We start from the raw sequence: 72,089 nt of genomic DNA, 5'->3' as shown, positions 1-72,089 counted from the left end.
AGCCGAGAACCCCTCGACAAAACGATGATAATAACCAGTTAACCCCAAGAAACTCCTAATCTTCTGGATGTTCCTCGGTCTAGCCCAGTTCACCATCGCTTCAATCTTACTGGGATCTACAGAAATTCCATCTCCTGAGATAACATGCCCCCAAAAGATAACTTTCTCGATCTCATGCTCCTCAAAACTCCTTGAATAGACCAGTACATCCTCAATAAAAATAACCACAAACTGATCTAAATATGGATGAAAAATCTCATTCATCAAATCCATAAATATCGCAGGAGCATTCTTCAGACCAAATGGCATAACAAGAAACTCATAATGCCCATACCTGGTCCTAAAAGCTGTCTTCGATAAATCTTCCATTCTCACCTTTACCCAATGGTAGCCTGACCTGAGATCGATCTTGGAATATACCCGTGTACCCTGGAGCTGGTCAAACAAATCATCGATACGGGGTAGAGGATACTTGTTCTTGATTGTCACTTTATTAATCTCTCTGTAATCTATGCACATCCTCACAGACCCATCCTTCTTCTTTACAAACAGCACTAGAGCTCCCCACGGCGATACACTAGGTCATATGAAACCCTTATCAAGCAAATCCTGCAACTGATCTTTCAATTCTGCCAACTCTACTGGCACCATTCGGTACGGTGCTTCAGAAATCGGCATTATACTAGGAAGTAGATCAATGGAAAAATCTACTTTATGATCAGCAGCAACCCTGATAATTCATCTGGGAACACGTCTGTAAATTCTTTTACCACATGCGTATTAATAAGATTTAATTCATTTTCTGACATTTCCTTCAAAAAGCCACAAATCCCAGACAACCATTCTGGAGCAGTCTCCTTGCCTGAATAGCTAAGATCATCTGAGGTAAGGATTGCACTCGTGATCCTGTAAATCTAAATTCTGGTTTCCCTAGAGGTCTGAATATCACTTCCATTGCACGACAATCTGTAATAGCAAAATTAGCTAGTAGCCAATCCATGCTGAAAATGATATCAAACACGTGCATATCTAGCACCACCAAATCAGCAGATAAAATTCTCCCCAGAACATCAACTGAACAACCATGGAGCATTCTACTACATCTCACTACTGACCTGGTTGGTGTAGCCACTAATAACCCGACATCTAATGATTATGTTTCAACCCCACATAATTTAACACACCCCAAGGACACAAACAAGTGTGTGGCACTAGAATCAAAAAGTGCAATAATTTTAAATGAAAACACATTAACCGTACCTGTCACCACATCGCCTACCGCCTCAGCGTCACCCAACGTCAAAGCGAAAACCCTGGCTGGGGCCATATTCCTCTACTAGCCTCCTCGTGGCGCTTGGTAACCTCCTCGTGCAGGTCTAGGGGCAGGAGCAGCACCAATTTGTGTCGGACACTCCCTCATTATATTTCCTGGCTCCCCGCACCTGTAGCAGACACCTCGCCCGGCACGACACTCTGCTGGGTGCCTCTTCCCGCAAGATGGGCAAGATGAAGATGGCTGCACGCCCTGAAAACCGCGATTCCCTGTCTCCTGTCTCTGGTCTCTATAATAGCCACCTCTCTTCCACATAGCACGACCGACTCCCTGCTGGGAATCGAAAGGTATGGATCTCTTCTTCTACCTCTGCTCCTCAGCCTCCAACCGCTCACCAATTTTTGCTATAGTGGCTCTATCAACTAGCTCGGTAAAATCCTGCAACTTCAGAATCGATACCTGCTTGTATATTTCTCTCATTAGGCCTCTCTCAAACTATCGTACCTTCTTCATCTCATCTGGAATAATGTATAGGGCGAAGTGAGATAACTCGATAAACCTCGCCACATACTGTTGTACTAACAGCTGTCCCTGCTTCAGATTCAGGAACTCCTCAATCTTAGCCTCCCTGGAAGAAGCTGGGAAATACCTGTCAAAGAATATTTCTTTAAACCGCTCCCATGTCATCTCCACAGGTATAGTCCTCTACTGCTTTAAAAGTCTCATTGCTGACCACCATCTCTCGGCCTCCCCAGTTAGTCTATAGGTGGCAAACAACACCTTTTGCTCTTCTGAACACTGCAATACTGCAAATATTTTCTCTATCTCCTGCATCCAATTTTCAGTAACTACAGGATCTGTCCCTCTTGAGAAAGCCGGAGGACTCGTCTTAATAAACCTCTCAATCGAACTACCGTGTCCTGCTGATGGACCACCTAGTTCCTTCGAACTCCTGGAAATTTCTGCCATAACCTGCTGTGCCACGCTGCATAAAACGGCGTCTGAATCACTACCCGCAACGCCTGAGGGTCCAGCACCCTCACTCCCACTGGCGTGGGCACTATTACCACCGAGGTCCATCTTGAAAAATATGTAATTTGACTCAAAACCTCCTTCTCTATACATATCACTCAACTCATATGGTATATTCTCCTATTTAATTCATCTCTCCTGATCTTAATTCGAGGCTCAATCCTGCAACTTAGATACCCAACCCGACGATAGTTTACAGTGACTTTCCTGAAATCGTCACCCTAAGAAAATCACACAAACCACCATGGAAGTCCTGCATCTAGCCTACAAAACTAGACCTCAAATCCCCTTATCCTATATTCTGGTATTATTACTGCTGCACTCTAGAGTCTACGGAACCTAGTATCCTAGGCTCTGATACCAAATGCAACGACCTCAAATTCCTTAACATAAAATGTAACATAATGAATAAAATGGTCAACCCAAACCCATGGGTAACGGGGACACCTGTCAATCATAGCGGAAACCTAAGTAGCAGTAAACATAAAATCTAAATCATCCATCCATAAAGCATAATACCAGAGTTTACTATAACATCATTAACTGTATTTATATACATCCTCATAAACATCAAAATAACTCTAGGATCAAACACAAAATAATTCTGACCTTAGTACAAAATCTTACCCTCCTAACGGGGTAATATCACTAACTCAACGGTGGCCACAACCCGCCGGTCACTCAGGGTCTCCTAAAAAATATATTTAGTTCAGGGGTGAGACACTTCTTAGGAAGGGAAAATAAACTAAATACAGTTATGTGGCAATATGAACATTTAAGGCAATTATACATATACAGTACATTTCATGTTTCTGTAAACGTTTAACATATTGCACTGAATAATCACATACTTTCATATTTACTAATAAATCATATCGTACATAAAACATCTGTTATAATTGATAATACTGAAAACCTACCCAGGATGAATAGCTAACTAATGTCATGTATTACCCCCCATGATGGATTGTGTAGCCCGAAGGCGGGACCCGACAATGGCTGGCTAACCACTACTGAGTCAAATATGTCTATAAGTATGATGGGCCCACCACACCCTGGTCCGGACTGTCAGGTGGATGTCTACAACTCTACACTGAAAGCCACATCGACTATCCATCTCCTACCCCCTCGTGGGGTGGTTAGCACAAGTCTGAACATAGATATCTGATCTATATAGCTACGATACCGAGCTCCTGAACTGAACTAAACTAACATCTGGGTTCTGATAACATATAGTACATGATAATATAGCATCTTTCATAATTTCATAAATACAGCCTTGCACCGAACATTTCATAAATACGGTCTCGTGCCGATCATTTCATAAATACGGCCTCGTTCCGATCATACGTAAATACAACCTTGCGCCGAAATCATTCATAAATACGTCATTCTAAAAATAATCATTTTATCATGCATTTATCAGAATCATAATGTACTGTATACTTCCATATCTTCTCAAATCATATGGCATTCATATCATTATCATATCATAATATTTTTCCACGTGAAATAATATTCATGCCACACATTTGCTGTATAAACTAGACATTGTATTCTGAAAATCATGATTTCTGGCATCTCATACATATATACACGTTTCAACATAATAACAGTATTTTTCCCAAACGTGCATTAATTCCATAATATTCAAATATCGTACATATTTTTAGGAAACCAGTTTGCTCATAAATAATAGTAATTTGCATGAAAAATAACTATTTTAGTTTATTCCCTTACCTAACTACTGAGAAAGTCCCTAAAATATCCTAGTCTAAAACCCGTAGAATTTCCTGATCAATACCTTGAAAATGAAAACTCCCAATACTAAACTTCAGTATTTCTACGTGGACACCATTTCCTATACCTATTGCAAGATCAAATTTGGCTTAAAAAGTCTTACCTCAACTTAGTGATGATTTCCAACTTGCTTTCACCAACGATCCGCTCCGACAGATTTGTAGAGAACTTCCCTAGGAGCGTCGTGGTGACTTCGGATTGTCGATCTGGCATAAATCCGGCCCACAATCGAAGAGAGAGAGAGAGAGAGAGAGAGAGAGAGAGAGAGAGAGGGCCGAATGGAAGAGAGAGAGAAGTGAGTTTGCTTAAATGTGAAGTAAAAATCTAGATTTTTGTATTTATAGAATTGGATTCGTTGATGAGCCACGTCATTTGTCAACGAATCCTTTAATAATTTCGTCGACGAAATTCAGTCAGCTCAAAACCTCTCTTAGTATTTCCTCGTCGACGAAATTCAGTCTTCGTCGATGAAATCCCTTATACCCTCGTTGAAAAATCCCCTGTACTCATCGATGAGTCCTCTAGTAATTTCCTTTCCTCTTTATTATTTAAATTCCATTTTATTCGGGTTGTCACAGTAGTAGCTAGGAGTTGTTGTGCACAAACCTCGTACATAAAATAACAATTAAAGGACTATAATTTAGAATATTCAGTCATACCAATTAAGTGTGATAACACAAGTGCAATAAACATCTCTAAAAATCCAATATCATACTCAAGAACTAAACACATTGACATAAGACACCACATTCTAAGAGATCATGTTCAAAAAGAAGATATACTACTTGAATTTATAAATACAAATGACAAATGGGCGGATATCTTCACAAAACCTCTTCCCGAAGAAATATTATATCAATTAGAAGAGAACTTGGGTTTTTGCATAGTAGGGAAGTGATTTAGGAAGATTTCATGTTGAATAAAAAGAGAAATTTAAAAGATTAAGAGGCTCAGGTGCCTGAGTCATCAAACCTTAGGCGACTGAGGTGCTACGGCCTGTTGAGAATTTGATTTCATAATTCATCAGGCGTCTGAGCCAAATCTTTAGGCACCTGAACTCATTGATTCTATATATATTTTTAAGTGTGAAAACCCTAACTCTTCAGACTCCAGGCTACTGAACCCTACTCCATCACTCACCCGAGGCTTCTACTCTTAATTTTCCTCGATTCTTAGCTCTAAATCCCTCAAATCAAAGCTTCCCAATCACTCTCCTACACCTTTTCCCATGGACCAAAGCCTTGGTGAGCCTACCAAATTTTGGTGCCATTGCCAGGGACTGGGCTACAATTATTAGCCAATTTCTCTCTTAGGATATTATTGCTTCATCTGTATATATTAGTTTTGTTTTTATTTTCTTGGTTACATATTGAAGTTTGAATCTTTATTCTTAAAAGTGTGTATGTTTGGTCTACGTTCTTTGGAACCTGAGATAATTCCCATAGATTTAGAGATTGAAAAATCTCGTAGGTCCCTTAGGAAACCTATCTCTAATCCAGAGAAGGCTGAGTCATTCAAACTGAAAGCCATGGCAAAAAATAACCCACTAGTTCCCCCTGAACAAATCCCAGAAGCCCGAGCTCCCTACCTACCAGTGGTAGGAGAGCAACCCCTTTGGTCTCTTAGGGACTACTTTGTGCCTAATGCATTCACCTCGCCGTCTTGCATCCGGTTCTCGGATGTTCATACGGCATAATTTGAGATTAAGACTTCGATCATCTCGATGCTGCCCACCTTTAATGGGAACTCCACTAAAAATCTTTATCAACATCTAAATAAGTTCTTGGAGATCTGCTCCACCATCCGTATGCCTAATTTTAGTGGTGATGCCCTTCACCTTAGGCTCTTTCCATTCTCTTTGAAAAATAAGGCCAAATATTGGTTGATGTCCTTAGAGCTGAACTCGGTGACCAACTGGGCCACCATGTAGCATGAATTCTTAAAAAAGTACTTCCCAATTGGGAAAACTAACCAGCTGTGAAAGGCAATAATAATTTTCACACATATAGATAGGGAACTTTTCTTTTAGGCCTGGGAGTGTTTCAGAGACCTACTTCGTAAATGTCCACATCACTAGGTCCCTAAGTGGCAATTAGTCTAAAATTTCTGCGAAGGGTTGGCTGAGAGAGATAGGTGTATGGTTGATGCGTCGTGCGAAGGTACCATTCCCCTATAATGGTCAACCAGTCGCTTAGTCTTTCCTCAAAATGAAGCTACTGGAACTTATGGTTGACCACTCCCCTATAATGGTTGACCAGTCCCCCAGTCTTTTCACAAACAAGCCTCTACATGTGCTAACTTATGCTAGAACAAGTTCAAATGACATTTGTATGTTCTATTTATGTTCCGACCTTGTCCAAGTGTAGTTTTTACCAAATGTAAGATGTTTTGTTAATAAATCTTTTTTTGAAACTCATTTTGACATCTTATGCAGTGTTGTGATTCGGTATGCATGTATTAACTTGGTTTAAATGTTCTAAGCTACTAGGAACTAAATGCATATGCAATTGTTTGGCTCTTGCAAGATATTCTCAAACACATCACATGCACAAGAGTTACAAAAGCGGTTTTTTCCTCACACACAACCCAACAATCATGTAAAGAATACAAGCTTTCATAAATGCTCTGGTTGGTTGTGCTTTGGGTGTTCCATGTATGTGCTTTTGGTTGTGACCTTTTACTCATTACTTCTTTGATAAACGTCTGACCCTTATGCTTGCTTTGGTATTGTCTTGTTTATCTGAACTGAACTTGAGGAAAAATATTAGCTGCCTTAAGACCCACTAATGGGTTGTCATCATCAAAATAGTCTGGAAAGAAGAACCTTAGCCACTAAGGCTAACAAAGATCAAATAGGAATGTGTTTGCATAAACATTTTTAGGAAGATTGATAACTTAAATAGACAATGACTCAAGAAGCCAAATGTAATACTAGTAGAATCCATGAAGTCAAATCATTTGGAGAAGTGTGATAAAAGATACTATATTAGTTAACCAATGGGTATTAGACAAAAGGATGGTGTGATCCCCAAAATTAAGATAATGGTTGACTAAGAACGATATAAATAGTCATGCAAGGGACAATAATAAGGTATGTCTAACATTATTTAGCTAGCATAGTCCTAATACAATTGGCCCCTACACAACTTTATTTTTTTTTCCATCTCCTTTTCTTTTTATTTACCATTCTAATTTTCTTAGTCCTTACCTCTTCCATCTCTTCTTTGACCCTTCTGATATGAATTCTTTCATCTCTCTTCTTTCTCTTTCTTTTTGCAACTTCTACACTTCCAATCCCTTATTTCACAAGGTATCCCCTCCTGAAAATAGGAAAACTATCCCTACACCTCTATAAGGTTAGACATAAGATCCCAAACACTCTACTTCAAACATCTTTCCATAACAAATCAAACTCTTGCTACATTTAAAAGTGTTTGTATAGAAATTGGACAAACAAAATAGAAAATTCAAGGACATTGCAATAGTTTCACTAGTTCTTTGAGATGGTATTATACATGATGGCTTCTAGCATGAGCTTCCATTATAAAGTGACAATGAACTATTTTTGGTAAGATGTATTAAAGTTTGGGGACAAGTATCAAGCATAGACAATACTTTGAGCACCATTGGTGCAATTTGCCCTTTTAAAAACACAAATAAAAAGAAATACATTCTAATGAAAAAGATGAGAGAGAGAGAGAGAGAGAGAGAGAGAGAGAGAGAGAGAGAGAGAGAGAGAGAGAGAGAGAGATAGATTTTCTCTTCAAACAAGGAATAGATTAAATTATTTTCTAAAAAACTAGGTGTCGCGATGTCCTGTGGGTGTGAGGGCCCCAAGGAGGTGAGGAAATAAAATATGAATTTAAAAAAAAAATTAATTTGGAGTCGCTACAAACCTATTTTCTTTGGTGCGATTAGAACACCTAATTATTACTCATTTAATTGGTCATTAGACTAAACCTAGACCAAGGAACCAGTTGTCTCGATCTGCTTATACTAGAATTGGGATCGAAATTTCAATTATATGAGGGGAAGGTATTCGCACCCTCTAGATACCAGTTCTATGAATGGTACCTAATTAATTAAAAATTATCCCCAAATTGAATTTAATAACCCTTTAATCAACTCCTTTCTAAATAAACAAACAAATAAATGAATAAATGAACAAACTTAACAGGAGATTAAAAAAAACCTGGGTGTGACTTAGGAATGTCTAATAAGACCTCCAAAAAAGGGGATCCTGTTAGAAAAAACCCCCCTCAAAGTCGATACTAATGAGGTCTAAAAATACCCCATTGCCTTTTTAAAATCGTAGGGACATACCCACACAAAAATGAATAAAATCATAAAAAATATATATATAACCTTAAAAATTATTTCCAGATTTTTCAAAATTTTGCAGAAATTTTTCTTAGCATTTTAACATTTTTTTTTCCAAATATTTCTAGAATTTTTCAAAGATTTACCCTCATTTTTTTATTTTGCTTTAGTCCAAATAACTCAAAATATTTTTCTTGACTTCAAAAAATATTTTTTTTAGTTCTCTTTATTTTTCCTGATTTTTTATGGATTTTTTTTGCTATTTTCTCTAATTTTCAAGATTAAAAACTATTTAAAAAATAAAATAATAAAAATAGATAAATACATTTTAAAAAACGGTTCAAGTTTGAATCGTATTAACTAGTTCAATTGAATTAAATTGGGTTAAGCTAGTGGGGGCCACATGTCCACCCACAGTGGTGACATGTGGCATTTTTTTTTAAAAAAAATAGAGTGGCGTCATGACACGTGTTACCACCCGATTATTCCCTTATTTTATTTTGTTTTTATTTCAAAAATTAGGGTGACGTTAGCATAACGCCACCTTGACATGTGTCAACACTTGGAGGACTCATACTTTACAACTTGGATTGCTGACGTGATGAAGATATGATTGTCGAAAGAAAACACAAATCAGATGGTGGACATTGAGCCACTCCGCCCACTAAACCCTTGGTCCAAAATGCGCCACATGTTACCGCACGATGGTGACACGTGGCACATTATCCCCGGATATAAAACCCATTTTTTTTCATTTTTCGTCATTTTTTCAATCTCCTCTCTCTCTCTCTCTCTCTCTCCCCCCCCCCCCTCTCTTTCTCTAGTTCTCTCCCCTCTCTCTCTCGATCCTTCTCTCACCTTCTCTATTCTCTCTGTATGTTCTCTCTTCTCCTATGCTCTCTCTGCTTCTCTATGTTCTTTCTGTTCTCTATGCTTCATGGTTCTATGAAGCCCTCTGTTATGCTCTCATGCCCACAAGGCTCCCCTTCTCACTATCTATCTAAGGCTACGAATCTGCGAGGCTCCCTCTCCAAGATTTGTGATGCTCTCAGACCCATAAAGCTTCCTCTCTCATACTCTATCTAGGGTTGCAGATATGTGAAGATCCCTCTAGATCTGGCCTATAAGCTCTATTTGCTTCTTTCTAATCTCTCTAATCTCACCTATTGTTTTTTTTTTTTGTTTCATGTTTGATCTATACGAAGAAAAGGGCTCTCGAAACCCCTTAGATCTGATCCCTAAAACTCAAGATGAGTGCCTTTCCTCTCTGTTTTTCATTTTTGCTTAGATCGAGTAGTCTAGATTTGTGTTCTGGGTTGGCTCTGTGTTCTAAGTTGAGTTTGGTTCTTTGTTCTGGGTTAAGTTGGGTTCTAGGTGAGTCAACTCACTTTGAACTCAGTAGGTTGGATTCGGGTTGACTCATGTGAGCCAACTCGCTAGATCAGATTTTGAGTTGAGTAAGGTGAGTCAACTCACTGGGTCTCTTAGGGGCCTAGTTTGGTATGTGTGAGCTCAGGCTCCTGTTGAACTTGATTTGAATGGGTTAGGATAGGCTCTGGGTTAGGGCTTGGTTAGGTCTTGTTGGGCTGGAGTCCTTTAACACCGTAGGTTTTTGAAAATAGTGGGATATGGGCTTAGGAGTTATTTTTTTATTTTTATTTTTTTTAAAAAAAAAAATGGGCCTTTGTGGCTTATTTTGAAAAAAAAAAAGGGTCTAGGGAGCTTTTGGGCTTTTCAGTACAAGGCATTGGGCTTCTTTTGAAACTGGGGGGAGGATATTGGGCTCTTAAAATATTGGGCCTAGGGCTTCTTTTAAAACCGGGGGGGGGGGGCTTTTGTGGGGCTTTTGTGCTTTTCAATATGGGGCCTTGAGCTTCTTTTAAAACTTTTGGGGGGGGGGGGGGGATATTGGGCTATTTAAATATTGGGCATTGGACTCCTTTTAAAACTAGGGACTTTTGGGCTTTTTAGTTTTAGGCCTTGGGTTTGTTTTAAAAAGGATTGGGCTTCTGGGTTTATTTCAGAGTGAGGCTTATGGGCTTAGGTTAGCATGTGGGTCTGGGGGCTTGGACAATGGGCTTGAGGGTTAGATCAATAAGTGAGCTCATGGGTTGGGGTTGCTCAGTAGGCTTTGCGTGCCTACCTGCATACGAGATGTTCCCTTCCTTCTTCTGACTAAATACCTATAATGTATTATAAGTATGGAAGAAGAAAGCCAAAAATAGCCATACTAACCTTGTGTCTTCTATGCCTTCGGGTCTTCTTATCCCTGCATTCTCCTCCTTCTGTGCTCTTACTCCCCTACTTGGGTTGTTCTCTGTGCTAGACTCATGTCCCCTCTTGTTGGTAGGGAAGCCTTCAGGTCGTAGGGCAATGCGCTTTGCAGCCCTCTTTTGTGACAAGGGTAGAATGTCACCCTTCTCTTTTCTCTAGGGTTTTACCCTCGAGATTTCACCAGCTGACCCTCTCACTCATGATGATACCTCTCAATTATTTTCTCTCAGATTTCTCTCTTTCTTTGGATGTCTTCTACCTTATACGAAAGCCCATGTTTACAGAGTTGGGGCCTCAGCCAAGATAGGCAACAGACTGAACCTTACTTTTCCGGTACCTTCCTTTTGTTCAATTTTTCACATGTGCTTTCCTTCCTATAGCAAGAAATCTCATCCTTCTTGCGATTTAGCTGATTCTCTCTCTTTATGGGTCCTTTGGCTGAAGAGGGGGATGGGATGCATATTAATGTTTGATATTTTTTCCGATTAATTACATAATCACTCAAACTTTATTCCCTCTACTACTTGATTTCTTTATGTTTTTGAATGCATGTACCCGTGGAGATGCTTTGGGATATTATGTGCAACGTGCAGAATTTTTGTTTTGCCCCCTGTATTTTATTTATTTCTTTGGTGAAGTATTTCCCTGTATCATATTTCCCTGCATTCCTACCATTGTATTCTTTTCCCTGTATTTTCTTTATTCTTTATGTATTTTCTATATTTTGTACTTCATGTATTTGTAAAAGTGAAAATGACTAAAAAAAACGTTTTTTTAAAAAGGACCTGGTTAAAATTAGGTGGCTACTCTAGGAGACCAAGAAATTTGATTTCCTAAGGAACTAAATTCGTGGAAACCAACATTGATTAATTGGAAGAAATATAGGACAATGTTGGAAATACATTATCAATGGCTTAGCTCTTGCCCAAGACTCATGCCAAAAACATGTAGAAGCTTTGAGTTATCGATGGGAGTACAATTAATTTGCTAGAAATCATCAAAGACAATTGAAATATTGTGCCAAAGATTACAACTTACATCCATGTAAGGATAAAAAAAGTAGTGGTGATCGATTAATGAGTATGTAACAATATTTATGCTAATTACTTAAAAATATTTCTCGTTTAAAAGAAAACTGCCATAATTAACCTCTTAGTTACTATTTTACATTCATTAGTCATAATGATTTAATGCCAGTCAGTTGAATAAATTAGAGTCCTTTGAATTTTCTCAAGTCTTCCAACAACAGAGATTAGCAAGTTAAAAAGTGACATGTGATAAATTAGAAAAGTAGAGAGGATACTTTTAAGTAGAGTTATCATTTTGTTTACTTTTTGAGTCCGGTCTCTATTTTGATGATAACAAAACACAAATATCTCATCTGTACATCTAGTATTTGAACAAGTTTATACTTAGCACGCACGGATGGTAAGGATGCTATGGAAGCCGTAAGGAACATAAAGTTCACATATCTTAGCCTATTCCATAGAGATTTCAAGAGCAAAGGAGTGAAGATGTGTTTTTATTTCATTTGTATTGTTTTAGTTGTTTTTGTATATGCATATCTCATAAGATATACTTAGAAGCTCAAAATGACAAATAGGCGGACTCATGAAAAATTTACATACACTTGACCTAGGTTGGATCTGCATTTTAGAAGGTTAATAGGGCTGAGCAACAGGGAACTCGTCGACTAGTCCCCTGGCCTCGTCGACGAATCCATGAAGGCCACTCGTCGATGAGAAAATTCCAAGATCCCAAAAATCTCAGACAAACAACTTGTCGACTAATCCCCTGGTATTGTCGACGAACGAGTGAAAGACACTCGTCGATGAATGTGTCCACTCGTCAACGAGTTTTGATTACGCTCCAAAACTGCGCAATTGAGCACTTTAATCCGGTCTTTAAGACTTATATTTTAATTAAATGTCCAAATTTGTCCAATATTTTAATAAAGTGCCAAAATTATCATTCTTGAGTTTTATTGTGCAATTTAAGAAATTTTGGTAATTTTTTATCACAGGAAAAGTCTCGAGAACCAAAACCGACACCTATTCGTATTTGATACATAACTTTCTCATCCGAGCTCCGATCGAAACGATTCAGAATTTTGAGAAAAGCTGAGAAAGAGTTCTACAACTTTCGTGTTTTAATCTTTGAAAGATACGGACTTTAATATGGTCAAAATAGGGCTTGTGCGCAGTGGAACAAAGAAAAAAGAAAAGAGAAGAAACAAGAAAAGAAAAAAAATGAAGTGGGTCGGGTCATGATGTGACCCGGCCATGCAAGTGACGCAGCTGGGGGTCTTCTTTTGCTAGGGATGTGCGCTGGGTCCAAAAGGAAGGGAAGCAAGACTAGGGGTTGGAGGGCATTTATTGTAAAAAGTAGAAGCCTAGGTTTTAAAAATGTTTTTTTTAGAAGGGAGACTGGGGGCTGGGAGGATATATTTTTTTTGGGTCTTCTTTTCCTAAGGTGTGCGCCGCAACAGGGGAAAAGGAAGGGGCAGCTGCTGCATCTCTCTTCACTCCTCCAGCCTACGGCTCTCTCTCTCTCTCTCTCTCTCCTTGAAATTAAATATTTATTTGGGTTATTCTTATTATTAAGTTCAGTTTATTTTTCATTTAAAATTAGTGTTGGAATGAAATTTTATTTGGGTTATTTTTATCATGGAAGTTAGCTTGTATTTTTTACTTAGAGTCATTGAATCTTGTTTGAGTTAGATTTATTGTTGAGTTTAGCTTGCTTTTATTTGAAATTAGTGTTTGACTAAATGTTTGTTTAAGTTAATTTGTGTGTTATTATATTTCATTTTTGAAGAATTCCTAACTGTTTATTTACTTTCATTGTTAAGTTTAGCTTATTTTTAGAGATTGTTGGATCTATTTATTTTATTCAAGTCATTATTGTGTTGAGTTGGAGTCTAGTTATTTTTGTTGAGTTATTAAATGGATTATAATGGGTTGACATAGTTATTTGGGTTATTTAATTTCATCGTATTTATTTTATTGTTTATGCGTGTTAGGTTCATAGTTTAGGTTTCGTGTCATTTTAATTTTATCACAAATTTCCCAAAAATCCAAAATTTCGAATTTGAACCATGTTCAATAAAATTTTTTTTTTTATTATTTTTTTCTCCTATTTCGCGCTAGTTTAGAACTAATCTGCATTCCCCATGGAGACGATTTGGCCTATTTGGGCTAATTCTTATATGACGTAACTTCTATACTTGGGATAACCTTAGTGCTACTCATTTTTAGAAGTGAGTCAATTATGTCATGAAGACTGATGCTCCAGGGCTGAACGGGAAAATCTTTTTAATTAAAATACCTCTTTAATGATCCAACGGTTGGGGAGCATCTAGATGTTGAGGATGCCTATATATATCAACCCTAAAACCTAGTTTTACACCTTTTGCCAACGCTCCATTGCATTCTGACATCTTTGGGCAATTATCTTAGTTTTCAAAGGGCATTTACATACATATCTTGCAAGCAATCTCTAGGTGTTGAGGTTTGATAAATAAGGAGTTTCTTTGTGCATTCAATCTATATATCAAAAGTTTTTCCTTTCTCATACTCTTATATCTAATATTTTATTGAGAAGAAAAACTCTTGTTCTTCATCTATCCATTACTTGAAAATTTAATTTGGGAAAAAGTTTTGCTAAAGTTTGAATCTTTGAAAGTATTCATGTTTATATTTTATTCAAAGATTTCATCTTATTTCGTTATTGCAAAAACTATTTAAGGGAAAACCCTAAAATCTCCAAAATATATAGTTTTGAGAAATCTTTTCTGAAGAAATACTGAATAGGGTTTAGATCTTTGGAGCACACTTATTATATATTATAAAGATCATACATTTGGTTTAGATCTTTGGAGCAAACTTATCATATAAATATTTTTTATATACAAAGATCATATATTTGGTTTAGATCTTTGGAGCAAATGTATCATACATATTTTTATACAAAGATCATACATTTGTTATTGCAAAAAAATTTATTGAACACATTACATACACTCCATTGAGCTTCATATTATATTTTGTGAGAGTGCTTAGGGATTTATTGTACACACTAGCTTGTTGAGAAGCAATGTGAGTGTGTCCAAATTTATTTGTTATCACTTGTATTTACGGTTCGAGTTGTGAACTAGGGAGGAGGAAGTTGTGCCTCTTGTAAGCATCAAATTATAACGGCAAGTTCTGCCCAAATTTAAGAAGTGAATTAGTGGAATCCTTGGGTAGTTTGCCCTAGGCGAGGACGTAGGCCGGGTTGGCCGAATCTCGTAAAAATCGTGTTTGCATCTCTCTTCCCTTAACTCATTTAATTTTCGCTTGCACTTAATTATTTGTTTGTTATGTATGTATTAAACATTTATTACGTTTGTGAGTGATTGGGTAATATTGTTTGCTTGATAAAGTCACACATTAAATTGATAAGTTGTGAAATACTGAGCTGATTGTCAAGTAGCTTGTACTTGTGTGATTGTACTTTTTTCAAAATTACAACTCAAGAGACCTAAAATTTAAAATACCCAATTCATCCCCCTCTTGGGATTACACTTAAATTCACACCTTTTCCTTGTAAATAGATAATGAGACTACTATGGTGCAAAGCACTTCTCAAACCACTTTGTAAATTGGTTCTCAGGTGGTCTTCAATTTATGAGAGGCCCTAGTGGGAATCTAAGGTAGTAACAACCCAAATAACCACTAAAAGATGTATATTCTCTACCTAGCTAATTTGAAATACTTTACTTTTTTGCAAGATACATTCTTAGACTAGAAACATATCCAAAATAGAGAAATATGCCCTGTAACCATTGTCGATCACTATATGAATTCTTATTAAATACTAAGATGTCATCAAACTGCCCACCTTGATATCGAAGATATGACTTACTACAATCCCATGTCAACAATTAACAACAATGGTGATAACCTTGTCCTAAGCCTCTAAAACTAGAAAGGAAAAAAAAAAAAACAAAAAAACAAAAAAAGCAAAAAGCATGTTACTATGTTGTTGAATTAAATTGAAAATGAGACTAAGGAGAGAGAAATAAATCCAACGTCTCCATTTCTCACCATAACCTATCTTTTCCATAACATATAGATGAAATGAGCAATTGACATGATCAAAGACTCTCTAGATCCAATTTACATAAATAATGCTATTAACCTATGACCACTTCTCACAAGAGCATCAATGCATTCATTTGCCACAATTGAATCATCAAAGATGTTTTGACTACCAAAGATTGCCAAATCCATTACTTCTCTCAATTTGTTGGTTAGTAGCTTGGGTAAGGTGTTACACAGAATCTGAAAGACTGGTCGACCAAAAATATTTTAATTGTACTACACTACCCCTTTTAAGGTATTAATGTAAAGATGCATTCGGACTCCTCTTAAAGATGCCTAAATTTAAGGAGGGGAAAATAGTCATTAGCAAACAACATATCCTCACAACCAAGAGGCTGAAAAACATTTAAATTCTAATATTTAATGTAGAGTTTTAAAAAATCTATCACCTGAATTTTTCCACGCTCCATTTAAAAAATGTCATTGGATTCTGTTCTCATTGCATTCCATTCTACAAAAAAACTAAACATTAGTGAAAACGAAAGCAGTGCTTGTGAAAGAGAAACTTCTCCACAGTTCCACCACAAATGAACGCCATGAATCTGTATCAAACAAATCTCATATTTTTTTAACTTAAAAAAGACCTTTTACCACTAAACATTATTGCAATAGCAAAATGAAACTGTCCCCGAGCACTGGCTCAAGTGGTAGGGGATCTCCGGTAAGCTGCTCGATAGTATAAGCACAGGTTCAATTTCTATCTTACTGAGCAAAAACCTGAATTTACCTCTTGCATTGGCTATGAGGCCAGACAACGTGAGCGAACATTATTGCAATAGCAAAATGAAATGCCCCTAGACACTGGCTCAGGATCTTCTTGACAGTATAAGCTCAAGTTCAATTCCTATCTCACTAAGCAAAAACCTGAATTTGCCTCCTGCATGTGAGGTCAGATAGTGTGGGCGAGGGATTAGTTTGAGTACCTCATGACGCCACCAATGATCATATATCATGTAGCTGCATGAGCCGAGGGCGCCAGGATGGAACTGCCTAGAGATGAGATGTATCAAAGGTTTCTAACAAATGTAGAAGGGGATCTTACAATTCTTGAGCACCAAATAACAGTACAAGCAATACAAATCATTTTGAACAAAATCCCATCCATCTACTTGACCATGCAAACTAAGAAATGAGCAATAGTTGGATGATTCCATACTCAGATTCTTGATTTGTTCCGCTATAGGGCGTAATTCAGTCTCCAAGGCTGCGAGGAATTTTGTTTCGCCTCTTCCATGGGGTAAGGATCATGAATCTGCCCTTGATTTCATCAGTGTACATGGAGGAAATTGTGGTTTATGGGCTAGGAAGAACATTCAGCAGTTACGTGTGGAAGTTACGAGACTCACCGCTGGTGTTAAAGCGTTTCTCACCGCTGAAGGAGGAGGAGGATTGTATGACATCCTTTGCAGATTCGGATCGAGATGGTAAAGATAACCCAGATTCTGATGCCATGAAAGCCCTAATTGAAAACAGGGTTGATTGTGGTCAAGGTTTGAAGCAGTAGACTCCTTATTTTTTGCATTCGAAGCCACAAATCTGTGATGAAAAAAAATGGAAAGGAGGTCCTTTAAACTAAAACGAAGGGTAATGTTTTGGAGCTGTTATAAATTGCAGTTCAACATGTTGGGTTATTTCCTTCCATGTGGAGGAAAGCCCAAGTGGGCTTTGTTAAAAGCCTAAAGCCCAGCCCTTTTAGTGTGAAAACCTAAAGGAAATTATAAAAAGAGAGGGGAGAAGGGAGGAGCCGTCACTTCTCAAAAAGAAAGAGAGCAAAACGTGGTTTTTCTTATGCTGCCCAGATTTCATCAAGACTCTGATCCCGCTTCGTTTGTGGTCCGATCGAGCTGAAATTTGGAGGTTCACGACTCAAGGAGCTACAATATGAACGGTGGAGATCAGATTTTGAGCTTGGGAGTTGGGATTTTTTTACCATGAATAGTAACCGCGAATTTGGTATATTCTCTCCAATCCTCTTTGTGTTTGCCAAGATTGATGATATCTTGATGAGATATATTTGTAGCCTCTAATTGCAATTAGAGAAGAATTTTTGTACCCATTATTTGATTGATAGTGGAGATTTCAACTGGACTAGGTCCCGTGGTTTTTCTTCCTCACACTGGGGAAGTTTTCCATGTAAAAAATTGATTGTGTTCTTGTGGCATGGTGTGATTGATTATTTTTCTTATTATTTTCAGCATGTATAAAGGTAGAGATACACTATGTTTGCTTGCATATAGGGAGAAGAATTATTCTGTTGTGATTGTTTGTTGATCTCTCTCCCAACAAAGTGGTATCAGAGACAAGTTCACAGATTGTCAGGTTGGCAGTTTGAGTTATGGAAGCAAATACAAGTAGAATGATTAATCTCAATGGTTCAAATTATCACATATGAAAAGGAAAATGGAGGATCTTCTTTATGTGAAATATTATTACCTACCGGTGTTTAGTGCTGAAAAACTAGAAAAAAAGTCTGAGGTGGAATGGACTTTGTTACATCGACAAGTGTGTGGGTATATAGGGCAGTGGGTAGATGATAATGTTTTGAACCATATTAGTGGAGAGAAAAATGCACGTTCTCTATGGAGTAAGCTTGAACAGTTATATGCTGGAAAGGCTAGAAATAATAAGTTGTTTATGATTAAACAAATGATGGCTTTGAGGTACCAAGACGGGACTCCTTTATCTGATCACCTGAATACATTCCAAGGAATTATTAATCAGTTGGTTGGAATGGGTATTAAGTTTGATGATGAGATACATGGGTTATGGTTTCTTGGTTCATTACCGGACTCGTGGGAGATGTTCAGAATTTTGTTGTCTAACTCCGCTCCAGAAGGTGTAATCACAATGGATATGGCCATGAGTTGTTTGCTAAATGAAGAGATGAGAAGAAAAAAACAGGGATCCTTTTCACAGTCAAAGATCTTGGTTACAGAAAAGAGGGGGAGAAATAAGAGCAGAGGTCAGAAGAACAGAGATAACAGCATAAGCAAGTCCAACAAGTTTGCAAATGTTGAGTGTCGTCATTGCAGGAAAAAGGGACACATCAAGAAATATTGCAGAAAATTGAAGAAAGAAAACAAGAATGAGAAAGGGAAGGGAACAAAGAATAAAGATGACAAAGATGGTGATGATAGAGTTGCTACCACCACTCCTGCAAAATTCCTCATTGTTTATGATGATGAGATGATAAATGTTGCATACCATGAGACCATTTGGGTGATTGACAATAGTGCCTCCATTCATGCTACATCTCGGAAGGATCTATTTACATCCTATAGATTTTGTGACTTTAGAACAGTAAAGATGGGCAATGTTGGCTTGGTTAAAGTCATTGGAATTGAGGATGTGTATCTGAAGAAAAATAATGGCATGAGTTTAGTTCTTAGAGATGTAAAGCATATTCCTGACATTCGTTTGAATTTGATTTCTGCAGGTAAACTTGATGACAAAGGGTATTGCAACACTTTTAGTGATGGCCAGTGGAAGCTCACCAGGGGTGCTATGGTTGTGGCTCGAGGCATGAAGCACTCTACATTGTACATTCTGCAAGCAAAGATCTCCAACGACATTGTTAATGCGATGGAGGATAATGGTGCAACAGAGTTGTGGCACAAGAGACTGGCTCACATGAGTGAGAAAGGATTAGCTCTACTAGGGAAGAAAAGTCTATTATATGGACTGAAAAGTACACTTCTGAAAAGGTGTGCTCATTGTTTGTCAGGGAGGCAGAGCAAAGTTTCCTTTAAGAATTCCCCTCATTCGAGAAAGTCAGAGATACTGGATTTGGTACATTCGGAAGTGTGTGGCCCTATGAAGACGAGAACACTTGGTGGCTCCAGATACTTTGTGACCTTCATAGATGATCATTCAAGGAAGCTATGGGTATATACCTTGAAGTTAAAAGAACAAGTGTTGGTTGAGTTTAAGCAATTTCAAGCCTTAGTTAAGAGACAGACTGGAAAGAAACCGAGATGCATCCGAACTGATAACGATGGAGAGTATTCTGGTCCATTTGATGAGTATTGCAGATAGCAAGGTATTCGGCATCAAAAGACTCCTCTGAAAAGTCCTCAATTGTATGGCATACGAAAAGTCCTCAATTGTATGGCATAGCAGAAAGGATGAACAGAACACTGGTTGAGAGAGTGAGATGTTTGCTTTCACAAGCCCGGTTGCCAAAATCCTTTTAAAGGGAGGCATTGAGCATTGTTGTTCATGTGTTGAATCTTACACCCTGTGTTTCTCTACAGTTTGATGTGCCAGACCGAGTTTGGACAGGTAAGGATGTTTCCTATAATCACCTGCGTGTTTTTTTGTGCAAAGCATTTATGCATATTCCAAAAGATGAAAGGTCAAAACTTGATGAAAAAATGCGACATTGTATATTCCTTGGCTACGGTCAAGATGAGTTTGGATACAAGCTTTATGATCCAGTTGAGAAGAAAATTGTGAGAAGTAGAGATGTCGTGTGTGTAGAAGATCAGATGATTCAGGATATTGAGAAGGCAGAGAAATCTATGTCTCGCCAGGGTGACAGTTTGATTGATGTGGATCCAGTTCCTTTGAAGAATTTTTCTTCTCAAGTTGAAAATGATGTTCAGGATGACCACCAGGGTATAGGTGATGTGGATGTTCCCTTACAAGTTCAGGGAGATGTTGAGACTGATGAGTAGTTGACAGTGCCAGAGATTCCATCCAGGAGGTCAGCGAGAGACCGACATCCTTCCACTCAGTATTCAGCAGAACAATATGTGTTATTGATTGACGGGGGAGAGCCCCAGTGTTTTTCAGAAGCCATGGAAGGTGAACACAAGACAGAGTGGGTTGAGGCCATGCAAGATGAGATGCAATCATTGTATGATAACCACACCTTTGAGTTAGTGAAGCTGCCTAAAGGAAAAAAAGCTTTGGAGAACAAGTGGATTTACAAGAAGAAGCTAAATGAGTTCTCTTCACGGCCACAATACAAAGCTAGATTGGTTGTAAAAGGGTTCGGTCAGAGAAAATGTATTGATTTTGATGAGATTTTCTCTCCAATTGTAAAAATGTCGTCAATTCGTACAGTACTCAGCTTAGCAGCTAGTCTTGACTTGGAAGTTGAGCAAATGGATGTGAAAATTGTCTTCCTTCATGGTGATTTGGAGGAAGAGATTTATATGAAGCAGCTAGAGGGTTTCAGAGTGAAAGGAAAGAGGATTATGTGTGCAAGCTGAAGAAAAGCCTATATGGTTGGAAACAAGTACCGAAACAATGGTATTAGAAGTTTGAGTCTGTTATGGGGGAGCAAGGCTATAAGAAGACAACTTTAAATCACTGTGTATTTGTTCAAAAATTCTATGATGATGATTTTATTTTCTTACTGCTTTATGTGGATGACATGCTGATTGTTGGTAGGAATGCTTCAAGGATTGACCAATTGAAGAAGCAATTGAGTAAGTCATTTGTTATGAAGGATTTGGGGCCAGCAAAGAAAATTCTTGGCATAAGAATTAGTTGTGATAGGAGTGCCAAGAACTTATATTTTTCACAGAAGTACATTGAGAAAGTGTTTGAGAGGTTCAATATGGACAAAGCTAAAGTGGTTAGCTCTGCTCTTGCTACCCACTTCATACTAAGTACAAAGCAATGTCCTTCTATAGATAAGGAAAAGGAAGACATGGAAAGAGTTCCTTACGCCTCAGCAGTAGGAAGTTTGATGTATGCAATGGTTTGCACAAGACCAGATATAGCCTATGCAGTTGGTGTAGTTAGCCAATTCTTGTCAAATCCGGGAAGAGAGCACTAGAATGCAATGAAGTGGATTATGAGGTATCTTCGAGGCACTTCTAGTTTGAGACTTGGTTTGGGAAATGGACAACTATTGTTAGTTGGCTACACAGATGCAAATATGGCTAGGGATGTGGATACTCGTAAGTCTACTTCGGGCAATTTAATAACTTTTGCAGGTGGGGCTATAGCTTGGCAATCGAGACTTCAGAAGTGCATTGTTCTTTCTACAACAGAGGCAGAGTTTATTGTAGCAATGGAAGCAACTAAAGAGTTGCTATGAGCAAAGAAATTCTTGAGAGAACTTGGTTTCGAATAGCAGAGGTATGTGTTGTTTTGTGATAGCCAGAGTGCTATTCTTCTTACTAAGAATTCCAGTTTCCATGCAAGATCAAAATACATTGATGTACAATACCATTGGATCAGAGATGCGTTGAATGATAAATTATTGGAACTTGAGAAGGTTCACACTGATGATAATGGTTCTGATATGTTGACAAAGACACTACCAAGGGAGAAGCTTGAAGTTTGTTGTTCGATCGCCGGGATGGCGATTCCCTCCATATAGTTGGAAAGGGGGAGATTTGCTGGGTTATTTCCTTCCATGTGGAGGAAAGTCCAAGTGGGCTTTATTAAAAGCCCAAAGCCCAGCCCTTTTAGTGTGAAAACCTAAAGGAAGTTATTAAAAGAGAGGGGAGAAGGGAGGAGCCATCACTCCTCAAAAAGAAAGAGAAAAAAACGTGATTTTTCTCATGCTGCCCAGATTTCATCAAGACTCCGATCCTGCTTCGTCTGTGGTTCGATCAAGCTGATATTTGGGGAGAGGTTCACGACTCAAGGAGCTACAATATGAACTGTGTAGATCGGATTTTGAGCTTGGTAGTTGGGATTTTTTCCCATGAACAGTAACCGCGAATTTGGTACATTCTCTCTAATCCTCTTTGTGTTTGCCAAGATTGATGATATCTTGATGAGATATATTTGTAACCTCTAATTGCGATTAGAGAAGACCTTTGTGTACCCATTATTTGATTGATAGTGGAGATTGCAATTGGATTAGGTCCCGTGATTTTTCTTCCTCACACTGGGGAAGTTTTCCACGTAAAAAATTGATTGTGTTCTTGTGGCTTGGTGTGATTGATTATTTTTATTATTATTTTCTGCACGTATAAAAGTAGAGATACACTATGTTTGCTTGCATATAGGAAGAAGAATTATTCCGCTGTGATTGTTTGTTGATATCTCTCCCAACAGTTGTTTCTATTGGAAAGGGCAACAACAGTAGGGATGGTGTTCAAACAAATGTCTCAAAAGACATTCTTGTTGCAAAGGATACTATCGTTGTGCAATCTGCAAAAGGCACAGCAGGGGATGCTACAAAGGACACTCCAGGTGTTAGAACAAATGCTGCAAAGGGCATAGCACGTGCTAGTGATCCAACTATTCGAAAAAATGCCATAAAGGATCTTGAAGATGGTTTCTTCATGAAAGGGAACAAGAAAGTGGTGTGGATTGAGTTGTTTGCTAAAAATGGACACCAACAAAGTTGTGGTGCACTTCCAACCTTTGATTATGAGGATGAAGTTGCTATTGTTATAGAGGAGGACATTGTTGATACTGATGAGAAGTGGAAACATTGCTTGGCGGGCTATTTTACAAGTAAATTTTCAGGCAAAGTTTCTCTTAATATGATTGTTGAATCTTGGTATGCTAAGGCTGAGATTTTCTACCATGAGAGTGGCTGGATTATCTTCAAGTTTAATAAGAGGACATGTTCTAGGTGCTGCAAGGGGGTCCTATCTTGCCTATGGCCGCCCTTTGTTGCTTAAAAGGATGCCCGACATTTTTCAGTTTAATAATGAGAACTTGAGCATATTTCTAGTTTGGATCCATATGAGAAATCTCCCTCTTGAGCTTTGGACTTTGAATGCACTAGGGAAGATATGCTCCATTTTAGGAAGACTTGTGTATGCAGATAAACTGACTACCGATAGAGAACAAATTTCCTACGCTAGAGCTTTGATTGAGATTGATGTTGCAAAAGAACAAAAGAATAGTGTGATGGTCCGCCTTCCTAATGGTATATCAATCATTCAGGAGGTTACCTATGAGAATGTACCTAAGTTTTGTTGTTTTTGTAAAACTCTTGGCCATGTTTAGAGAAACTGTAAAATTAAGAAAGGCAAAGAACTGAAGAAAGGCAATCAGAAAAAAGGAATGGATGGTGCTCAGCCTATCACAAATGAGGGATTGGACGACAACCCCTTGAAGGTGGTGGAAGAAAGTAAAAAAAGTAAAAGCTCTAATGGTGGTTCAAACACTGCAGGGAGTAAGGAAACTGTCAAGGCCAAAGCTTCTTCATCCACACATGGTATGGATGAAGCTGTAAAGACAAAAGATAAAGGAAAAGCTTCCCTTATACCAAGTGGCATAAACCAAGAAGATGGTGGCCAATCGGGCAAAGAGAAGGAAAAGGTGCAGGAGGATGGTATTAAGCCTGCTAAGAGTAAGAAAAGGAACAAGGGGTCTCGACCTCCTTGATTTCTGGATTGACTTGCTGCTATTTCCGTCTACGATTTTGACTTCTTTTGATGACAATTTTTCACTAGATATGCCCAACTTTGATTGTTTTTTATACTTGGTGTTTTCCTTGTTTGATGCTTATTGTTTGGACTAGTCTTTGAACCCCTGGGAATGCCCAAGTTTTGTGTAACTTTGTTAATTGGAGCTAAAGTCGATATGCCCAGAGTTATTTCTATACATATCCTTTTGATCAATATAATTTACATTTATGAATAAATAAATAAATAAATAAGTTGTCTAACACCAAGCAAAACCCAAGGAACAGAGCACATATTTGTTGAAGTTTCACTTTTAAAATTGAATTTTGGAACAATTTATAAACTACAAGTATCTTCTTAACTTTCCTTCCAACAACCGCATCAAAACCCCAATAAATAAATAAACAAATAAAACAAAAATAAACTAATGAAAAAAAAAAAAAAAAAACAAAAACAAAACAAAAGATAAAAACATAACCGGAACCCTAACAACAACTAGTAGCCAAGCCTTTACTGCAAAGCTCCATAGATATTTGGATCAACTATACAAGAACATCTAGCTAACCAAATAGTATTTTTTTTTTTTTCTTCAAGGAAAAAGAGAGAAGAAATGCAAAAGCATTTGGCCCACAGAGAATGCTAATTATGAATTATCCAATTGGACTCATCTTCATTCACAAAGAAGGGCTATGCGGATCCCTGTAAAATGCATTTAGCAGAAGGCATTACCCAAATTGAAACCAAACATTTATTCCAACTAAAGAGTACAAGAACATACAAATAGCATGCCATCCCTCTCTGGAAAACACCAGTTAGCTCAGCCCAAAGATATACACACTACAGCTAACCTAAATGTGTTTGAAGGTGTTCAACATAGCATTCTATCTCATACTGAAGCAGGCATTCTATCTATAGACTGGACACAAATTTCAGATCCATATATCTATGCAGAGGTAAGTTTCTGAGACAGCATAGACTGGAGAGAGCTGGGGTCAGTTGCAGGCGGGCTGCAGGTGAAGTTTTGGCAGACTAGAGCCACGGCTGCATCTGCAGTGAAATTATTCTTTGCCATAAGGGCAACATTGCTATTCTTCTCCTCCCAAAATTCTAGTTCTTCTGTGTTGGTGGGATCTATGTGAATTACCTGCCATTAATTTCCACAGAAGAAATATGACCAGAGCATGTCATGAGTAAAATAATACTAGAAAAGGGAATATGTGGAATGATAGAGTTGGCAGTCTTAAGCACTGACAGTTCTGTTAGGATCATATGATGCATGAGCTGCAGCCATCATGTCTGAAAAATCTACAGAAGTCTTGCGGCCAACCAAGACAACTTGCTTCCGGGATGGGACAGAAAGCATGTCTGCAGCGCAACACATTAAGGGCACAGCCATTGCCATATCTTTCAATCTGGTCTCAAAAACTGCCTGCAAATCCATGGATTAACACCACAGCAGAAGTTTTTAGTACCTCCAAAACTAAACTAAATTTGACATACAAAACTTTTGAGGCTGGAAGAGGGCATTACCAGAAGATGCTCTGCGTTTTTCCTGTATTGATCAAACCTACTTCCAGAAACCATGGAGGCCAACCTCACAAGATTGATAGCAGAAACTGAGTTTCCTGATGGCTCAGCCCCATCGTGATCCTCTTTCACACGAAGGAGAACAGAAGGATCTTCCCCTGGGGTATTAAAATAGCCACCTCCCTCTCTATCAAGAAACAATTCATCCTGGAAAGAAATTTTTGAAGAATTTGGAATAATTAGAAAAACATAGTAAATTATGTTATCATGACAGGTCGGGAGCACAGAAACTGAAATTCATGCCTGGGTGTCTTGCAAGTCAGCTGCCCACTGAAGCCAACTGATCCCGCCACCAAACTCATAAAGATCCAGCAACCCCGAAATAAGAAAGGCATAATCATCTAAAAATCCAGGTGCTTTCGATGGGCCTTTCCTATAGCTGTGTTGTAGCCTACGAGTCTCTTCATCATAAAGTTGTCTCCTAATAAAAGAGGCTGCCTTTTCAGCAACTTCCATGTACTCCTCAGGCTGGAAATTGTGATACATAATTTTCAATAGATAAATAAGTGTAAACATGATGTAAAATACATGAGCTAATGGTCTTTTAGCCCCAATTGCCAGTGGTCGACTAAATTGCAAATTTTTGTAGTTTTGATTAGGCTGACATAATAAATGTGAAAACCAAGCATATTAGAGTGGAACAACCACCAGAACAATACCATCTTTGATTAACCCAATAATGCCTTCAGGAGAAAAGGGTCCACCAAGTAGAGCCCTAGGATAAAAATGCAATGGTCATATACTTAGACTAGTCAGACCAACTGTCTTTCTTGACTGCACTTGGGCTTGGTCCACATATTTGAAGCTGAATTTTCTCAACTAACTACACCCGAAATATTAGAGCCTAAATTTTCCCAACTAATCTGGCGACAGTTTCATATGGACAGTACAGGTAATTTTTACCAATTCTGTACTTCATGCTCAGACCTAGATTCCATGAACTACACAAACCTTGTTAAGTTGGAAGTCTTGGAACCAAAAAAAAAAAGAACAGTAATAGTTTTGAGTGCAAGCAGTAAAGACTTAAATCACAATGCAATGAATGCAGCAGAAAACCAAATCAGCTGAATTCAACAAATAAATGAATCCAAAGGTTTTATGGATTCAATTTTTTAAGAGAATTCAATAATTACTGAAGAGAATATTAATCCCAATCAGCAGTGAACCTCTCTGAGCTAAATGAGTATAGTCCTGCAATGACTCCTTTTAGACTATGCTTAGTGAATAATTGGACAGCCAAATTTTTAGTTATGCAATCATTTATTTGAAGAGAGTTCTAAGAATTACTTAGATAGTGTACATATAAGTTATATTTTGGTGTGGCTCTTATACTTAGTGGGATTACAAACAAAGGAAGAAAAATATGTGAGAGAAGTCTTCTTGTGCTGGCAGTAGAAGACTCGTCAACGAGTGCTCTGTGCTCGTCGACGAGTAGATACCAAGAGCCTGAAAATCTCAAAGTTAAAGACTCGTCGACGAAAGGATAGACTCGTCAACGATTGGGCTTCTTTGACTCGTCGATGAATCTCCTGTTCTTGTCAACGAGTGTGCTTGGGCTGCGAGAAGAAATTTAAATTTTGAATTTGAACATTGGGGTGGTTGGGTAATTGGAGGGAAACCTCTGAAAGAATGTCTATTTATCCCTATCTGAGGGTATTATGAAACATGAGAGAGATCTTTGTGAAGTGTATTGTGTATTCTCAAATTTCTTAGTGAAATTTTAGTGTCGATTGCTTCCATGGATGTAGGCTTTGCCGAACCACGTATATCTTGTTGTTGTGTTTGTTATTTCATGTTTTCTGGTTGAGTTTGATCTTCTTGTTGCGTTTTTATTCCGTCGTGCATCCTATATCCAATCCATTATTACAACACATTGGTATCAGAGTGATTGTTGATATGGCTTCAGGATCATCTTCTGCAAGATTTGACTTTGTCAAATTTGATGGAACCGGGAACTTTGGTTTATAGCAGAGGAGAGTGAAGGATATACTTGTGCAACAAGGAATGACTAAGGCTCTACTAAGCGTTCAAACGGTTGGAATGGATGAGGCAACATGGGGAGAATTGGAAGCAAAGGCCGTTTCTACAATACGCTTGTATTTGGCCGATGAAGTTCTCTATCATGTGATGGAGGAAGATTCTCCAGCAGTTGTGTGACGAAAGTTAGAAAGTCAGTATATGTCTAAATCCTTGTCGAATAAACTTTTTCTCAAGCAAAGGTTGTATTGGCTTAAGATGGTTGAGGGTTCAGATTTGAACCAACATATCAACACTTTCAATCAAATTGTGAGTGATTTGGCACGTTTTGATGTAAAATTCGAGGAAGACAAAGCAATGATGCTATTAAATTCCCTACCTACGTCTCAAACTTATGAGAATTTGGTTACAACTCTTACATGGGGCAAGGATAGCCTGAATTTGGAAGAAGTGACAAGTGCATTGCTTGTTTTTTGTCAAAAAAAAATGAGTGAAGGACTTCTTGTGAAAAGTAATCAAGAATATGGGAGACGTAAGTCCCAAAGCAAATCTCGTTTGCAGTCTGGAAAGAAGGACGTGAAATTTTTTTAATGCGGTAAAATTGGGCACATAAGACCGAAATGTCCGGAGTGGAAGAAAGGGAATTCTGAAAATCAATATGGTCCGTCAAAATCTGCAAATATAGTGGAAGAAGATTTAGAGTGTAGTAATGGAGATATGCTATGTATTTCATCAGATTCGGAGTGCCTCACGGATGATTCTTGGATCCTTGATAATGGATGCTCTTATCACATGACAACAAATAGAAAATGGTTTGACACCTATAGGTCAGTCAATACTGGTAGTGTTTTGATGGGAAATAATATTTCATGCAAAATACTTGGTATTGGAAATATCAAAATCAAAATGCATGATGGTGTTGTAAGAACCATGCGTGATGTAAGGCATGTTGAGGGTCTAGGAAAAAATGTTATTTCATTAGGTATTTTAGACTGTAATGGATTTTGTTACAAGTCTGAAAAAAGGAGAAATGAAAGTGTATAAAGGCAACTCGATAGTGATGAAAGGAGAAAAGATAGCGGAAAATATCTATATACTGCAGGGTATTACCATTGTAGGTGGAGCTACAACTGTTGAATCTGAATCAGATACTTTGTGGCATATGCAGTTGAAGCATATGGATGACTACATATATTCAGATGTTTGGGGACCGATGATGATAGCATCAAAGGATAAGACATGTTTTTCGTGAATGTATCATGGAAGGTCTTGGTCTATCTCATGTGGCACGAGCCTGATGTTGAGGTGTTGTGGTTGAAGTGGAGTACCAGACCAGGGGAGAAATCCTCGTGTCAATCTTTGGGACTGAATACGCTGATTTTGTTCAAGGAGTTTTATAAGCAGGGCAAAGGGCTTGCAAGTTACTTCTTGGTGAAGTCAATGAGTATGGCGCATTTCTCGTGTGGCCGATCGCCAAAGGTATCGCTAGATAGGAAAGTTGCAAGTGAATTGTGAGCATGTTTTGCGGTAAATTACTCGGTTATGAGTGGAAGTCCATTGGTGCACTATTCTAGTGATGGAGGATCTAGGCTTGGTGTTATGTCTGAACAGTACATCTTTCTGAGTTATAAGAAAGGTGGGTGCAAGCTGAGTGATCCTCTAGCAAACAAAGGGGTAATCGAGGACATGACTTTTGTTGTTAAAGTCATGGGACAACGTACTCAGGTAAAGGAAGAAAAACAAATGCCAGAAAACTGTAGTAGCAGCAATCATGTTATTCAGGTAGAGTTAGGGACTTGAGGCAGAAATGTGGGGAGTTCCATCTCGGGTCAACAGTATCATGGTATGAATGGGCATGTGATGCAAGTGGAGCAACAGACTCAGGGCAAAGTTGACATTGGTCATATTGCAGGGAGTTTCAGCTTGGGAGACCAGTAGAATCACGGTGGGGCCATGTGCACTATCAAGCCACCATTCAGGTATAAATTGGTGAGGCTTCCAGTTGGCAAGAGGATGATAATGATGTATGAAGTGATGTATCTGTTGTATGTGAATGACATGTTATTGGCTATAAATGCTTTAACTGAGGCTAATCAGTTGGGAACTCTGCTGAAATTTTTTGACATGTATGTGTAAGGTACGGCCAAGATGGGTCTTGGTTTTCTGATTCGCATCAACAAAGTTGCAGATAGATTGGTGTAATCTCAAGGTGGCTTTGTGGACGGAACCACAAGGAGACTTTGTTTGCCGTCTCAGGGAGGTTCTATGGAGAATCATTATGAAATGTCTATCGTTCGGTACCCAAGGGCGGGCTGTGATGTCTTGGATATGTCAAAGGTCCTTCATGATTGTGTAAAGGAGTATTTCAGCAGACAATAGAGTGGACCGTCAGTTGTTAGTTTTGTTGAAGACTATGCAGGGGGCTTTAGTGATATAAGACTTGTGGCAGCTTTCGTGATTATTATTGTGAGAAGGTCTTATTGGAAGCCTAGGGTGAAGTCTTCGGGTGTTAAATCTACAACTGTTTCGGAGTTGATGATAGAAGCTGAAGCTGCCATCGGCAAGTTCAAGCGGTGTTGCTTGGACTTGGTGCATGTCTCTAAATGCTAGAAGAGAGGCGGTCCCAATCGAGCGTTTCAAGTTCAAGAATCAGTCATGTTTTTTTGGGTTCTCCTAAGAGGCATATAATCGCCAAGGAGGAGATTGTTATATTTGTAAGTGACTCTTATACTTAGTGGGATCACAAACAAAGGAAGAAAAACATGTGTGAGAAGTCTTCTTGTATTCCCAGCAGAAGACTCGTCGACGAGTAGATACCGAGAGCCTGAAAATCTCATAGTTAAAGACTCACCAAAGAAAGGATAGACTCGCCGACGATTGGGCTTCTTTGACTCGTCGACGAATCCCCTATTCTCGTCAACGAGTGCGCCTGGGCTGCGAGAAAAAATTTAAATTTTAATTATGAGCGTTGGGGTGATTGGGTAATTTGAGGGAAACCTCCGAAGGAATGTCTATTTATCCTTATTTGAGGGTATTGTGAGACATGAGAGAGATCTTTGTGAAGTGTATTGTGTATTCTCAAATTTCTTAGTGAAATTTTTGTGCCAACTGCTTCCGTGGATGTAGGCTTTGCTGAACCACGTATATCTTGTTGTTGTGCTTGTTATTTCATGTTTTCTAGTTGAGTTTGATTTGCTTGTTGCGTTTTTATTCCGCTGTGCATCCTATATCCAATCCATTATTACAACAATATCCCCTCGTCAAACACTGCTCCAAGCTAAATAAATCTAGTCCCACAATAAATGAGCCCCTTCAAGTATATATTGAGTGAAAGAATTGGACAATCAATGACCATATAATCTACAAAATCAATTTTGATGAGCAAATTTTCCAAATGGAAAAAATAAAGAAAATTCAAATGCATTCAAAGTAGATGGATCTTTGAACCTAATTGTAGCCTGAAATAATAATTGAATTGGGAGGTAGGCATTCTATATTACCAATGCAAACACTAAAACGTGTAAAGATCTTACATTGCAGCCGACAACAGGGAAGTTGAATTTGATTCCCCCAACTTCACCCTTGAGTATTTTAGAAGCCCGTGCAAACGATGAAATTGCAAGTCCATTCCATGATACAATTACCTAGCAAGCACCTATATGTTAAAAATGTGCATGCAAAGTAAGACAAATGCTTTTCAGCATTATGTAATAAGCTTTTGAACTACTTTCTTTTTTAACAGAAGATACCTTATCATCCAAATGTGGTCTAGGTCGACCTAATCGCACTTCAAAAAGCTTTTTCCTACATGTACCCAGAATCTCAAGATATTTATCAAGAGGCATGCCAACTTTTGATGCCATTGCAGAAGAATCATTTCTCTCTATAAGCACATTTTTCCCCTTGAACTCATTGTGAGGGTCACTCATCCTAGAAAGGTCACAGTTCCCCAAAGGTTTTATATAATAATGATCCTTTAAGAGATTTGCATGCTCCCCAAGTATGTCCTCAACCTTAAAATAAAAATAATAATAAAAAAGAGGGATATGTTAGAATATCCAACTAGAAACTGTAAAAATAAGCAAAAATCAGTTACACAGTTTAGTTTTACAAGAGATTTAGCACTCCTGAATGGCTGAATCAGCAGAACACAATAATATGACAAATTTCCAAACATTTTCCATGAGAAAGCTTCATAAAAGTATGACAAATATCATGAGGAAGCTTCAAAACTGACATAACAGAAATTTTATCAGGAACACGACAGAGTGCCCTCCCCCACCCCTCCACCTCCTGCAGGTGAAAAATGGTAAAGAGAAATGGATTCAACTAGCTAATTTATATCAGCTACATTAATAAGGGCCTTTGCTAACAAAAATTTAGATTTACCAACGGGATCAGAAAAAGTCCACAGAAAGAATCAATTCTTTTTCCAAAAAAAGTTTGCCATGATATTTAGTTTTTAGCAGCTTCTCGACAAAGAATTACCTAAATACTTCAGGTCAGCTGCACCATTAAAACTTAAAAGACAAGATAGAATTTTCATCAACTCTTAACAGATAACCACATGAACTAATCAGGAAGACCAAACTTTACAAGGGTCTTACAAATGATTAAGAGCAGCATAGCTCAAGTGATCTGCTAGAAAAATACACAAAGACCCATCACAGCATGCCAGAAAAAGAGCATACTTTTTTAAACCAAAAGGTGGACATTGTAGGTACAAGACAGACAAATAAAGTGTGATACTTCAAATATACAGAAACATAGAGAAAGATAGAGATCTACCTGAGTTTGTATGCGCATATCATCACAGAACATATTCGAATAACTCAATGAACAATAATACCAGGCTGACAGGTCTGAGACCATATTCTCTTTAATTTATACATGAAAATTATAAATGCATCAAATTTGAACTTCGATCGACATTCTAGAACCAAGATGTGCATCATATGAAAATCAAGTTTATAAGACAATGTGAACAAAAACTGGAAATGATAAAATGGAACCGAAACGGATTAAACCACGCAAATAAACAACCTCTTTACTGGTCCATATGTAGAAAGCTCCTTCCTTCTTTTGTTTCGCACCTTGAAATTCAGCACTGTCAGCATCCTCTGCAGAAAAGATTTCACCTTTCTGTCCAATCATATGGCTCCGCAAATAGTCAAGTATATCCCGAGCTATACATGAAAAGAAGACATCTTTTGTAATGGAAAAGGCATCTAAATAAACATTGGTAAGCTGTCCCTGATCATACAACATTTTCTCGAAATGTGGAACTGCAAGAAGCCAAGAAAGAAGTCGAAGTTCAATATATCTAGCATGACAGGAACAACCAAAAGAAACTGCAAAAGGAAAAAGGGAAGAGTAGAGAAGGGAGCAGGAAGGAATTACAGGGGAAAGTCCTTCATCCAAGACAAAAAATGAAGAACTATCCATAATATATAACCCAAAGAACAGAAATTGAATGCTTGGGACTATAAACAAAGTATAATCAGAGTATTAAGACATGAGGCTGCTGTATCCTTCACATTTACAGGATGAGCTGTCGATTGTGTAATAATGATCAGCTTCCTAAGTTGAGCAAATGCCACAAGGCAACTAGATGGAGGGAACAAAGGACTAATACGCAGAGAAGATTCATGTGGATAACTACATATATGTTTATACTCAGGAGTAGCACATAAGACCTGCACCATTTTAGAAGAACTGATCCAACTTTATGCATATTGCATGTTATATATTTATATCAAGCCCCCAATACCCTCAAACTAATGTATACACTAGGGTTGAGCATTATTAAATAGCCAAAACTGGCTAAAAAGACCACTTCAGGTCAGTTTTCTTAGGTTTAAAGGTTTAGTTGGTTACTGTTTGAAAATTTAGCCAAACTGACAGTTTTATTTGGGTAGCAATTTGGCAAATGTGGAAAACCAAACCAAATCACCAAACTGCTGAAGGGCTGGTTTGAGTTACAATTTGGCAAAATGTGGAAAACCAAACTCAAATAAGCAAACAAAGACCAAACCGCCACACACGCATATGCATGCACATACACATATCTTAATTTTTTTTATGTATTTAAGAACAGTAATATAGTATAACTACATGCTATAATTCAATTGGCCAATACATAAGGAATATGAAATTCATTTGCAACTTTGCCCATTTGGTTGTTTTACCTATATGATTACTAACTTTTGGAGACGTAGTTTGAACATGTTTTTTCCCAAAAACTTTTAAGGGTTATCCTTGACGTTCTAATCTCTAAGGTTGATATTTAATGAGAAATTGTACGTTGCAGTATGTTTCATATATTTGTATAACCATCTTAAGAAGGAGCATTTCAAATTTCAATCATGCATTTGTTTGCTCTATTTGTGAAATTTCATACATAAAAATCAATTTTTTAAGGTCATTTTTTATGTTTAAACCAGTTACCTTAACCAACTCAAAACTGTTAACTGATGGTTTCTGATTTGGTGGGATTAAGAGTTCAGTAACAGTTTGCAACTATCCCAAACCCAAAAAGGCTGGCTTGAGTTCATTTTACAGCTAAAATCAATCCAAGCCTACCCACACTTGCCCCAAATGTACATGGATATTGCCATGCACTTAACTATCCCACATCTGTTTCCCCAGAATTTCCACGTTGGAATTTCTACATCTTGCCACATCTCAAATCCCTGCAGGTGCTACATAAAGACATACAATCACTTTGTTTAAGTTAGTAACAACTTTCTATGCTCCATCTTAGTATTGGAAGCATTTACTCTCATAAAAAACAGTTCCTCCATTAATAATTAAAAGCATGAGCAAAGAACAAAATGGTTGTTCATAATTTAACAAAGACGCATGAAGCCCCACACTATGATGAAATGATAACCCAATTAGCTCCCATAATTTGTATATTTAAAACTATCAACCAGGGACAATTTTCTTCTACAAAGCTAAGCCAATGTAATTATAAGTCATACACTCACTTGAGCTGTTCAATAACTATAATATGCACTGACATTGCATGAATGAGCCTGCATCTCAGAAAGTGAATTTCAAAGCAAATGACTATTTTTTTTCTGAAGAAACTGACCATGCCAGCATTCATCCACACTATATCTGTGAAATCCGCCTCCAATGTGATCATGGATGCCCCCTTTTGCCATGCACTGCAAGCTAAAAAGCACCATTTCCAAACCTTTTTTTGCTTCACTCAAATTCCCTATTTCTTCCAATTTTTTGGATTGATAAAGCATGAGTTGAATCTCAACTGGTCTTGGAAACTTTGGGGCTGAGCCAAATCCACCAGAAACGGGATCATAGCTTTGAGCCAGCTATAAGGAAAATAAAAGAAAATTAGAATGAGCATGTGAAAAAATACTTTCAGAAATCCACTACTTATTTTTTGCCTCTTAAACATGGATATAAGAACAGGCTTCCTCCTAATTTCTAAAGATATAGCCATTCCACATGGCAAAAGAATGGCAGGACAAAACAACCAAATTAAGATAGAAGGTTCTACAAACACAGAAAAATTTATGTGAATGCCCATGGAGTTAGAGAAATGAGAACCCATCAGCAAAAGGAAACTTCATGAGTACCATGTGAAAGACTTGAGCAAGAAAAGATCCTTACATGTTCCAAAGAAACATCAAAGCAATAAGATGAAAGATAAGATGAGATGATAACTTTGTCACAAAATATCAATCATTGAGCCACAATCCACCACCCAGCAGCAATTGAGGATCTTACCATTTGGGAGATGATTCCCAGTTCCCACTTGAAAATACAAAGTCAATACCTTTTGTTGCAACAAATTGAGACAAGGAAATTTAGAAAAGAGAACCAACATGGGGAAACCAAATGTTTAAGAGTATATAAAATCCACAAACGGTTGGATAAAAGAATGTAAATGTATGAAGGATTGATGTTACAATAATAATATCAAGCTCTGAAAATTAAATTTTGGACATGAGATTCAAAGATCAACTCTCATGCATAGATTGTCAAAGCTAATCTTTTGCGAGCGCAAGAAGGCACTTAGAAAAAAGCAAAGGTCCCAAAGTACTAACATTAACGAGGACTCCTCTCTTAACCAACAAAGAAATCAGACAATTTTTAAAGCTCAATAAGGCATTCTGGAAAAGTACCACAGTTGAGAAAATCAAGCCCTATAACTAAGAATATCTCAAGATGATCAACTTCCATTGATTCACTATTTAATAGATGCAGCGCATGATAAAGAATTTGCCAGCTGTCCTCAATGTAGCAAAATTTTACCTGCTCTGCACATAGACGCAATGCATTTTTTGGAATCCCATCTGGCAATTTCTTTGTGCTCGCACTAACAGATAATGCTTCTGACAGTTGCTCGATAGCAAAGGCCCCACTCTTGACAAGCATGTCTCTGTTATTTTCCCAAGCACCCTTCACCTTTCTGAATCAACAAAAAATATATGAGTGGCAAGAGAAACATAAAGAAAAGATATCCATATTCATGACTTTAAGGTACATCAATCAACGCACAATGTTTCTTAATTAAACTGAAAATATTACTCACAACCAAAATTAGAAAAACATAAGGACCGAAGTTCCTTTACCCAAGTATAGTTTTAAACCCTGGTCTTCCATACTTATCATCTGGGGGAAAGTAAGTTCCACCCATCAAAGGCTTCAAATCAGGTGAAAGAAAAACACTAAGCGGCCAACCTCCACCACCATATAAAGCCTGCACAAATGTCATGTATACCTGGAAAAATAAAAGGGAATTGCTGATCAAAATACAGCACCAATAGCTGATGAAAACTTTTGAAATAGAAAAGTACTTTTTCCACTTAAATAGAGATATCTCTGTTGCCGTTTCTAGGTTGTTTTGGATTCTAAAAATTCTAGTGCAACTTCAACTTCAACAACTGAAACACAATCTTGACTTTTTAGCTGAACTATCTTCTCAATCTAACAATAGCTTTAAACAACATTCTCATGGGGGATCTATTGGGCATGTGAAAGTATTTCTATTTTAGCAGCCAACATCTGCTACTTCACAGCCTACACCAGATGCAGACAAGAAAATGAATGGTTGACAATGGTTACACAGCACAGAAAATGTTTCTATCAAGGCGTACAAGGAAACAACTTCCAAAAGGAAACAAACAATGAACTCTAAAATCCCCCAAAAAAACCTCCCATGCTATGTTTGGAAACTTGGATTTGGAGCCTTGAATTTGGAAAAATTCAATAATTTCTATTCAATTTTGTCCCAATTTGCACAACTCCAAAACCGAAATCCAAGCTTGAAACCCTTGCTTCCCAAGCACAAGGTAATATACTCAATATGGTAATTGAGGTACCTTCATGGGCTCATTAGTCATGTAACTATGTTAGTCCTTTACCTTATCGACATCTGGTCGTTCCTCTCGATCCACCTGTTGGATCAACATGTTAATATAGAATACTCCAAAAGTTCAATTCTTTAGGAAATGGAAGCTAACTTGCCGGCCAGGAAATGAAACAATTCGAATTCAGAAAATTCTCTATTGCGCATTAAGGTGATCAACTAATTGTACTCACCTTGATACTAACAAACCAATCATTCAGCAGCTTAGCAACCCCCTCATCCTCAAAAGATTCAACCTCCATGACATGGCACCTTATCAATGGTTCCAAAAATCAATCTTCCAATAAATTCAGCATTATAATGTTTTATACCAATTAGCCAACTTCCAAAATGGGGCAAAAGATCTCACCAATGGCAGGTGCTGTAGCCGACTTCATAAGAAAAAGAACCCCATCAAAAAAGCAAAACAGAAATTAATCATGTGTTCATCACAACCCTACGGAACTTTAAATTGGGTTAAAAAATAAATAAATAAATAAAGTCGTGAGAACATACTCGATAAGAAGATGGGCATATCTCTCTTTCGCGCTTCCTCAAATGCTTCCTCACCCCATGGATACCAATCAACCTTCAAACCAAAATGGGTTAAAATTAAAATCACAAAATTTGGGACGAACCAAAACAAAAACAAAAAACAAAAAACAAAAAAAAAAACCTGCATATTGAATCTTTAATAAATGATCAGGATTTCACTCACGGGGTTATGGGCATGTTGAAGAAGATACGGACTGTGCTCGGCTGCTAGGCGATTTGTATGCTTGTGAGCGGCAGCCATGTGTTTCGAGGAATGTTCAGCCATGGCCAGAACCTTGAAGGTGTGGACGGGTCGAGGAGACGTTGCAGGAGAAGGCAGAGAAAGCAAAGAATTGCCAATGTAGGGGTGTTTTCTTTGTGGGCTCAGAGAGTGACGGAGACAGGGAGCGAGTAGTTTTCTGAGCATAGAATATTGAAGTGTAAAAGGAAAGAGTTTGGGGTTAAAGTGGTGCAGCGAGCAAGAGAGTGAAGGCTTGAGATGAGTTGTCATATTGGGGACGGCGGAGGGGGCGGTGGCGCTGCATCAGTGCCGCCAAATGGATCGATAGTCAATGGACAATTGGAGAGGCTTGCAAGTAGCCAAGTGGCCTAGGAGCAAAGGGATAGGATCGATCTAGAATTCTATCGGGGTGTGTTTTGTGTCCACAGGGTGCGCTTCCCATGTCTATCTTTTTTACATTTTTCATAGTAAATGAATTTGTTATATATTAAATTAGGAAATGAGAATGAGGCTCCAAATCATTACCATGACTAATTATTATTATAATATTTTTTAAAAAAAAAAATTGAATAAGAAGTAAGATATTTTTATTTTCAAAATAAGATACAATCTGCCAAAAATCTTATGATGAATGATGGTTATTGCACCATTAATTTGTTAGGAACTCAAATTTTAGAAATTTGATTTTAGCACATTTAAGTTGTAGATTAAGAACAATCTAATGGGTGACTACTTCATGATTAATTGTTGTCTCGAGTATAAGAGTGTATTATTTATTTTGCAATTGTGCTAGATTAAAGAAGTTATAACCAATTTGAAATATTCTTTTGTGCCCGTGCAACCGAACTTAGGTAATATTCACAATTCAACTTCTCAATTCTTTGAATCATTCTACAACCGTAGGTCTATTTTTGCTATGGAGTATATCTTCATAGCAATCTAGTAGTAAAAGAAAGAAGGTTTGTTGTTTTATCATTGTATTTTTCATGTTTGCATAATAGATGGTCTATTTTGCCCCCAATAAACCAATTTGTCGAGGTTAATTAGTATATTAGGAGAGGCTAACCAGGCAATGAAGGAGTGTCTAGTGATATTAATGTTCTTTGTCCAGTTGACTTTAGCCCCAATAAACTAGGGTTTTTTTTTTTTTTTATGGTTTCCATGTTGAGCCAAGTGTGGAATAACCACTTAGGAGCTGAAGCCAGATGCTTTTGTCTTCTTTAGCAATGTTTGGATTAAAGTTGAGGTTAGATTGAATCAACATGTATTAGAGGAGTCAAACTCCTCAGCCAAACTCAATTATGATAATCAATGATGTCCTCTATGCTTGAATTTTTCGTGATGCCAAGTTCAAATTAAAGGAGGGGATTGTAGTGTTCTTCCAAAAGGATATGTGGGTGCTAATTATAATAGAAAATTAAAGTAGATTTACCATTTGCCATGATGCATTTAATTAGGGGAAAAGCCTGGGGTCTAACATTAAGTATTTATTTTCTATGTCTAAATGTTCCTTGCTAATGTTTTGATGGATCAAAGACCTCCTCCTTGAAGTTGTATGTCCAAAATCTGGAGGAGTAAAGATGTCATATATGTTTCATTGTTGAAGCATCATTTAGTTCTAAGAATAGTTTGAGCCCAAGATCACTTTCTTCAATGGGTTGCATGCATCTTGACAACTCTACTTGGAACTATGAGTATTCTAATCATTTACTTTCTACAAAAAGGCTTTGAACGTTCTTGCAAGCTCTTTGGCAATAGCTTGGGGAAGAAAGAATACAGAAGATCAATACCCATAAATGCTTCACAGGATAGATTTTATTAATTGAAGTCTTCTAACATAGGAGAAACTATAAATTCTAGCAAATATTTTCTCCAAAAGCAATTCAAAATTTAGTCTACTAATTGTCTTTGTGTCTAATCCAAATCACAATCCATCAAGTTAACAAGTCATTTTTCTTATTCTTCTTAGGTGGACAATTACTGTGGGTCATTCAAAAACTCAAACTGTGATAACCCGAATAATAATGAGATTTAAATAATAAAGAGGAAGGGAAATGGAAACAGTAACAGAAGGAGGAAGTCGACTTCGTCGACAAACGCTTTGTGTTCTTCGACGACATTGCACTTTAGAAGGAATAACTGAAGGAAATTATCAGGGCCTCGTCGATGAACACAAGGGACTCATCGACGAGGGTAGGGGTGAGCAAACGGTCAGTTCGGCCATATTCGGTTAATTAACCGAATTAACCGAAATTTTCGGTTAAAGAAAACTGTTAACCAAACCGACTGAACTGTTTAGCTGAACCGAATCGAACCGACCGAATTTATTTTTCGGGTAATTCGGTTAACCGAATTTAACCGAGAAGTGAGGGAAGGGGGGAAGCCGGGAAGGTGTATCCGAGAAGTGAGGGCAGGGGGGAAGCTTCCCGAGAAGTGAAGGAAGGGGACTCGGGGGTGGTTCTCACTTCTCAGTGAACTGGTATGTGCACGAGAGAAGAGAAATGAGAATGAGAGGGAGCTTGTCAGCTTGTGTGCTGGTGACAATGGACGGCGACGACGATGGCGATGGCGGTGCGGAGCAGTGAGCTCGGATGAGTGGGAGAGAGGCAGTGACTCGGTGATGGCCTTCCGATTTCAGAGAGCAATGACTGTGTAGTCTGTGTTGCCGTGTTGGTGACGATGGCGGCGATGGCGAGTCGGCGACGGCGATGGACACATACGACGGCATCGCGTGAAGATGGAGTCTGGTGGACCGGTGGTGTCTGGTGTGGACTGCGAATGAGCGAGCTCAGGTGAGCGAGAGAGAGGCAGTGACTCATTGCCAGTGAGGGAGGGTCTTCTGCGTTCTGGCTGAGTGTGAGACTGAGCCTGAGAGTTTGAGAGAATACCAGAAAAATAATAACCAGATTTTAATTTACTAATTTATATTTAAATTTAATTAATTATTAATTCGGTTAATCGGTTAACCGAATTAACATTCTCCATTAACCGAACTGAAACCCGATTCACCGAAATGTTGGAAAGCATAACCGAACCGACCGAACATAATTTTTTAACCGAACCGAACCGACCAATTTCGGTCGGTTAATTCGGTTTTCCCCGAATTATGCTCACCCCTAGACGAGGGTATAAGAGGACCTTGTCGACGAAGACAAGATTCGTCGATAAGAAGATACCAAGAAAGGGTTTTGGGGAAACCTGAAATTCGTTGACGAAGGCGCAGGTTCGTTAACGAACTTTCTACAGGACTTGTCGACGAGGTGACGTGTCTCGTCAACAAATACAGTCCTATAAATATCAAAAACCTAGATTTAAACTTCATAATTGAGAAATCTCTCACTCTCTCTCTCTCTCTCCCTTCGGCTTCCCCCTCTTCTCCCTTTGATTTTGGGCCAGATTTTCTCCAGTTTGAGAATCTGAAGCCACCACGACACTCCTTGGGAAGTTCTCTCCAAATCTACCAGAGCGAATCGTCGATGGAACTCCGTTGAAAATCATCCCTGAGTTGAGGTAAGGCTTTTTAAACCAAATTTAGTCTTACGGTAGTTATAAGAAATGATATACACGTGAAAATACTGAAGTTTAGTATTTTGAGTTTTCATTTTCAAGATATTGATCAGGAAATCCTATGGGTGTCAGTCCAGAATTTATAGGTGCTTTTCTCAGTAGCCAAGTAAAGGAATAAACTAAAACAGTTATTGTTCACGCAAATTACTATTATTTATGAGCAAATTAATTTTCTAAAAAATATGTACGATATTTGAATATTATGTAATAAATGCATATTTGGGAAAATACTGCTATTATATGGGAATTATGATTTTAGAATGAAATGTATGATTTACCCAACTTTGTGTGACATGAATGTTATTTTTCATGGAAAGTATAATGATATGGAAGATTTTACGAGTAAAGTATGTTTTCAGGAATTATGAAATAATGCAGTACATAATAGTTTTGAAAATACATGATAATTGATTTATTTTCAAAATGATACGTATGAAATGTTCGACGCAATGCCGTATTTATGAAATGTTCGGCGCGATGCCGTATTTATAAAATTGTTTCGGCGCGAGGCCGTATTTATCAAATGTTTGGCATAAGGCCGTATTTATGAAATGATTTCGGCGCGATGCCATATTTATGAAATTATGAAAGATGTTATATTATCATGTATTATATGTTATTAGAACCCGGATGTTAGTTTAGTTCAGTTCAGGAGCACGGTGCCGTAACTTATAGATCATATATCTATGATAAGTTTGGTGCTAACCACCCCACGAGGAGGTGGGAGATGGATAGTCGATGTGACTTTCAGTAGAGTGTGGACGTCTACCTGGCAGTCTAAACTAGGGTGTGGCGGGCCCATCGTACTTACAGACATTTTTTACTCGGCAATGGTCGACCAGCTATTGTTGGGCCCCGCCTTCGAGCTGCACAACCAGTCATTGGGGGGTAATACATGACATCAGCTAACTATTCATCCTGGGTATGTTTTCAGTATTATCAGTTATAACAAATGTTTTATGTATGATATGATTTATTAGCAAATATGAAAATATATTATTATTTAGTACGATATGATGAATGTTTACAGATATATGAAATGTACTATATATGTATAATTGTTTTAAATGTCCATGTTGCCATACAACTGTATTTAGTTTATTTTCCATTACTGAGAAGTGTCTCACCCCCGAACTTAATTAATTTTTCAGGAGACCCTGAGAGACTGGCGGGTCGTGGCCGTCGTTGAGTGGGTTGAGCTTCCCTATGAAAAGGGTAAGCTTTGATCTAGGATCAAGAGATTTTTGCTGTAAGATTCTAAATCTATTTTGATGTTTTGGAGATTGTATTCAAATACTGTATTTTGGGAATATAGTAGGCTCTGGAATTATGTTTTATGGTTGGATGATTGAGATTTTATACATATTGCTGTTTAGGTTTCCGCTGTGATTGACAGGTGTCCCCGTTACCCACGGGTTCGAGTTGACTTTTCTATTTATTTTGTTTCATTTTATGTTAAATTAAGCAGGACGTTACACAAACCCTAATCCTTCAATCTTATCAAAAACTTATGAGAGTCCTACCATGAGAGTTTCATGACCATCACCATTTTTATTCCATAATCATAGCTAAATGATAAAAATTTGAGTGTTTTTTTTTTTTTAGTTCATGTTTTAATCATCTCTTTTTTCCCTCCATAAGAGAGAGAGAGAGAGAGAGAGAGGAGAGAGAGGGAGGAGAGAGAGAGAGAGAGAGAGAGAGAGAGAGAGAGAGAGAGAGAGAGAGAGTAAGGCCACAAGATGAAAAAAAGGATCATGGTTGGTGTATTTTTAGCTATTGGAGACTCACTGCTTTCAAGTAACAATTCTTATTCTATCCTAAAACTTATACATAGTAATTTTTTATTGGTTATTATTATTTCCTCTTGGTTAAATTTTAGTATTGGGTCCAATGTTTAATTATCTAAGGAGAATTTTTGGGCACTTTTAAAAAAATGTGAACAATTATGACTATAAAGCAAGTTGAACCTACTTGCTAATTCCTTGTTTTAATATTTTTGCATTTTATCCCAAATTTCAAAGCCAAGTTTGATTTTTAGTTTGGAGAACATTTTTTGGTAAGGAAATAATATTGTAGAAAATGAAAAAACAAGTTAGAATAACATAGTACTACAAAATACATTACAAGTGAAATATAAATAATGACAACATAGACTGGAATTAATGAGGTCAAGTGGCTTATTCAACATACATCTTTTGAGAAGGCAACATAGCTAGCCCATTGCCAACAAAATTTAATTAGCAACAGTGGGAAGGCCACAACATGAAATTAGAGTAACCAATGTTGCATTTCTTGATTTCAAGAAAAACAATGAGGATTTCCAACATACAACCTTCACATTGTTAAACATTGACTGAAACTAAACTAAAAATTGATAGATTAAGGAGAAATGTATAAGAGTGTACCCCATATGGTGAAGTTGTACAAGCAAAACTCAACATTGATAAGCAAAAGCATCAAAATTATCTATTTGCAATATAATCCTTTAGGCAAGGAAATCTTAGATAAGCATTGGTGTACCAATTTGAGTTGATAGTTTATCTTTTTGAGCAACATAATGGAAAAAGATATATATATTCCTAAAAAAAAACATTGTTAAAACAAGTTATTATTCAAAGCATGGATATGTGAGAGTAAAAGAAGAATATTGCCCATATTCTATGTCATTGACACCGTAAAAAAAAATGGGGAGTTGTCACTTTATTTCTTTTCTTCTCTTAAGAAAAAGAGGGAAAAGAAAGAAAAACCCAAGGAGAGAGTTAGGGCTCGAGAGTTCGTTTGAGCATGGGAAAGGTAGTCAAACAACCATTTAGATAATGGTTGTCTTCCTAGTTCCTCTATCGGCACCCATTCATAGAATGATTACCACGCTTATATGTGTGTGTATGCTTCTAAAAAAAAAATGACACTTTGGGAGACCTATACGAATGACTGAATAGCATGGAGGCCCCACTACTCATTTTTATTTTGAAAATTGGTTTGAGATCCACTTGGGGAAAAAGAAAGACTTTTTGTTTTGTATTGAACCTATCAAATTAGGGTAAGTTGCCTACATATCCAAGACCTGAGATCAAATCGACATGGTTCAGACAATTTATTTGGTCATTTTTTAAGAATCCCCATGAGTGAAGAATTTGATGTTTTAAAAGAAATGATCAAATGATATTAGTCTTGAATAAGAATATACAATGCACTAGAATGCCCTTGTTGACAATCCTTTACTCTAACAGCATCTAAGGTTCCTCAAACAATGTGATATCTCATATCATGTAAATCCTTAACCCTTCCCCCCCCCCCCCCTTTTACTAAGACTAAAGAATGCTCTTTTGAATTAGGGTCAGTATAAGCAGTGATTTCATCCAAGGGTTAATCATACTGTTGACTTTGGTGCAATCTCAAGAGGGGGGTGAATTGGAGATTTAAAAATTCTTCCTAGGTTCAACTAATCCAGCAACAGGATTACACAACCTAGGGGCAGTTGAAATATATATGAAATTGCAAACATGATATATCTATTAATTTTCAGCACATGCAAAGCAATTTCAATATCTCTCAACCAAAAACAATAACGTGTCAACTAGATAGATAGTATATTCAGCAAGGAAATTAAACCAAGCACAAAGCAGAATATATAGCAAGAAAAGTAAAGGTGACACCAAATATGTTATTGGGGTTCAGCAAATGTGCCTACGTCCCCGCCTCAACTCGCAAGCCCGAGGATTACCACTATTGTTCACTTAACAGGTGGAGTAACACCGGTTACAACCATGTCAAATTTTCAGAGTTGGCCTTAACCTTTACAAACTCTCCTTGTGGGGTGAAGAAGGCCCTAACAACTGATCCTTACGGGCTAGATCAATACCCGCTCAGGCCACACTTGGAATACAATCAATGAATATGAAATTTGAGTACAATTCAAATGCTTCTAACTCAAGCAAATATGCACCACAATATAGTCCAATTGAATATGCACTCACAGATGATAAGGATTTAATGCTCAGGTGAGATCCAATATGTAAACTGTCCAAAATATGTGAGTGTATGTATATGTGAGAGTTCAACCTTTGATTCAAGATATGATATTCAACAAACAATTAATTAAAGGAAGTTAAAACACAATCCAAATCAAATATCTCAAAATTTTTTTCAAAAACTTTAAGCACAAAAGATATTTTTAGCACAAGCTTGTCAAAAAGATTTTGCTTCACAATCACAAGACAAGCTCAAGAGTCTTGCAATAAAATTATGCAAAGAATCACAAGCTCTCAAATTTTCCCCCACAAATGAATTTATGGATTCAATCAATGGGAAAATTTTTTAGCTTTACTCTCATTAAAAATCAATCAAGCAATCAACACAATGAGAGTTTGAGCAAGTGGGAACAACATAGGATAACTCAAAGGCACTCTCACCGAACATGATTTAGCAAAGGAATAGCAGTGGGTGAATATTTGGCTTTGTATAAGAAGAATGAGCTCTCAAAATTTCAGAGGATTTTTTCTTAATCAAAATCTCTAATATACTCTTAATTTTTTCAAATGAGCACATATATATAGGTTCACCCGAAAAAAATAATCTTTGGGATACAAAGGTGTTGACCTTATTGGTCATATCCCGTTTTGATTATAACAAGTACTATAATATTTAATGGTTAATGAGTTTGTGTGCAGGACCAATCAGAAGTATCATATGGTGCATGCACATGGCACATGAAGTGAAGACTGGAAGACCCTGGTTATGTTGTATTGTAATTTAATCATTTATTTGGGTCTGTAATAGTAATTAGGAGAACATGGTCTGTAATAATTAATGTCTTACCTGCATAGTAGGATGGATAAGCTCAAAACCATAAGTGGACCTTAGGGAACACCCTTCAGTCAATCGATACCAGATTTTTTCGGTGTTCTCAAACTAAAAAGAACCTAGAAATAACCTCAGGACACTCATTCATGCATATATATATGAATGGTCATTTGAATAAGGTGTTTGCATGCTTAAATAGGACTGAAATGCTTTAAATAGGCACATTCGGTCAACCGTACTTCACAGTACATATACTCCCATCGACCAAACCAGAACCAAGTCAACAATTTGACCACAGTCCGGTCGACCGAACTCATATAGTTCATTTACACCCAGTCAACCGAACTCCCTTTGAGTCAACACTTTGACCATCTAGTCGACCGAGCCTAAAATGAACACCAATGCTTTAGTCGACCGAAGGTCCTCGGGAGATGCCCCAATGGTCTGGTCGACCGAACCATCTAGTTCATTTCTTCCCGGTCAACTAAACTGCGCTGTTTGGAAAAATCGTCCTTCCCAGTCGATCGACCTTGTAGTTCAAATTTGGCACGGTCAACCAAACCATATGAACTTCGGTCGACTGAAAATGTTTCTGGTCGACCGGACCTCTCGGGTTGCCCCTAATTTTTTACCATGGTTAACTTTTTTAAATGGGGTTAAAATAATTAAATTGCATTAAAACTTTCCTAATAATCCAAGTGTGTCCTAAACGGTTATATTTTGGGGGAGGTCTATATATACCCCCTCATTTGGAATAATTAGACAGAGATTAGCAAAAACAATTAGCAAATATCTTCTGATTCTCAAAAGCTCTATTTCTCACATCCAAGCTTCATTTTTCCATTCTTACTAATCCTCATTGCAAATCTTGCTAAGTAAGAGTGCTATTGTGAGTATCTAGTTTAGCTTACTTTCTCGTTTGTTCTAGTTGATTGATATATATATTTGTATCCGAGAATAGGCTTGAAGTTTTTCTAGGAGACTTCATTAATAACTCTTCCATAGAAAAACTTCGTAAAGCTTGTGAGTTTTGCATCATCATTGCAATACTCAAGAGTTCGTATTATTTTTTGTTTGTGAAATATTTTTTTGCAAATCGATTTCAAATATCTCGTGTGATTTACTTTAAGAAATATTTTGTTGAGATATTTGTGCATACGCAAAAAGATCTTTGTTGAAATAGCCTTTGATTGATTTTATTTTCTTGAACACAAATACCAAATCACTTTATAAATTAAATCTGAATATCTCTTGTGATTTATATTGAGAAATATTATTTGTTGAGATATTTGAAGTGTGCTTATGATCTTTGGTTGTGCACTTTGATTGAAATATTATTTTGACACAAAGATCCTATCCTTCACACTCTCACGCACTGATTGCTATATTTGCACAAATATTTGAGAGTAGACACTTAGACTACACCGAGCTTATCATAGCCTATCTTTTGGTAGTGCATTAGTTATACTGTGCGTATTGGGTACATATCTGCTTTACACAAAAGCACAATCACTGTACCATTTGATTGTATTTCAAATCTATTGTATTTCCAAGCACAGACCTGAAGAGGGAGACTAACTCTTTGAAATAGTCCCGGATTGGCTTAGACTCTGTTAGGAAAGTTAGGTGCGTCATCCTAATAAGGCGTGTTGGTTGAGGTCAGCCCCTTAATTGACCTGGTTGTATAGGTTGAGGTCAGCTCTGTGCTAATTGACTTGGTTGTTTAGGTGCCACTCCACCCGTTAAGTGAGCCTATAGTGGTAATCCTTGTGCTTGTTAGCCAAGGCAGGGACGTAGGCAGTTTGGCCGAACCTCGATAACATTTTTGGGTGTCATCTCCTTTTCTGATTTATCATGCATGCTTGATTAAATTTCCATTGTAGTTTAAATTCCATTGTATATTTACATTGATTTATTTTACATGCACTAGATTGACTTTAGGCTTGCGTAATACTGCTGATTAGTGGAATAACCAAAGGGAAAAATTTTAAATACCTAATTCACCCCCCCCCCCTCTTGGGATTCCACCACAGCTAACAAGAGGGGATTATTAAATTTGTTGTAAACCAATTTAACCTTAATAACCCAGTGTTACTGCAGTTAAAAATATAGCAATACAAGAGTTTTGATTGACTATATTTATAAGTTTGGTCAACCGAACCACTTTTGAGCTACAGAATATAGTCAGCTGAATCAGGGTGATTTTGGAACCCTTTGAGGTTCGATTGGCTGTATCTGAGTTCGGTATGCTATCCATCCAGTTCAGTCGACTCAATCAAAAATGAACTTGGAAGTTCGGTCAGCTGAACCATTGGGTGTCAGACATGAGTGAGTTCAGTTGACTTAGGAAGACATGTTCAAAAAGATATAGTCGATCGAACCTAAGTCAACAAGTTGACAATTGGTCAGTTCAGTTGACCAAGGCGTTTATAACTCACTGCATTTGATTACGCACCGAAACTGCGTAATTGGACGTTTAACCCGAGCTTTACGATTTATATTTTTAATTAAATATCCAAAATTATCTAATATTTTAATAAAGTGCCAAAATCATCATTCTTGAACTTTATTGCATTATTTATGAAGTTTTGGTAATTTTTTGTCGCAGGAAAATTCCCGAAAACCAAAACCAACACCTTTTTGTATTTCATGCATAACTTTTCCGTTTGAGCTCTGATCGAGATGATTCAAATTTCTAAAGAAAGAGGAAAGGATTATCTACAACTTTCATGTTTTGAGTTTTGTGAGATACGGGCTCCAAAAGAGTCAGATTTATGATGAACAGAGAATGGAAAAAATGAAAAAATATAGCAATTCGGGTCAACTCCAATTGGGTCAAGTTGCCGGGTCGGGTCTCCTATCCGGGTCTAGGGCTTTCCCCCCTATCCTATTTAACCCTTCTCTTCCTTTTCCTGCGTAGGCAGCCCCCAGGGCTCCCCATTCTCCTCTTCCCCATTCTCCTCTTCTCCTTCTTCTTCTTCTTCTTCTTCTTCTTTAGTTTTTTTTTTTTTTTTGTTCTTTTAAATTCTGCTTTGCACTCTTTCTCTTTTCTCTATTCTCTGTTCTCCTTCCCTTTATCCCTCTCTCTCTCGCTCAAACCTCTTTTGCCCATTGTTGCCGCAGTACAAAAAGCTCCTGCTGCACTTTGTTGCTCTCTCCGGCGGCCGCCAACAGTACCAGTAGATCCGTGAGCCATTCTCCCGCTGTTCCTTGCTCCATGCCACAGCCGCGAACCAACCCACACACAGCCACAACTACTGCCACGGCTCCGTGGATTTGTTTCTCTCTCTCTCTCTTTTCCTTTCTTTCTTTCTTTTATTTACTTTTCTTTGAATCTTGGAATATTGAAGAAAGTTTAGTTTTTTTTTAATGTTATTGGAGTTTTCTTTCTTTTTGTTTAAGTTAAGTAATGTTGGGTATTTCATTATTGTTAAATTAATCTCTTTGTTTATCTAATTGATAGTTATTTTAATTTAGCATTCTTAATTAAATTCAAATATTTTTTTTGTCGAAATTCGATTTAGTTAGGGTCTATGATTAGTAAAGGTTGTGTTTTTATTGTGTTCCGTTATTATTTACGTTTTTTAAATTTCCGTTGAATTCATGTTTGCATTTAAATTGTGAGTCTTGATTTGATCTCTTAATTGTGCTAAAGGTTCGATTTTTAGTAGGTTCGGTTTTTTTTTAGTATGTGTCTAGTTTAGTTTCCATTGTGTGTTTTTAATTCCATGTTCTAGGTTGCCATTTTTAATTAACGCGTGTCCTAGTGTTTCCTTAAGTAGACTAGGGTTTTCATTATTGTTATTTTAATTCCATTTTTAAAGTTTCCATTTTTCGTTAGTATGATCTAGTGTTTCCTTAAGTAGACTAAGGTTTTCATTATTGTTATTTAATTCCGTGCGTGATAGTTTTAGGACTTTAATTTGTGTTTTCATTTAAGTCTCCACAATCTTGAAAACCCGAATCTGAACTGAGTTCAGTATCTTTTTAATTTCGATTGGAAGAAAGTAAATTTTGAGATTAAAACGCATTCCTTAAGGAGACGATCTAGCCCTTGGGCTTAATATTACATGACGTAACTCCTATACTTGGGATAACTTCCAAGCTACTCATTTTTCGAGTGAATCAGCATTCGGTCGACTAAAAGTCGTTTACACTTAAGATTTTTGTCCTAATTTTGATTGTTGTTACGTGCAGGGACCTAGGGTCTATCTAAGGTCATTTTGAGCCTACTGAAAAAATACGGCGTCAGTTGACCAAAGGTGATCCCTAATGTCAAACTATGGTCTTGAACATTCATCCCTGTCATGTATGCAGATGCAACTATTACAAACCATATTAAAATATTACAGACCCAAAACTTAAATGCATTTACAACACAATATAGACAATGTCTTCATTCCTTTTGCACTTTGTATTGCTATGTCATACGTCATGTGATGTTGATTTTCATCTCCTCGTGGCTTCTATTTAATTGTTACCATCCGTGCATGCAAAGTGATAATCCTGCACACATACTCAATGCACAGGTAAGATACTTTGTATTTGTCATAATCAAAATAGGATATGACCCAAAAAGTCAACACATACTCTGGCAACTTTCAAGATATGTTTTCAAATACCGTTATACAATTACAACTAGTCTTTGCTGAATGGATACAAAACACCCATGATTTGGCACTTGGCGCAATGACTCCTAGTGCAACAACAAGCACCAATTTTGGGGGTGGGGATTTAGTAGTAGTGGGGGGAAAAGCGGCTTTGTTACCCATTCCATTAGGAACCATGGATTTTTTGGTACATCACATTCATGCATTTACGATTCATGTCGATTACTTGTTGAACCCTGTGAATTGCGTGAAAGTAGGATACTCCAAATTTGGTGGTCAAATAGTTTTATAAAACGTTCCTGGTGGGAAAAAAAATATGAATGAAAGATCCCACTGAATTGAATTGGGTCCATGAATCTAAGAAATAGTGAGAACTATTGTTTTCTCTCAATATCTCTCTCAATTTGAAAATCCATGATTTGAATTAATGTCTTTTCATTGATTCCTCCTAAATTGCATCCATTTATCCTAAAGTTTTCATTTCAATTGGAATTTGGTTATTCACCATCTGAGATTTTTTTAATTAGGGTGGCCACACAAAAAAAGTGGGGATTTGAAAAACTAGGAAGTAGTGTCCATTTTTGGAAAGAAGAAAGACCTTGTTTGGAAAACAAATCAATCGGGAAAAATCCAATTTGGAAAAATCCAATAGGCCTTGAAAGGAAAAGATATTTTGGAACAAACTCTAGTTTTTGAAATAAGGATCGAAATATGTTTTCATAATACGAGATAGAGAAGCAAAATAAAAAAAGGTTCCGAAAGAGCATTTCGTACGATCCATGTGGGGAAGTTAATCTCATAAGGGCCCCATTAGTTCCTTAAATTCTATTTTTAATGAAGACTAGTATTTCTTTTGTTTTGTTTTTTTTTTTTTTTTTTTTTTTTAAATTGGAGATTAAGAAGAAAATGAGTTTTGATTCTTTGTAAAGACACTTTTATGAGGCCCATATGGGGGAACTAATCCCATGGGGATTCCACTACTTTCTTAAGGTCAAATTGTGATAAAAACTAGTATTTATTTTTTGTAATTCAAAGAAAGGGGAAAAGAAAACTCTAGTTTTTAAAAGGAAGTTTTCTTAGGGCCCATGTGGAAAATTAATTCCACAAGAACTCCATTACGTACAAGAAGAACAAATTTTGAGCTCAATTATCTCAACTTCAAAATCTACATGCTAATATACAACAATGATGCCACTTGAGTTTACATGAAATGAAAAATAGATTAATTTCAAAAATGTAAAATCCACTAACTATACAAAAACTACATAAAATGATAATTACATGACCCTCATGAAAGCAAAATACAACTTTTTTCAAAAATGCAATTCCATCTAGAAATTACATGTAAGAACCCAACCCAAGAAATGTGGATTAAATAGATAAGAAAAGGAGAAGGGATTTAAAAAGGGAAAATCAGCAGGGCTCGTCAATGAGGCTTCTTTTCTCGTCGACGAAGTCCCTTCTACAGCTCCACGTCGAAATTCAAAAGTTTGTCGATGAGTGAATACCGAAAGATTTTGGGAATTCTGAAATCTCAAGGTCGTCGATGAGGCCACGCCGTCATTGACAAACGCCCTTCTTCTGCTCGTCGACAAGGCTAGTCGGGTCAAAGGTCTATAAGTTGAACTTTCAATTGCTTAATGGTTAAGAGACATAAAAAAATTCTCTCTCTCTCTCTCTCTCTCTCTCTCTCTCTAGAACTTGAACCACTCTCCCTTTCTAAGGTTTCAGGCCGTCTGTTACCCGAATCAATGATTCGACATTACCACGTGGATTAGAGGGAGAATCTCTATGTTTATAGCGGATTAGATCTTCATTTTGAGGATTTTCAGGTTTTGTTCCAAAATCAAGGTAAGGGTCTGATTTAGTTTTCGGTTTGGTAGAACTGTAGTAAATAGGATTATATTGAAGTTGTGTTCTCCAGTTTTTAGGTTTCAGGGATCCCGTGTCGCTGTTTTGGACCGATTAAGTTCGTATTTCAGTTTTCGAGATAAGGTAAGGAGATTCTGTTTATATCAGTTATTTTGTGAAATCTGTTTTGGTTAAACTGTGGTTTCTAATAATACGGAAGTTTTGGTTACTTATTTGGGAAAATCTATCGAGTAAAATTACGGGATTTTTGGGTTTACGATTTTTGGGAAAATTGGAGTTATCGGGTTTCATCTCAGTTTATGTTGGAAAATCACGTATTTGAATAAATGGTAATATAGAGATGATCGTATTTCAAATCACGTATTTGAAAATTGGAGTTATCGGGTTTCATCTCAGTTTATGTTAAACTGTATTCTCAGATTAATTATGATGTGATTATTTGTTACCCAAATAAGTGTGGCATGAGTTGGTATATTGAAATGAGTTGAGTTATGAAATCGTGAAATAAGATATAGGAACGGTGGTTCCAAAACTGTTCTTAGGAATATGTGGAAAACAAATACCGATTAAATATCAAGGGTTCTATGTGATGATTGTTATTATGTGGTGAGCATCCAGTTTAATTATCGACGAGTTAGGGCATCCAGTTCGCTACCGATGGGTCGAGACATCTGGTTAAATTCCCATGAGTCTGAAATCTGATTTTAATTCCGATGAGTTGCTCATTTGGGTTGTTACCGATGAGTTGCGACATCCGGTTGAAATCCGATGTTGGGTCTGAAACTTGATTTTAATTTTGACGAGTCACTCATCTGGGTTGTTACTGATGAGTTGGGACATCCGGTTTAAATCTGATGTGGATATGTGTCATGATGACGAGTCACTCATCTGGGTTGTTCCTGATGAGTTGGGACATCCGGTTTAATTCCAATGTGGATGTGTGTTATGAAATGTACTATGTGTTGTGAATTCATTGTGTTGTGAACTATACTAGAACTGTGTTGTGAAAATACTAGAATTGTGAAGTATTATGTTTTACTATTGAAATAACACTCATGTGCCCACACACTGATATAACCTGATTCTCCCTTACTGAGAGGTGTCTCACCCCGATCATACAAATGTTTTTCAGGTCCTTCGAGTAGCTGACCCTAGTGTTCTAGCGTTTCAAGAGCGTGGGTGTTGGTTAGCACTGTTTAGGTACTGATGTAAGTACTGAACCATGGCCGGGGTGTCATTTTGGGTTATGTAGATACCCGGGGATTATGTTTTGTATTATGGGACTTGATCCAAATGTTGTATAGACTTTGGTATGGTGTTATGAAGGTATTAGGTTAAATTATTCCGTTACGTATATACATTGTGTATGTGCTGATTTACAGGGTATATGTGAACCCTAGGGGGTCAGACCCTTATATTGTGTGGTATCATGGATGGTTGTATGATACAGGAACATATAAAGTTACTAAATCACACCCTGGGTCCCATTTTCGGGTTTGGGGCGTGGTAGCTTGGTATCAGAGCTAACCAAGTTATTAGGTCTTGTAGACTTGGTTAGGCATGATTATGTGAACATACCAGCGTATAGGATGTAAAGAATGGGTAGAGTAAGTCGAGGGTTGTCTTGTAGCTAGACAGGGATTCATTGATGGTGTTCTGTGTTTTTCCTAGAATGACGATTTCAGTAAAATCATGGAAAAGCATTGATGGTTTCGTGTTGTGTGGTGGGACAGAACTGGACCTGAGAGTATAGAAGTTAACTTGATTATTTTGCAATGATTGTGTTAACTTTGTTATGATATAGGAATGATAATATATTCCTATCCTATTTTTCATAATGGAACCCAAGGATAGTAACTAGGATAGTAGCTTGGAGGGGACTGCGAGTGAAGGGTCTCCTTCTGTGCCTCGAGGTTTGACTAGGCAGCTTATGCGAGAGATCAGGCAAAGTGTTAACAAACGTGAGCATTCGCTTACTGCTGTGGGTTGCACCATTGAGAAGTTCACCCGCATGCATCCTCCTACATTTACCGGAGGATTCGACCCGATTGTGCCAAAGAACTGGGTGTAGAAGACAGAAAAGATACCAAAAGTTATGCACAACACCGACGAACAAAAAGTTCTCTATGCTACGTTCCAGCTAGTAGAAGAAGCTGAGAGGTGGTGGATCGCTATGAGTCTGATTGAGGAGTAGGCAGCCGATTCATCAAGGATGTCGTGGAGTAGTTTTAAGAGGTATTCTTTGAGAGATACTTCTCGGCTTCCACCTGTGACGCAAAGGCAGATGAATTTTCAAGTCTAATGCAGGGGACCCAGACAGTGCAAAGTTATGCAGCTAAATACATTGAGCTATCTCGCTTTGCGCCATGTATGATCTCAAACGAGTATGAAAAGACTCAGAGGTTCGAGAAGGGTCTAAGGAAAGATATCCGTAGGCTGGTGGGAATGCTGCAGATTCGGGAGTTTCCTATTCTGGTGGATAAAGCTGTCGTGGTTGAGGCTGGTCCCCTGGTGGATGAGGTGGTACAAGATCAAAAGAAGAGGTCAATGCCTTATGATTCTTAGACTAGTTCTCTTCAGGAGTAGTTATAGGAACTACTAGATAAGATCTTTGTCATACCTAGCGTTTCGCCCTAAGGAGCACCAGTATTGTTCGTGAAGAAGAAGGATGGGTCAATGAGAATGTGCATTGACTACCGTGAGATCAACAAGGTAATAGTGAAAAATTGATACTCGTTACCTTGTATAGATGATCTGTTTGACTAGCTGCATGGAACGCAGGTCTTTTCAAAAATCAATTTTTGATCAAGGTATCATTAGGTGAAAGTTAAGAATAAGGATGTAGCGAGGACTGCTTTTCGAACCAGATATGGTCACTACAAGTTTTTGGTCATGCCTTTTGGGTTGACTAATGCTCCGGCGGTATTTATGAACCTAATGAATAGGGTTTTCCATGAATACCTGAACCAGTTCGTAGTGGTATTTATTGACGATATTCTGAAATATTCTAGGAGTTCAGAAGAGCATGAAAACCATCTGAGGTTGGTGCTTTAGGTACTGCGGGAAAGGAAGTTGTTCGCTAAGTTGAAGAAGTGTGAGTCCCGGTTGAAGTAGGTAGCATTTCTAAGCCATGTCGTGTCGGGAGGTGGTATCTTAGTTGATCCAGGTAAGATAGAAGCAGTGGTTAACTAGGTGAAATCGAAGAGCGTGCAGAATGTTCAGAGTTTCCTAGGACTGGCTAGGTACTACTGGTGGTTTGTGGAAGGATTCTCTAAATTGTTATGTTCTTTGACACGATTAACGAGGAAGGATGTGAGATTTGATTGGACCAACAAGTGCGAATAGAGTTTCTAAGAGTTGAAACATTGACTGGTCACTGCTCCGGTGTTGACCATCCCATCTGAGGACGGTGGTTTCGTGATATATAACGACGTGTCTCTAAAGGGTTTGGGATGTGTGTTAATGCAACAGGGGAAATTGATTGCTTATGATTCTCGACAACACAAGGAGTACGAGAAGAACTACCCCACGCATGACCTAGAGTTGGCAACAGAAATATATGCGCTAAAGATTTGGAGACACTACTTGTATGGTTAACAGTGTGAGATTTTCATAGACCACAAGAGCCTCAAATACTTTTTCACGTAGAAGGAGTTGAACATGAGGCAGAGAAGGTAGCTAGAACTAATCAAGGACTACAATTGCACCATTAGCTATCATCTGGGCAAAGCTAATGTGGTAGCTGATGCATCGAGCCAGAAGTTAGAGCACGCATCAGTTTCTGCAGTAGTAGGTCAGCATCATATCAGACAGGATCTGGAGTCTTGGCATGGAATTGGTGGATGGTAATCATCAGGCTTTCGTGGCTAGCTTGGTGATCCAGCCAACATTATTTGAGAGAATTAAGGTCGCTCAAACCAATGATGAAAAGTTAGTCGAGGTTGTAGAGAAAGTACAGCAGAGGCTGGCTGTAGATTTTAACATCTCCGAGGGAGGTGTATTAATGTTTGGAACCAGACTGTGTGTTCCAAACAATGAGGGGATAAGGAAGATGATCCTGAAGGAGGCGCATTGTTCTTTATATACGGTACATCTGGGTAGCATGAAGATGTATTGGGATTTATGTGAATCATTCAGGTGGAGTGGCATGAAAAGGGAGATTACTCGGTTTGTGGAGCAATGTCTGACGTGTCAGCAGGTAAAGGCTGAACATCAAAGGCCGGAAGGGCCATTACAATCATTGAGTATTTCGAAGTGGAAATGGAAGCATATCTCCATGTACTTTGTCACTGGGTTACCACCAGCACTTCACTGGCAGAATGCAATCTGAGTGATCATTGACAGGTAAACTAAATTTGCTCACTTTGTAATGATGACGGTTAGCTACTCCTTGAGTAGGCTAGCGAACCTATACGTGCAGGAGATAGTTAGAATGCATGGGGTACAGGTGTCCATTTTTTCAGATCGAGACCCAAGATTTACTTCTCGATTCTGGAAAAGCTTATAGGAGGCACTGGGGATGAAGCTCACTTTCAGTACAGCGTTCCAACCCCAGACCGATGGACAGTCAAAGAGGATAATTCAGATCTTGGAGGATATGTTATGGGCTTGCGTGTTAGACTTTGACAGTAGTTGGATTCAGTTTCTATCATTGGTGGAGTTCGCTTATAACAATAGCTTCAAAGCTAGTATCGGGATGGCACCGTTCGAGGCATTGTATGGTCGGATGTGTCAGTATTCTCTGTACTAGGATGGGATAGATGAACGATAGATATTGGGAACTGAACTCGTGTAGCAAGCTTCTGAGAAGGTCAAATTGACTAGGGATTGAATTAAATCAACAGAGCCGACAAAAGAGTTATGCGGATGTGCGCCGTTGGGAATTGGAATTTGAGGTGGGGGTAAGATATTCCTGAGGATTGCTCCAATGAAGGGAGTAATGAGATTCGGGAAGAAGGTTAAGCTGAGCCCATTGTATATCGGACCATTCGAGGTACTGGAGTGAGTGGATTCGGTAGCCTACAGAATTGCACTACCCCTAATGCTCTCTTGAATCCATGATGTGTTCCACGTATCTATGTTAAGGAGGTACGTGTCGGATCTGTCACATGTGATTAGTTACAAATCTTTAGAGGTTAGGGATGCTTTGGCGTATAAGGAGATACCCATTCAGATTTTGGACCAGAAAGTTCAGAAGCTATGTACCAAGGAGATACCATTGGTAAAAGTGTTGTGGCAGAATCACACGGTTGAGGAGGCTTCATAGGAGTTAGAGACGGAGATACGCTAGAAATATCCACAATTGTTCTGAGGAATAGACTTGCAAAGTTGATTAGATAGGTATGTGATACTTGTTCAGAGTGATAATGTGTGGTTAGTCTCTGGGAGGGTTTTGTGATAATGTGAACTCCCAAGACACTGTGTATATAACCCCAATATTCCTCTGCTATAAGTGATGGTATGTAATAAATTTGGGACGAGGCTGCTACGTGGGTGGCCATCGGCTCTTCCTAGAGTCAGGTATGTGTTTTAGTATATTGATGGGTTAGCGAGCGAGATATTGCAAATTTTGAGGACAAAATTTTTGTAAGGAGGGTAGGTTGTAAGAACCCAACTCGAGAAATGTGGATTAAATAAATAAGAAAAAGAGAAGGGATTTAAAAAGGGAAAATCAGCAGGACTCATCAATGAGGCTCCTTTTCTCATCAACGAAGTCCCTTCTATAGCTCGGCGATGAAATTTAGAGGTTTGTTGATGATTGAATACCAAGAGATTTTTGGAATTCTGAAATCTCAGGCTCATCGACGAGGCCACGCCGTCATCGACGAATGCCCTTCTTCTGTTTGTCGATGAGTGCTCCACTTCGTCGACGAGGCTGGTCGGGTCAATGGTCTATAAGTTGAACTTTCAATTGATAAATGGTTAGGAAACATAAAAATCCTCTCTCTCTCTCTCTCTCTATAGAGACTTGAATAATTAAACAGTGTCTCATCGACGAACACAGGGGATTCATTGACGACCACATACGAGGGGCTCGTTGATGGGGACGTGTCTCATCGACGAGAAGATACCGAAATACTATTTCCTCATCATCGAATTTCGTCGACGAGAAGCAAGGGTTCATCGACAAATTTCCTTCGTGACCTCGTCAACGAGGTGATGTGGCTCGTCGACGAAGGCCAGTGTATAAATAGCCCTAAAAGTGATTTTTCAATTGATTTTTCACGCAAAAACCCTCCTCTCTCTCTCCTCTTCGGTTTCCACACCTTTTCTCTAAGTTTCTGGGCCGAATTTTCGTCGATTCGACGAACTGAGGCCACCACAACACTCCAGGGAGAGTTCTCTTCAAATCTGTTGGAGTGGATCGTTGGTGGGGCCAGCTTGAATTTCATCCCAAATTTGGGATAAGGCTTTCTATTCAGTATTTGACTTTTTTGCAATTGTAGAAAATGTAGTAGTCGAAGAAATACTGAATTTATATTCTACGAGATGATATTTTTAGGGTGTTGAACGAGGAACTCTGCTGGTGCAGGACTGGTATATTTTAAGGGCTCTTCAACAATCAGGTAAGGGGATAAACTAAACTAATTGTTTTTATGAAAGTATATGTATTATCTTACAGCATTTAATTTCAGGAAATCTATATATATTAACATTATGTTTGGGAAAATACTGCTGTAAATGATGATATGTTTTAAATATGTGTAATACCCATTTTGTGTGGCATGAGGAGAATTTATTATGAATTACTGTTTTCTAGGAAAATGTTAAATGATATAGAGTTTTTATATGATATACCGGCGTACGAGTTGAGAGTTTTTATATGATATATCAGCATACAGACTGAGAGTTTTTATATGATATATCAGCATATGGGGCGAGAGTTTTGTATGATATACCGGCGTATGAGCCGAGGATGTTCTTACATAATATGTTGGCATATTGGCCGAGCCTTTTATATGATATGGCGGTGTACGGGTCAAGCCTCTTATTTGATATGTGATGCGGCGTACGGGCTGTGATTAATAAAATACGAAATGCCAGCGTAAGGCCGAAGATTTTCACACTATACTATGAAATTTTATATGATGATATTGATTTGAAATTTATAATTATGGAATAGCAATATACCACAATTTGAAATATGTTATACATTATCAGAACCTAGTTGGCTTGGTTTAGGTTTACACGAGCACGGTACCACAGCTATGTGTTCATGATCATCATGATATTGTGTTATCATTGTCGTACGAGGCAGCGTGAGGATGGATAGTCGATGTGGTTTATTAAAGTGTTGGCGCCTCTGGTGTACAGACCAGGTCTCACAAACCCATCGTACTTACAGACATTTACTTTGACTTGGCAATGGTCGGCCAACCAGGTTGTCATTTCCTACTTTCGGGCCACACAACCCAGTCATGTTGGGGTAAGACATGACACCCGTCAACTAACCTTCCAGGGTTGTTTTTGTATTATTATCATATGAGATGAATTATATTTATGGGAATCCAGTATGTTCTGTCATGCTATAATTATATATGTTTTTCCCAAATATGAAACAGACAGTTTCGCTAAATATGTTCATGTATGGTTTTATGCATAACATGGAAATACTCATGTTGTCACACACTGGTATTAGTTTATTTCCCTTACTGAGAGGTGTCTCACCCCAAAATTATATAAACATTTCAGGAGCCCTAGGTAGGAGAGTGGATAAAGCTCCGCAGCATTAGAGTTCAGTTGTTTTACCCTGTCTGAAGGGTAAGTCTTTCGCTAGGGTCAGATGGATTTCTGGGTGATGACCTTAAGGCTGGTTTTTATCATTTTGGGATATATATAAATATAATGGATGTAGTAAACTCTGGTATTGTGTCGAATGGTGATATGATATGTATATGATTTTATGTTTTCTGCTGCTTAGGTTTCCGTATTGCATTATTGATATATTACTGGTACCCACAGGTTTAGGTTGATTATGATCTACTGGGTTTGTTATAATAGTTTTTATTATCAAAAAAATGGTAAAATAAGCAGGTCGTTACAGTTTGGTATCAGAGCCTAGGTTGTTAGGTTCTGTAGACTTTAGAGTGCAGCAGAAATGATACGAAAGTATAGGAAAATAATTTAAAGTTTTGTTCTACAGTCTAGAAGCAGAACTTCCATGGTGGTTTTTGTATTTTTCCTTGGGTGACGATTTCTAGAAAACCATAGTAAACTATTGTGAGGTTGAGTTCCTAAAATGTAGGACTGGAGTTAGGAATGAATTGAGGAAGTTAAGATAAGGAACTATGTTAGGTGTGTAAACTCTAAGTATAGGGTTCCCAAGTTACATTTATCATTTTTTAGGATGGATCTAGGAGGAGGTAGTACCCATGCGAGTGGCAGTGATGGAGCAGGGCCCTCGAGTGTAGGCGGGACTGACTCTAACACAGTACTACGTAGCGTGGCTCAACAGGTTATAGCTGAGATCGTTAGAAGCTCCAAAGAGCAAAGAGGTCCATCTGCAGGCCATGGGTTCACTATAGAGAAGTTTACCAAGATGAATCCTCCGGCATTTTCAGGAGGAGTTGATCTTGCAGCTGCAAAGAATTGGATGTAGGAGATTGAGAAAGTCTTGGCGGTGCTACAGTGTACGGAGGAACAGAGGGTCCTCTTTGCCACCTATAAACTGATGGGGGAGGCTGAGAGGTGGTGGACTGCTGTGAGACTTCTGGAGCAACAGAGGACGATGCCGATAGCGATGACATGGGACCAATTTAAAGAATTTTTCTTTGACAGGTATTTTCTAGCTACTATCAGGGAGGCTAAAGTGGAAGAGTTTTTAAGTCTGAAGCAGGGACAGATGTCGGTCCAACAGTATGCGGCACAGTTTATAGAGCTCTCTCGCTTCACCCTGTATATTGTTCTTGATGAGATCAAAAAGGCAAGGCAATTTGAAAGAGGATTGATGAGAAGCATATACAAGCAGGTGTTAGTACTAAAGATTCAGGATTTTTCTGAGTTAGTCAACATAGTAGCCTTGGCAGAAGTCGGTGAGCGTATGGATGCAGAGGAACAGGGACAGAAGAAGAGATCTGCATCTTTAAACTACTAATAGGATCATAGACAGGGTCAGTGGAGGGGAGGAAACTATGGCTGAGGGCGGAGATAGGAGACTAGGGATCGTGAGGTTCATACAGTGCAGAATCCTCCTGTCTATCAAAATTGTGGAAGGAGACACTAGGGAGAGTTTCGAGCTGGACGAGCTATCTGCTATTACTGCGGTAGACAAGGACATATAGTGCGATACTGCCGTTTACCACAAGATATCGCTCCTGCTCCTAGACTGTGCTAGGGAGGCTATCAGATGCCATATGGAGGGCAGTAAAGAAATATGGCTCTAGCCAGAGTTTTTGCTTTAACACTGGGTGATGCTGAGATAGCCGGCGACGTGGTGACAGGTATGATTAGCATACTTTCCTTTAAAGTTATTGTATTATTTGATTCAGAAGCCACACACTCATTTGTATCTTTAGAGTGCACTAGACTATGTAGGGCAAAAACACAGTTGTTAGACACTGAACTGTTGGTATCTACACCGACCAGGTCAGCAGTGAGGTGTAGTAGGCTGCTCCAAGGTTGTTTAGTTAATATTCTAGGAGAAATTTTACCTGATGATTTGATAGTGATGGACATGCATGGGTTTAATGTAATATTTGGTATGGATTGGCTAACAGCTAATTTTGCTAGTATAGATTGTCATTCATGAGAAGTGATATTCAGACCTCTAGGAAGAGCATAATTCATGTTTGTAGGGTCACGAGTGCAATCCCCACCTCAGTTAGTCTCAATTATTTAGGTGAGGAGACTACTGCTGAGTGGTCGTCAGCAATTCGTGGCCTTTATAAAGGAAATGTTAGGGAATGAATTGAAACTCGCTAGTATGCCAGTAGTAAAAGAGTTTACAGTTGTTTTTCCATATGAGTTACCGGGCTTGTCACCTGATCACAAGGTAGATTTTTCTATTGATCTGCTTCCAGGTACAACGCTGATTTCTAAAGTACCTTACCGAATGGCGCCAGCAGAGTTGACAGAATTAAAGAGTCATTTGCAAGATTTGCTTGATAAGGACTTTATACGACCTAGTGTATCTCCGTGGGGAGGTCTAGTTTTGTTAGTAAAGAAGAAAGATGGGTCTATAAGGATGTGTATAGATTATAGGGAAATTAATAAAGTGACAATCAAGAACAAGTATCCTCTACCCCGTATAGATGATTTATTTGACCAGCTCCAGGGTACACAGGTGTATTCCAAGATTGACCTCAGATCAGACTACCATCAGGTGAAAGTGAAAGCAGAGGATGTATTGAAGACAGCCTTCAGGATCATATATAGGCATTATGAATTCCTCATTATGCCGTTTGGTCTGACGAATGCTCTTGTGGTATTTATGGATTTGATTAATAGAGTTTTTCACCAATATTTAGACTAGTTTGTTGTTGTTTTTATTGATGATGTACTACTCTATTCAAGGAGCTATGAGGAGCATGAGACGCATTTGAGGCAAGTTCTACAAACACTTAGGGAAAAGAAGTTGTACGATAAGTTCAGTAAATGTGAATTTTGGCTTAAGAAGGTTGTATTTTTGGGGTATGTCATTTCAGGAGATGGTATTTCTGTGGATCCCAGAAAGATTGATGCAGTAGTGAATTAGACTAGACAGAGAAACGTCCAGGAGATTAGGAGTTTCTTGGGGTTAGCTGGGTATTACCATCATTTCATTGATGGATTCTCAGCGTTATCAAGGCCTTTGACACGACTAACAAGGAAGAATGTCAGATTTAAGTGAGACAACAGCTGTGAGCAGAGTTTTCAGGAATTGAAGTAAAGGCTTGTCACAACACCAGTACTAGTTATCCCGTCAGGGGGTAAAGGTTATGTTATCTACAGTGATGCGTCCTTAAAGGAACTTGGCTGTGTATTGATGCAGCATGGTAGAGTAGTAGTCTATGCTTCCAGACAATTGAAAAAGTATGAAAATAACTACCCTACCAATGATCTTGAATTGGCTGTCGTAGTACACGCATTGAAAATTTGGAAGCATTACCTGTACGGCGAGCGATGTGAAATTTTCTCTGACCACAAGAGTTTAAAGTATTTTTTTCACTCAGAAGGAACTGAATATGAGGTAGAGATGGTGGTTGGAGCTTATTAAAGATTTTGACTACACTATCAGTTACCACCCAGGGAAGGTGAACGTGGTAGTTGATGCTTTGAGTAGGAAATTTGTGGGACTAGGTTGGCAGCTATGGAGATCCAGTATCTGATCATAATGGATCTGGAAAGATTCGGTATAGAGTTGGTTGAGGGTGGTTCTCTGGCTTGTATTTCTAGTTTAGTGGTGCAGCCTACTCTGCAGGAAAGGATTAAAGTTGCTCAGAAAAATGATCCAGAATTAGTAGAGGTATTAGTTAAAGTGTAGAATGGTCAGGGGGAGAAATTCTGTATTGCAGATGACGGAGCATTGCGATTCCGTCCCAGACTATGTGTTGTTGCTGATGTTGACATCAGGAAGACCGTCTTAGTGAGGCTCACAGATCTTTGTACACAGTTCACCCTAGAAGTACGAAGATGTATAGAAATCTGTGAGAGTCTTATTGGTGGAGTGGTATGAAGAAAGAAATTGCAAAGTATGTAGCCTAGTGCTTGACGTGTTAGCAGATAAAAGCTGAGCACCAGAGGCCAGCCAGTCAGTTGCAGCCGCTATTTATTCCAGAGTGGAAGTGGGATCATATATCTATGGATTTTATTTCAGGGTTACCGTCGGCATTGCATGGCCAGAATGCAATTTAGGTGATTGTGGATTGTTTGACCAAGACTGCCCATTTCCTTCCCATCAAGATAAGCTACTCCATAGACAAACTGGCAAAGATATATATTCAGGAGATAGTCCGTTCTCACGACATGCCAATGTCTATAGTGTCAGACAGAGACCCACATTTCAAGTCACGATTTTGGAGGAGCTTGCAATAGGCTCTAGGATCTCAGTTATCTTTTAGCACGGCGTTCCATCCTCAGTCAGACGGGTAGACTGAGAGGACGATTCAGATATTAGAAGATATGCTTCGAGCATGCATGCTAGATTTTAAGGGTAGTTGGACTCAGTTTATGCCGCTGGTGGAATTTGCATACAATAACAGTTATCAAGCTCGCATTGGCATGGCACCGTTTGAGGCGCTTTACGGTAGGAGATGTCGTTCTCCTTTATTCTGGAATGAGATGGGTGAACGGAGAGTTATGGGACCAGAGCTTATTCAGCAAGCACGTGATAAATTTTGGCTTATCAGATATAAAATCAGTGCAGCTCAGAGCCAACAGAAGAGTTACGCTGATACCCACCGCAGGAAATTAGAATTTGATGTCGGTAACCATGTATTTTTTAAAATAGCACCATTAAAAGGGGTTATGCGATTTGGGAAGGAAGGTAAACTTAGCCCTAGGATCATTGGCCCGTTTGAGATTCTAAAGAGAGTGGGGCCGGTCGCCTACAAGGTAGCTTTGCCACATGTATTATCCAGGATTCATGACGTATTCCACGTTTCCATGTTGATGAAATACGTCTCAGACCCTTCTCACGTGATTAGTTATAGTGAATTAGAGCTCAGTGATTCACTAGTTTATGAGGAAGTGCCAGTACAAATTCTAGATAGGAAGGAACAAGAATTACGTAATAAGAAGATTCCTCTGGTCAAAGTCTTGGGGAGAAATCATGCAATAGAAAAAGCTTCTTGGGAGTTCAAGGAACAGATAAGGTAGAGGTATCCACAATTATTCAGGGAGGTGTAATAGTAGGTAATGTTTCTTTTGCAGGTACATGTAGAGATTTAGTTAATAAGTAGTCTTTTAGTTTTGGGAGAATTTTATTTTATATATATGTAATCTCCCAAGACTTGGAATGTAACCACGATATTCCTCCGCTATAAGTGAGGGTAAGTAATAAAATAAGTAGACCATTTTGCTTGTAAGAGATGATGAACCATATGAATAGAAAATTTTGAAGACGAAATTTTATAAGAAGGGGAGAATGTAGAAACCCGGATAATTTTCATAATTTAATAATGGGAGAAGGAGAGAAAAGAATTAAAATTGGGAAATTAAAAAGGGTCTCGCCGACAAACACAGGGGATTCGTCGACGAGCACATATGAGGGGCTCGTCGACGAGGATGTGTCTCGTCGACAAGAAGATACCGAAAGGCTATTTCCTCATCTCTAAATTTCGTTGACGAGAAGCAAGCGTTCGTCAACAAACTTCCTTTGTGACCTCGTCGACGAGGTGACGTGGCTCGTCGATGAAGGTCAGTGTATAAATAGCCCTAAACACGATTTTTCAGCTGAGTTTTTTGCGTAGAAACCCTCCTCTCTCTCTCTCTCTCTCTCTCTCTCTCTCTCTCCTTTTCGGTTTCCACCCCTTCTCTCTAAGTTTTTGGGCCGAATTTTTGCCGGTTTGATGATCTGAGGCCACCACAACACTCCTGGGAGAGTTCTTTTCAAATCTGCTAGAGTGGATCGTTGGTGGGGCCATCTTGAATTCCATCCCATATTTGACATAAGGCTTTCTATTCAGTATTTGAATTTTCTACAATTGTAGAAAATATAGTAGTCGAAGAAATACTAAATTTCTGTTCTGGTAGATGTTGTTTTCAGGGTGTTGAAAGGGGAACCCTGCGGGTATAGGACTGGTATATTTTAGGGGCTCTTCAGGAATCAGGTAAGGGGATAAACTAAGTTAGTTGTTTTTATGAAAATATATGTATAATCTTACAGCATTTAATTTTAAGAAAATAAATAAATAAATATATATATTAGCATTATGTTTGGGAAAATATTGCTGTAAATGATGATATGTTTTAAATATGTGTAATACCCATTTTGTGTGGCATGAGTATAATTTTTCATGAATTACTGTTTTCTAGGAAAATGTTAAATGATACAGAGTTTTTATATGATATACCGGTGTATGAGCCGAGAGATATATCGGCGTAAGGGCCGGGAGTTTTTATATGACATACCGGCGTATGGGCCGAGAGTTTTATATGATATACCGGCGTATAAGTCGAGGATGTTCTTACATGATATACCGGTGTACACGCCGAGCCTTTTATATGATATGTTGGCATATGGGCCAAACCTCTTATTTGATATGTCGGCATATGGGCCGAGCCTCTTATTTGATATGTCAGCATATGGGCCGAGCCTCTTACATGATATACCGGTGTACACGCCGAGCCTTTTATATGATATGTTGGTGTACGGGTCTTGATTAATAAAATATGAAATTCCGGCGTAAAGGCCGAAAATTTTCACACTATACTATGAAATGCAATATGATGATATTGATTTGACATTTATTATTATGGAATAACAATGTACCACAATTTAAAATATGTTATACGTTATTAGAACTTGATTGGCTTGGTTTAGGCTTACACGAGTACGGTACCGTAGTTATGTGTTCATGATCATCATGATATTGTGTTATCGTTGTCATACGGGACATCGTGAGGATGGATTGTCGATGTGGTTTATTGAAGTGTTGGCGCCCCTGGTGTACGGACCAAGTCTGGCAAACCCATCATACTTACAGACATTTACTTTGACTTGGGAGTGGTTGGCTAGCCATTGTCAGGTCCTGCCTTCAAGCCACACAACCCAGTCATGTGGGGGTAAGATATAACACCAGTCAGCTAACCTTCCAGGATTGTTTTTGTATTATTATCATATGAGATGAATTATATTTATGGGAATCTAGTATGTTCTGTCATGCTATAATTATATATGTTTTCCCAAATATGAAACAGACAGTTTCGCTAAATATGTTCATGTATGGTTTTATGCATAACATGGAAATACTCATGTTGTCATACAATGGTATTAGTTTATTTCCCTTACTGAGAGGTGTCTCACCCCAAAATTATATAAACATTTCAGGAGCCCTAGGTAGGAGAGTGGATAAAGCTCCGCAGCATTAGAGTTCAGTTGTTTTACCCTGTCTGAAGGGTAAGTCTTTCGCTAGGGTCAGATGGATTTCTGGGTGATGACCTTAAGGCTGGTTTTTATCATTTTGGGATATATATAAATATAATGGATGTAGTAAACTCTGGTATTGTGTCGAATGGTGATATGATATGTATATGATTTTATGTTTTCTGCTGCTTAGGTTTCCGTATTGCATTATTGATGTATCCCTGGTACCCACAGGTTTAGGTTGATTATGATCTGCTAGGTTTGTTATAATAGTTTTTATTATCAAAAAAATGGTAAAATAAGCAGGTCGTCAAACACTCTCCCTCTCTCTAGAACTCGAACCACTCTCTCTCTCTTTGAGGTTTCAGGTCATCTGTTACCCGAATCAACTATCCGATGTTACCACGTGGATCAGGGGGAGAATCTCTACGTTTATAAAAAATCAGATTTTCATTTTGAGGATTTTTGAGTTTTGTTCCAAAATCAAGGTAAGGGTCTGATTTAGTTTTCAATTTGATAGAACTATAGTAAATAGGATTATATTGAAGTTGTGTTCTTTGGTTTTTAGGTTTTGGGTATCCCGTGTCGTTGTTTTAGACCAATTAAGTTCGTGTTTCAGTTTTCAGGATAAGGTAAGGGGATTCTATTTATATCAGTTATTTGTGAAATATGTTTTGGTAAAACTATGGTTTCCGATAATCCAAATGTTTTGGTTACTTATTTGGGAAAATCTATCAAGTAAAATTATGGGCTTTTCGGGTTTACAATTTTTAGGAAAATTGGAGTTATCGGGTTTCATTTCAGTTTCTGTTGGAAAGTCACATATTTGAATAAATGGTAATATAGAGATGATCGTATCTTCATTTTATGTTAAACTGTATTCTCGGATTAATTATGATGTGATTATTTGTTACCCAAATAAGTGTGGCATGAGTTGGTATATTGAAATGAGTTAAGTTATGAAATTGTGAAATGAGATATAGGAATGGTGGTTCCAAAACTGTTCTCAAGAATCTGTGGAAAACTAATATAGGTTAAATACCGAGGGTTCTATGTGATGATTGTTATTATGCGGTGAGCATCCAGTTTAATTACCAATGAGCTAAGGCAACTAGTTCTCTACTAATGGGTCGAGACATCCGGTTAAATTCTGATGGGTCTGAAATCCGATTTTAATTCCTACAAATTGCTCATCTGGGTTGTTACCGATGAGATGGGACATTCGATTTAAATTCGAAGTTGGGTCTGAAATCCAGTTTTAATTCCGATGAGTCGCTCATCTGGGTTATTACCGATGAGTTGGGACATTCGGTTTAAATCTAATGTGGATATGTGTCATGATGACGAGTCACTCATCTGGGTTGTTACCAATGAGTTAGGGCATCCAGTTTAGTTCCAATGTGGATGTGTGTTATGAAATGTACTATATGTTGTGAATTCACTGTGTGGTGAACTATATTAGAACTGTGTTGTGAAAATACTAAAATTGTGAAGTGTTATGCTAGTGTTGAAATAACACTCATGTTCCCACACACTAATATAACCTGATTCTCCCTTACTGAGAGGTGTCTTACCCCTATCATACAAATATTTTTCAGGTCCTTCGAGTAGTCGACCCTAGCGTTCTAGCGTTTCAAGAGCGTGGGTGTTGGTTAACACTATTTAGGTACTGGTGTAAGTACTGAACCGTGGTTGGGGTGTCATTTTGGGTTATGTAAATATCCATGGATTATGTTTTGTATTATAGGACTAGATCCTGACGTTGTATAGACCCTGGTATGGTGTTATAAATGTATTAGGTTAAATTATTCCGCTGCATATATACATTGTGTATATGATGATGTATAGGGTATACGTGAACCCTACGGGGTCGAACCCTTATATTGTGTGGTATCATGGATGGTTATATGATACAGGGACAAATTAGGTTACTAAATCACACCCTGGGTCCCATTTCCGAGTTCAGGGCATGACATTACATGTGAGGATGATAATAATACATGAATTTTATGAAGGAAAAGGGAATTCAAAGTTACATATGAAGGTGATATTTGCTACATAAAATGACTATATGGATTCCATGAAAAAAGATGCACCATTTTTAAAATGAAAATTGCATACACATAGTATCACTTTTGTGTGCTTAGTGTATGAAAGAGGTATACCTTTCTAAAGCATAGATGATAGATGAGAAATGGAAGCCGAGAAGCACTCAAACGAGCACATCTTTCGGTGCAATCCATGGAATTCCCGAGGAGCAGAGCATGAAGCCTTTATCTGTTTTAAGTTGTATTTTTATATTTATCATTTGGGTCAGTAATTATAATGAAAGGTCTGTAATAATTAATGCATATCGTGCACGTAGGGATTATAAGCTCAAGACCATATATGGACCTTAGGGATCACCCTTCGGTTGACCGACGCTGGATTTTTAGGACTAATTAAAATGCCCAAAGACCTTAGACTGACCATAGGTCCCAATATATTGCATGAAAAAAACCCCCATATATCTTAGAAGTGATAATCATATGAATAGAGGTGACTTCAAATGAAATTAGGACTTAAATGCAAAAATTTCATATGGTCGGTTGACCAAACCAAAACATACTAAGACGTTCGGTCAACCAAACCTCCCCAGGGTCAAAAGTTTGACCATTTGGTTGACGATCCTTATAATGAACGCAACATCCTAGTCGACCGAACTGGCCCGTGGGGAAATCCCAACGCCCTGGTCTACCAAACTTGACGTTGTAAAATAGCCTGGTTAACTGAACGTTCAAATTTGGTTAACCGAACTTAGCCCGGTCATTCAAACCTCAAAGATTCAAAAATCGCCCCAAGTCTAGTCGACCATCTCCTCAGTTCAAAAACACCCTAGTCGATCGAATTGAGCAACCCGGTCGACCAAACCTTAAAAATGGTCTACCAAACCTCTCGGGTTGCACAATTTTTACCAAGCTTAAATCGGGTTATTTTTAATTAAACTCAATCCAAAATACCCAGCGTGTCCCCAACAACTATATTTTTTCCCATCTCTATATATAGGTCCTCATTTGCAAAAATTACAACAAGATTAGGGATTTAATTAGCGAATATTTTCCCTAAATTTTTAAGAACACTTCTTCATACTCCAAGCCAAAATACTCCTCCTTTGATCATTCTTTTGAAAAATCCATTTGAGTGAGAGTATTTTAAATCATCCTACATTGCTTTCCAAAGCTATAACTCTCATTGTGTTTGATTGCTTGTTGATTTTTGATCGAGAGTTGTTAGCCAAAGTTTTTCGCCCCGATTTAATTAATAAGCTCATTGAGTGGGGAAAACTTTTAGCTAGTGAGTCTTTGCACTATTATTGTAAGACTCATTAAGCTTGTCTTGTATTGTGTTTTTGCGAAAATTATTTTGACAAGCTTATATTACAAATATCTCTTGCACTAGATTTTTTTAGAAAATCATTATTGAGATATTTTAACTACACTATTTGGATATCTTTGAAACCCTACGTAAGATTGAGATATATTGACTTATTGTTTCAAAGATTGTTTGAGAATACACTCTTGTGCATGATTGACTATTAACATTAGATTGAGTGTAATTACACTTCATTAGCACTAAGCTTATAGTTCTTATCATATTGATGTGCGTTGATTATTACATATGAATATCGGTACATAATCTGCTTGTGATAGAACCAATTTGAATTGTAAACAAATTTGTATTTCATTGTTGTATTCCAGGCGTGGCCTGAGGGGGTTTAATCTAGCCCATAATGATCAGGTTGGGGTCAACCCTGTGAATTTGATTTAGGGTCTTCTTCGCCCCGCAAGGAGAGTTTGTAAAGGTTAAGATCAGCCCTAGAAATTTGACTGGGTTGTAATTGGTGTCACTCCACCAGTTAAGTGAGCAATAGTGATCATCGGGCTTGCAAGCTAAGGCGGGGACATAGGCATAGTTGGCCGAACCCTGATAACATATCGTGTGTGCACTTTATATTTCCACAATTTAATTACTGTACATGTATGTTATTTTTCAATAAGTCGGTGAATGCTGTGCGTGATTTAAATTTCCACATATCATATTTATCTACGCATTTGGTATTGCATAGAGAAACCCTAGGTTGTGAATATTGTTGTTTCTATAAAATTGACCTAGGAAAATTTAAATTTCCAATTCACCCCCTCTCTTGGGAATAAACCAAATCCAACAGATTCAGGAGAGACCCAGAAATATAATAAATAAAAGAAAGTAGGAAAAATGGAATTTTGGCTGGTGGAGGAGAAAACCGGCGACGGTTTTCTAAAGGGGGAAGAAAATCGGCACCAGTTTTGGCAAATTACCATGT

At 38.0% G+C, this 72,089-nt stretch overlaps 1 protein-coding gene across 1 annotated transcript; it reads right to left on the bottom strand.

The window, feature by feature from the left end:
- Positions 1–24,898: 24,898 nt before the first annotated feature.
- LOC131154915 (uncharacterized) lies at positions 24,899–38,310 on the bottom strand. The gene is made up of 15 exons (XM_058107743.1): positions 37,835–38,310; positions 37,633–37,705; positions 37,487–37,508; positions 37,311–37,389; positions 37,133–37,165; positions 36,341–36,489; positions 36,021–36,177; positions 34,834–35,074; positions 32,781–33,022; positions 31,487–31,750; positions 31,271–31,381; positions 26,004–26,228; positions 25,704–25,907; positions 25,426–25,602; positions 24,899–25,317 (listed from the first exon to the last, which is right to left on the bottom strand). Exons 1-15 carry the CDS (start codon positions 38,159–38,161, stop codon positions 25,117–25,119), a joined length of 2,505 nt encoding a protein of 834 aa, XP_057963726.1. The 5' UTR covers positions 38,162–38,310; the 3' UTR covers positions 24,899–25,116.
- Positions 38,311–72,089: the final 33,779 nt, after the last annotated feature.

This window comes from Malania oleifera, chromosome 5 (genome assembly GCF_029873635.1).
Source record: "Malania oleifera isolate guangnan ecotype guangnan chromosome 5, ASM2987363v1, whole genome shotgun sequence".
Taxonomy (NCBI): Eukaryota; Viridiplantae; Streptophyta; class Magnoliopsida; order Santalales; family Ximeniaceae; genus Malania; species Malania oleifera.
Note: the sequence above shows the minus strand (reverse complement) of the source record. Positions and strands in the feature narration are given on the sequence as shown.

Excerpts from the sequence above, each read along its gene's own strand:
- LOC131154915 (XM_058107743.1), bottom strand. The coding sequence starts at position 38,161 with ATGACAACTCATCTCAAGCCTTCACTCTCTTGCTCGCTGCACCACTTT. Across the intron at positions 37,166-37,310 it reads ATTGGTTTGTTAGTATCAAG|GTGGATCGAGAGGAACGACC; the intron begins GTGAGTACAATT and ends TTGATCCAACAG. Across the intron at positions 25,318-25,425 it reads CATATGATCCTAACAGAACT|GTAATTCACATAGATCCCAC; the intron begins GTCAGTGCTTAA and ends AATTAATGGCAG.